The sequence below is a fragment of the Callithrix jacchus genome, chromosome 1 (genome assembly GCF_049354715.1).
Source record: "Callithrix jacchus isolate 240 chromosome 1, calJac240_pri, whole genome shotgun sequence".
NCBI lineage: Eukaryota > Metazoa > Chordata > Mammalia > Primates > Cebidae > Callithrix > Callithrix jacchus.
The window spans coordinates 13,578,892-13,639,839 of NC_133502.1; the positions used below are offsets into that span (position 1 = coordinate 13,578,892).

At 42.0% G+C, this 60,948-nt stretch overlaps 1 long non-coding RNA gene and 1 other non-coding gene across 2 annotated transcripts; one reads left to right on the top strand and one right to left on the bottom strand.

Annotated features, from left to right (window-relative positions):
- The first annotated feature begins 3,299 nt into the window (after window positions 1-3,299).
- On the top strand, window positions 3,300-3,403 carry LOC118148473 (small nucleolar RNA U13). Its single transcript, XR_004735294.3, has one exon. It is a non-coding gene; the product is annotated as a small nucleolar RNA U13 (small nucleolar RNA).
- An 18,540-nt stretch (window positions 3,404-21,943) lies between these two features.
- Window positions 21,944-60,253, bottom strand: LOC118152195 (uncharacterized). The gene is made up of 4 exons (XR_004740633.3): window positions 60,115-60,253; window positions 56,134-56,220; window positions 22,351-22,468; window positions 21,944-22,072 (listed from the first exon to the last, which is right to left on the bottom strand). It is a non-coding gene; the product is annotated as an uncharacterized LOC118152195 (long non-coding RNA).
- Window positions 60,254-60,948: the final 695 nt, after the last annotated feature.

Here is a 60,948-nt window from a genome sequence, read left to right on the forward strand (position 1 = left end):
TCTTCTCTCCTCACTCACTCAAGGCCGGGACTGCCTCTCAAGGGACAAGGCCCAACTGGATTCTTCTCTCCTCACTCACTCAAGGCCGGGACTGCCTCTCAAGGGACAAGGCCCAACTGGATTCTTCTCTCCTCACTCACTCAAGGCCGGGACTGCCTCTCAAGGGACAAGGCCCAACTGGATTCTTCTCTCCTCACTCACTCAAGGCCAAGGGCACCCGCCACCACGACCCCCAGGCCCCACTTCTTTCTACCCTGTTGGTAGTTTTATTTCAGAGCCCTTCTCACTCTGACCCTGCTCAGCGTCCTCCTGCACCTTCCTGAAGACTGTTCTGAGCTTCAACTCTTAGGGACAAGAGCTTAGTCCCTTCTTTCTTAGAAGGTGTAGAACTCCTCATACAAACTGTTGATGGTTCATTCCAGTACTTTGCTTTCCAAAGCATATGGGGTGGGAGGCCAGTGAAGCAATTCCCCTCCCCAACTTAACCCCAGTAGTAACTTAAGTCCACCAAAGTGACATTTGTGATCTCTACCAAAAGTGGCTGGCCAAGATTTTAGGACCCAATGCACCATGCACTGCTGAGTGTACATACCTGGTTTACTCACCTCTAGCATTCCCAGCTGTAAAGTCAGGACTCAGAGAAGTTAAGTCACTTGACCAAGATCACCCAGCTAGATTTTGAAACTAAGTTGATTGAATTTCACAGCCCAAGCTTGATCCAGGTGGGGGCTCCATTCTCTAAGCATCCTTCCTTTGTTTCTTTTAATGAGGTCACAACAATGGAATAACCATGATGATGGAGCTTCGGAGGCCGCAGCTTGGGGTAGCCCTGGCCCTACACCCTGAAAACAGTTCATCTGCACCTTCTTTTTGTAGGGTGAAAAGATGCAAACAATGATTCCTATTTCTAATTCCTGATATGAAAAGAAATCTCTGGAATAGATCCTGCTGCTCTAGTTTTAAAGTAATCTTGTGTTGTCAGGAGAGCATGAGTCTAAAATTGAGCACTTGGGGAGCCAGGGTAATTTTTAGAATCACAGTGAATGACGAGCAAACAGAGCTCACAATCAGAGTCAGGCACGTGTCTCTGATGAATGAGCTAGCAAAAAATGTTTTTCTACTACAGTTCAAACCCCCAAAGTCAGATGAGGCTGTTTTTAGAATATATAAAGGTTCTGCTAAGTTCATCTCAAGTTCAGCAATGTAGAAGAAGTGCTCCGTTGGGAATACAACACAGAAGGAGGAGGAGGAGCTCTGACGTTGGAGGCAGGAAAGTGGGCTCCAGTCCCAGCCTGGCCTGGTATCTAACTTCTCTGAGGCTCAGAAGCCTCATCTGTAAGATGGAGACGATGGTGCATACCTTGTTGTAAAGAGTCAAAAAGATAACATATCCCCAGCCCCAGATCAGTCCTGATGCATGGAAGACACTAAGTATTCAACACTGAAATGCATGATGGGAGAAAGCCCCTGGTATCAGTCATAGACGCACTCGGCAAGGGTTAGTTCCCGCCTCTAAGTTAAAGCCATGGGTGTGGTCAAGATCATCTGGGGGAGAGTAAGGAATGAAAGGTGAAGGGGCCAAGAGTTACAAGTTGAGGCAGGTCAGGAAGACCCAGGAGGAAATGGAAGGAGGTAGGTGGCAAGCAGGGGAGAGGGAGATGGGGGAACCCAGAGAGAAGGGACTTACAGACAGGAAGGTGTCCGCAGTCAGGTGCTGAAGATAAATGCTGAAATATATGCAGGTAAGTCATGGATTAGGCAGCATTGGGGACCCTGGTCAGGGTTCCAGCAGGAAACAGATGGCAGCTCCAAAGAGGGTTGAATGAGGAAAAGTTAATGACGTTGTGGGCAGACTCAGGGGAGAGTGGCTGGGATGAAGTGCCCTGGGGTGGAAACAGCAGGAATCTACCACTGCCCCTAGTGGGCGGTTCTCCAAGCCCCCGTGAGAACTGCATCCAGAGGTGGCCATCAACGGAGCTGAGGGCTTCAGAGGAGGAGGCAGCCACTGCCAACCCTGCCCTCCAGGAAGGGGCAAGAAAGCAATACTGACGACTCTCTGTTCCCTCTCTCCCATTACCTCCCCCAACCCTGCCATCTTCCACTAGAAGTGAGAAATCAAGGTAACTGCTATCTACAGAGGTTGGCCTCCTGGAGAACAGAGCATGGGTGAGCACAGGCAATCTGAGTAGCAGGGTGGCAGGGATGGGTGGGGAGAAGGGGCAGCAGGCCCTCTACTCATAGCTACTCCATAAACAGCTTGAATCTCTATATACACATCTGAAAGATAAAATATAATACAATGCCACTTCTTTTAAAATAGTCTACTATTCAGAATTCCCACAGAGTCTAACTGGCCTTCCCCCAACTGGTCCAAATTGAATTGTACTGCCTGCTGTCACATGGGGAGCTGCAAAGCCACACATTTCAAGACTATATAAAAACACCTCCATGCCTCTATCAGATGGCAGCTAGCTATGGCACTACTTTTAGAAACCGCAATTCCCAAATCTGAAAATGATTTGATAAAGTACTACGAAAATGGCTGTGTCTGCTCTGCTTGTCTCTCTGCGTCATCCTTATGCAGAGAAAAGAACAATTTCAGCTCCTTTTGGGATACAGATGTGCCCTGACCTACCTTTCCTCCCTGACTGGCCTGAACTATCTTTGAAATTGGGTCTGCAGTGGGGCCGGCGTGTCCTCAAAAGTCTGAGCAAACCAACCAGCCATTAAGGACTGAGGTTTTTGGCTTTTGCTTTTCTAACCCCTCCCGTCAGGCCTGCCCACCACCTCTATCCATGCCCCTCCCACCCACACACACCTGCACACACACCTGTGTGCACATCACACACACACGCTGATGCCTTTCACTGCACAGTCTGCAGTGCTCTTCAATGTGAAAGTATGAGTGCATCACTCCACCTGGGGCAGGAGTCAAACTTCCAGGTGAAACTGGAGCTGCAACTTCTTTCCCTCCTGGATGCCACAGCGCAGACAGCAGACTCTCGGAATCACGGATGCCAGTGCGGGAAGAGGTCTTACAGTACACGGGTGCCCTGTTCAGTGCACAAACCCTCCATAGCCACTGCCTGGCTCATGGCAGCAATTCTGACAACCTCTTGCTTGGTCCATTTGCCTCCAGGATTTGTGCTTTCTAAGACCTTCAGAATGTGAAGTGCAGTGGGGAGAGATGAGGGAAGCAGGTTAAGACTCATTCTCCCTCTCTTTAGGAATTCTACCAGCTAACATATGGATCGAGCCATATGGGAATGCTGTTATGCTTCAGTCAAAATGATGTCAAGATCCTCCTGTAGTTCCTAAGTGTGATGATTGTGTTTTCAGGCTCATATGTGAGATGTGCCTCCCTCAGATCCTGTTACGACGTTGGCACATTACCCATCTGATGTGAAAAAGAAATGATATTGAATGTTGGCATTCATATAATTCAACCTAAACCATAGTGAACCAATAGTCAAAGTGCCACATTTATGAATGGGTTGGAAAATGCCCAATAATGTCACCAAGACAAGGCTGTCTGGGGAAAACTAGACTAAAAAAGGAGTATAATTGAGGCCTAAGTGGAGTTTCCACCTAGAATGGATGGTGACCATGGCCACAATGCACCTTTCTCTGAGCCAGGGGGGAATGGTGGTCCTCCCCCAACCAAGGGAGGGCTCATCTAGGTGTGCAGGTTGGGGACACCAACAGAGACGCTGTGAGGCAGGGAGGAAGAAGGCTTGCCCCTTTTCCTCATTGTGAATCCTAAAAACCGGCCCCTACACGTTGTCCTGCATTTGCTTATGGTACAGACACATTGTCTTAGTCCATTTGTGCTGCTGTAACAAAATATCTGAGACTGGGTAATTTATAGAGAACAAAAAATGTATTTCTTACAGTCCTAGAAGCTAAGAAGTCCAAGATCAAGGGCACCAGCATTCAGTGTCTGGTGAGGGTCTTCTTACATGTCGGAAAGTGGAAGAGCAAAAGGGATGATCTCTCTCTCTCTGGAGGCTCATTTATAAGGGCATTAATCCACCCCAAAAGAGCCCACCTCTTTGCACCACTACAGTGTAGATTATGTTTCAACATGAATTTTGCAGGGGACGTCAACATTTAAACCATAGCACACATCAAAGTAAATCTGGAAGCACGACATGGTTGACATGTTGAATTTCATGTGTCAACATGACTGGGCCACAGGGTGCCCAGGTGAAATATGACTTTGGGCTGTGTCTGGGAGGGTGTTTCTGGATGAGATTAGCATTTGAACTGGTGGACTCAGTAAAGTACGTGGCCCTCCTTAATGTGAGCGAGCCTCATCCAATTGTTTGAAGACCTGAATAGAACAAACAGCAGAGAAAGGAAAAAAAAATATTGCCACCCCCTTTTCTTTAGCTAGATCATCTCATGTCATCTTCTCCTGCCCTCAGGCTTGGATTTATACCATCAGCTTCCCTAGCTGTCAGTCCTTTGGACTTCAGACTGAATTATACCATCGGCTTTCCCAGCTATCCAACTTGCAGATGGCAGATAATGGGACTCCTCAGCCTCCATAATCATGTGAGTCAATTTCTCATAACAAATCTTTTTTTAGATAGGTAAATAGATGATGGATGGATAGAGGGATGAAGGAATGGATGGATGGTTAGATGATAGATAGATAGATAGATAGATAGATAGATAGATAGATAGATAGATATGGGGAAGAGGTATTGGTTCTGTTTCTTTGAGGAACCGTAACTAAGACAATAGTTCATCTGATAAGCACCCTAATATGTTGCTTGCTCAGGCTATTTGTGGCTCCCAATAACATAAGCAGAACCGAAACATTCCCATAGTCCCCAAGGGAGACTCAGGAGGCAGTAAATTGAAATACTCATAGGGCCTCCCACATCGAAGGGAGAAATAATGAACAGCAGAGGCTTCAGGTGGCCTCCTTCCCCAGGGGCCAGGTGGACACCAATGCAGAAACCCAGAACTCGCAGAGTACCAGCAAGAACCAAGGGAAGGACAGGTCATCCAGGGAGGACTAGCAGTTCTGCCTAGCCAAGAGGGAAGATAACACATTTTTACCCACCAGGATTATAGAACAGGCCTTGGCCAACCGGCAGGAACCAGGAGAGGAAGAGAGCTGTATGGAGCAGGGCCACCACAGTCAACCCTCAAAATGAGACAAAGCTGTCTCAGCTGACTTGTAAACTCAAGAGTGAGAAATACACATTTACTGGGGTATGCCATTGAAATCTTGAGGTTGTTTCTGCCACTACAGCCAACCGATACAAAGACAGAGTTTAATATGACTTGATCATACCTTGTGACATTGTCTGTCAACATGAGTCACAAACACAATATTAGAAATTAGAGGCCGGGTGTGGTGGCTCATGCCTGTAATCCCAGTACTTTGGAAGCCAAGGCAGGCAGATCACCTGAGGTCAAGAGTTCAAGACCAGCCTGGCCAACATAGTGAAACCCTGTCTCTACTAAAAATACAAAAATTAGCCAGGCATAGTGGCACTTACTTGTAGTCCCAGCTACTCGGGAGGCTGAGGCAGGAGAATCACTTGTACCCCAGAGGCAGAGGTTGCAGAGAGCCAGGACCATGCAGCTGCACTCCAGCCTGGGTGACAGAGCGAGACTCCGTTACAGTGCCCTCTGGTAACCACCGCTCCCTGTTGAAATCGGGAACTAATGCTCTGAAAAAAGAAAAGAAAGAATGAAAGAACAAAAGAACAAATGAAAGAAAAAAGAGAGAGAGAAAAAGGAAGGAAGGAAGGAAAGGAAAGGAAGAAAGAAAATAGTGTATATTTCGTGATATCTCTAACCAGCCCAGTTGGCACTGTTGATACAGGGGAAATGATACATCTGAATAATGAAAACAGACTGTCAATCAAGAAGAACGATGAGACAAGTCTCAATCATTTTAGGAGGTTTATTTGCCAAAGTTAAGGATGCGCACCCAGAAGACAGGTCTATGCCTTTCTCCAAAAATGATTTTGAAGGCTCCAGATTTAAAGGGGAAATGGCAGGATATTGAGAAGTACACAATTTTTATGTAAGAGGGGGGTATAGGGAAAAATAGTCATTCATGCCTTTGGCTCAATTAATCATTTTTTTTGCATAAATTGACATAGACAAATGGGGCAGAGGAAAAATGCAGGAAATCTGCATTTGACATAAGATAACATGGACAAACTGAGGCAGGGGAACAATTAGATCATGCATTTGTGTCTGGTGGGCCGGGGTGATTGCACCTGTAAGGATAAGCTATCAGTTTCCATTGCCATGGTGAAATCTTAACAGTAACACCTTAAAAGATCTTGCAGCTCACTAGGAATTTTCTTGTGGGCAAAATATGGGGGTGGCATGTAGCTCTTTTATCTTGTAGCCATCTTATTTAGGAACTAAAGGGGGAGGCAGGCTTGTGTAACCCAGCTCCCAACTTGACTTTTCCCTTTGGCTTAATGAGTTTGGGGTCCCAAGATTTCATTTCCTTCCACAAGACTACAGATAATATTTCTTTGCTCCCCCACGATTTCCACAATAAAAATAAATCTGTGACAGGAACTTTCACTTCACGGAAAACGAATTAACAAAAGAAGAACAGCTATCTGAACTTCAGGCTCTTCCAAATGAAGGATGCTATTTCGGGGAAGCAGTTAGCTCAATGAAACCTCATGATATAAACTCACTTTGCAAACTCTTCCTGACTGGGCAATCTTGGTGATGATATGTGGTTTGGTCCAGAAATGAAGGCAAAAAAGTATTAATTTTTAACATGTAAGACCATTTTTTTAAAGTCTTGGGGACTAAAAGGCCCTACAGTTTTAATGTCTTTCTCTGTTTAATGAAACTTGATATGGGAACATTTCTAAGTGAGAAGAAAGAGCAAACATCTATTAAATTTACTCTTTTTTAATAAGAGTGGTAGCAACTGTATTTCATCAGGTTCTGGAACGTTTATTCCAAATGTTAATAAAATGCATCATTGTCGTAAGTTCAAATACAAGCAAGAAAGCGGTAGGTTTATTAATAGTAAGTTAATTAATCAGGTTGAATTTGAGATTGCTTTTGGTTCAAAACTGTTTCAGAAAGAAAAAAAGACAGGGAGATTGTAAATTCCAAAAGAACTGGAAACTCACAGTCAAAGGCACCTTGCTAAAATCCATTTTAAAACTGAATCTCAGCAAGTCACTTATTAAAGACCACAATTTCACTTCTAATTAATATAGGTTAAATCAGTATTGACTAAATAGTTGGTTGTTTTTTTTTTTTTTGAGATGGAGTTTTGCTCTTGTTATCCAGCTGGAGTGCAGTGGCATGATCTCAGCTCATCAAAACCTCTGCCTCCCTAGTTCAAGTGATTCTCTTCCTGAGTAGCTGGAATTAACAGGCACACACCACCACGCCCAGCTAATTTATGTATTTTTAGTAGAGACGAGGTTTCTCCACATTGGTCAAGCTGGTCTCGAACTCCTGACCTCAGGTGATCCACCTGCCTCAACCTCACAAAGTGCCGGGATTACAGGCATGAGTCACTACGCCCAGTCCTAATAATGTCTTTATAACATTTTTCCTCCCTTGTCAGAAATAATTAATTCATTCTTTATGCATTCAGCAATATTTATGGATTGTTCATGTTACCCCATGAGTTCTTGTAAGTCCTGGAGGAAGTATTGACATGAATAGTGCATATTTGTGTCCTCAAAGAGCTCATAGTGGAGGAACCAGATAAGACAACTGACAACCCCAAGAGAATCCCAGCACATTGTAATCCATGAGCACACAGAGGAGAAGAGCAGACACAGCCAGCAGGGCCAGGAGGGGCCGCTCAGAGGAACTGAGACAGTGGAACTCAGGCCTGAAGAATATGGCAGAAAGCCCAATGGGAGGGGGTATTCCAGGGAAAGGGAACAATTATGTTTGAAGGCAAGGCAGGGAGAGCTTGGAGTATCTGGGGAATGACAAGTGTTTCAATAAGTATGTATTTGGCAGTGGGGAAGGTGGGGCTGGAAAATTATTCGGGGCTAAATCAGAAGAGAATTCCCATGCATGAGAAGGACATCTCAGAATGAGTTCTTTTTTTTTTTTTCTTTTTTGTTTTTTAGACAGAGTCTCACTCTGTCACCCCCAGGCTGGAGTGCAGTGATACAATTGCGGATCACTGCAACCTCTGCCTCCCAGGTTCAAGCAATTCTGTCCATCTCCCAAGTAGCTGGGACTACAGACGTGCACCACCACACCTGGCTAATCGTTTTTTGTCGGTGGTGTTGTTTTGGTACTTTTAGTAGAGATGAGGTTTCGCGTGTTAGCCAGCTGGTCTTGTGCTCCTGGCCTCATGTGATCTACCTGCCTCAGCCTCCCAAAGTGCTGGGATTACAAGCATAAGCCACCACCCCCAGCCTCAAAGAATGACTTTTGAAGGAGATAAAAGGCCAGCACTGAGCCAATAGAGAGCAGAATTTAATTATAATTCTGCAAATCCACATTTAAGGCCATGGTGTCCATAGTACTGTTACTCCAAAATAAAATAAATAAATTTAAATCAAGATTCAGAAGGAAGTGCTACAGATGTTACTTGGGCAACATGATTCCCTCAACTGGTTCTAATTAAACCAACACCTACATTTTACACAGCATTGGACTTTTCAGGAATAAGGATCCAGCTTTTTCTGAAGAATAATAAAATGATAGCACTCATTTGCTGTGGACAAAGGTTGCAGTAATGTGGAACCAACCTGCATAGGAAGTTTGTAGAGAAAAGGGAGGTCGTGGTTTTGAGGCTGGGCAGATAGGGCAAAAATTGTCTTCAAGGTTGTGAAACTAGCAAGTTGCAAAACTAGATCCAAAGCCAGTTCTCCTGGTTCCAAACCCAGTGTTCTTCTTGTTGTCTTCTTGCTAAAGAAGCAGTAAGATGTCATCAGCTTAGCTGAGCGTTTACTGGCCTTAAGTCAGACAACCTAAGTTAAGTTCTAATTCTGCCACTTTTAAATTTCCTTGTTAGCATCTCCATGACACTCAGCCTCCCTGTGAGTAAAATGAAGGGTTTGGGCCCAGATCTGCGCTTACACCACTTGCTGGGAGTCCACGCACGTCTGGGTTAGCAGTTAGGTAGCATCACCTGAGTGTGGACTCATTTGCCTCCCACCTCTATTCCTTGAGAGATATAAAAGAGAAGCCTCCAGATGGCCCAGAAATACTGCGTGTTCATGGCACATGGTGCCCCCCGATGTGGGTGAGGTGCCCCCAACCTCACTGCTAGAGTTCCACATTGGTTTCACTAGGAAAAAAAGAGCCCATTGTTTAAAAAGGAAGAAGAAATAAACAAGTTTGTCAAACACTGGCATGTATGAGCACTAAGGTCATTTCCAGCTAAAAGTAATTGACATTCTAATGTTGAGATGATAAAGGAAACTTAGATGATTAAATATGAGATGACTCTTACTGAGTGCTACATACCTGGCACTGTGCTTCATATGTATTAATTCATTTTCTTTTTCTTTTTTCTTTTTTTGAGACAGAGTCTCTCTCTTGTCACCCAGGCTGGAGTGTAGTGGTGCAATCTCAGCTCATCGCAACCTCTGCCTCCCAGATTCAAGCAATTCTTCTGCCTTAGCCTCCCAAGTAGCTGGGATTACAGGCCTGTACCATCATGCTCAGCTAATTTCTTGTGTTTTTAGTAGAGACGGGATTCTGCCATGTTGACCAGGCTCGTCTCGAACTCCTGACCTCAAGGTCCACCTGCCTCAGCCTCCCGAAGCGCTGGGATTACAGGCATAAGCAACTGCATCCGGTCAATTAATTTATCTTTACAACAGTCTTGAAGGTAGCTCCCATATCCATTTTACAGACGAGAAAGCAGAGGCGCAGAGAAATTTAACCACTTGCCTGAGATAACCCAGTTAATCAGGGTGAGAGCTGGCATTGGAACCAAAGGAAGTATTCTCACTCCCATCAGACTACACTAAACGTGGCCCTCCCAATTTTCTCAGGTGGCCATCACATCCTACAGAAACTGTGCTGTTTTATTCACCATGCACACTCTCAAGTAAATGTGACTCTGTAGAACCTCAGCGTCAAATCACCTTAAGTCCATTCTGTTTTCTTAACAGAATCCTTTTCCAATCCACAACTTGAAATTCCCTTCCGGGGGGAACAAGCTAAGTGTTTTGTGTATTCACGTGCATAGATCCACCTCTGATCAACAACGTGGAGCACACAATGATAAGGATGTTTAAACACTCAGGATATGTGAAGCATCACGATAGATACAGATCACGAGTCATCTCATTAAACCTCACGGGACTCACATGAGGCAGGTCCTAGTAACAGAACTCTTTGGTTGCGAGAAAGAAACACCAACCAGTATAAGAAGGAATGAGGCTGCAAGGGTGCTTCCCAGAACCCGGGAGAAGGAAACCAGTAGAGCCTCTGGAAATGGTGACAACCAGAAACTGGGAGAAACTCCTGAGCTGTAGTCCGTGCTTCTCCAGAGAATATAGGGGAGATAAAGAGGAAGTAAAGGCACAACACCATGTGAGAACTCAGGAGTTCAGCTATGGCCGAAGTCTGTGGTGTGTGTGTGTGTGTGTGTGTGTGTGTGTGTGTGCAGGATGGGTGGAACAGCAAGCTGGTGAGATCAGTAGGACAAATTATAAAGAACTTTATCATTTATAATTAATAAATTATAATTTGAGTTAATAATTTATAAATTATAATTAATAACTGTGGATTTTTTTAAAGTATGATCGTGATATAATTAAACGTTTTTGGAAGGTTTCCACCTATGCATGTATACATGCACACAAGTAAATAATGAATAACCTTTTTATAAAACTACCTCTATGCCAGGAACTGTTCTAAGTGCTATTCATGATTACTTATTTAATCTTCATAATCACCCTATGAGATGATTAGGTTACTCTTTTTAATCCACATGCCTTAGTTCAGGTTGCTGTAACAAAATAACAGACTGACTAATTTATAAAGAACAGAAAAATATTGCTCATCATTCTGGAGGCTGGGAAGTCCAAGATCAAGGCACCAGCAGATTCAGTGTCTAATGAGGGCTCACTCTCTGCCTCACCATTGGCACCTTCTTTCTGTGTCCTCATATGGTGGAAAAGAGACACAAACTGCTTCAGGCCTATTTGATATCGTCACTAATCCCATTTAGGAGGACAGAACCCTCGTGACCTCCTCAATTCCTGAAGTGCCCACATTTTAATGCCACCACATTGGGGATTAGGTTCAGCATGAATTTTGTGCAGCCACAAACACTCAGATCGTAGCACCCATTTTACAGGTGAAAAAAAATCAAAAGTTTAAGAGATGACACTTTCCAGGGGTTATGCTGGGAAAGAAATGAAAACCCTATTCAAAGGACCTAATGTGCTTAACTGGCTCATCTCACTTAATTATCGATAGTTTCCATGATATTAAAACATTCCCTTGGGCTGTGCACCTGCATTTCTCCTCTTTGCATACAGTAATGCACCAGTGGGAAAACAGTAGGTAATCATCATGATCAACAAGAAGAAAATCGTCAGGTAAACTCAAGGGAATATTAAGAAACCATTTTTAAAGGATAAACATGAAGGACATAACCTTTTAAATGATTAGTTTAAAAAGACACAAAATTCTAAATGTACTCTCATTATAACTATGTAAACATATGGGCCTTACTGAAAAGACACATGGAAAACTAAAAATAGAGTAATACATTTATGTATTTTTTAAAAATATTCATATAATTGGGCATGGTAACACATGCTTGTAGTCCCAGGTACTCCAGAGATGGAGGTTGGGGGATCACTTGAGCCCAGGAGTTTAGGACCAGTCTGGGCAACATAGCAAGACCTAGTTTCAAAATATATGCATATATCTCTCTATGTGTAGTTATTTAATATATTTGTCTTAATAAATGTATAATATTTATGCAAATATATTATGTATTATTTATTAATTGGAATAATATATTTTATATTTTTTATAAATAGATCTATATTTTAAAATTACATATATATATAAATAAATTTATGTGGTACTCAACATCATTAGTTATTGGGGAAATATAAAATAAAACCACCATAAGATATCACTACACATCTACCAGGACACCTAAAATTGAAGAACAGATAAAACCAAGTGTTGACAAAGATAAGGAGCCATTGGAACTCTCATACATGCTGTGGAAGGTTCAGCCCTTCCACTAGTTTGAAAACAAATTGGCAGTAGCCACCAAGCCAAATGGAGTTATGCCCTATGACCTGGCATTTTCATTCTGTGGTGTAATCCCAACAGAAATGAGTGGCTGTCTTTACTAAAAGGTAAGTTTAAGAACATTCACAGAAGCATTACTCAAAATTGTTCCCAAACCAGAAACAACCTTTGTCCATCTAAAGGAGAATGGATAAATAAATGTAGTATATTCATACAATGGAACACTACACAGCAATGGAAAAGTACACATTACTGCTATAGACAGGAAAGAATCTCACAGATATAATGTTGAGCAAAAGAAGCCAGCCCAAAAAAGCTCAAAACAGGGAAAAGTAACCTGTGGGTCTACAGAGAAGCCAGAGAAGTGGGTGTTTTGTGAGGGAGCATTGACTGAGAGGGAGTATGAGCCTTCTGGGGTACTGGAAGTATTCCAAATGTAATTTGAGTGGTGGTTATACAAGTGTATATAATTCATTGAGCCAATGCCTTAAGTAAGATTTATGTACTTTGCGATACATGAGTTATACTTCAGCTCAAACAGCAGAAAATTTTTCATATTAGTATTAAGATTTTTAAAAATTCAAATCAGGCAAAAATTTTATGATACAATCTGATTGACTTTCTTTCCTATCTCTATTCCCTTGAAGTGTTTATTTTGGAGGATAACCTGATGTACTCAGTGAGAATACATTTCTAAGACAAAAACAGTTAAGACATTTTAAAAATATGCAAAGAATAATGCAGTTAAATCTATTTTTGGTTTCTGTTTTTCATTTTTGTTGTGTAACATTGGACAGTCTTTTCCTTTCCAGATCCCTGTGAGCTATAGTTTGGCCACTTATAAAAAGGTTGAGAATTTTCCCTGCCTCATTTGGGCCATAAGAATTTATGAATGAAACCCTGCTGGCACTTTAAAATATTGGATACTTGGGAATATTTTTAATGCTTGATATGATATTCCACCCTTAGAGCCCATGCACTAGATGTATCTGTGGAATCCTTTATATTTAACCAGCTCTCTTTTCTTGCAAACATTTCTCCTTATTTGACATCTGTCTTTTGAATATATACTGTATTCTGAAACATACGTGCTTAGAATAGACGTTTCTAACAATTTATTCAAGTCACTGATATACCTTTAGAGGTTTTTTGAGCTTGAGCTTCACTCCTGGAATGAAATTTATGTTGAATGGTGTTTTCATCTGTTTGGGATGCTATAACAAAATGCCATAAACTGAATCGCTTACAAACAACAGAAATTTATTTCCCACAGTTATGGAGGTTGTGAAGTCCAAGATCAAGGAACCAGCAGATGTGAAGCTTGGTGAATGCCTGTTTTCTGGTTCATAGATGGTGTCTCCTCTCTGCGCCTTCACATGGTGGAAGGGGCCCGGCTCTCTGGGGTGTCTTTTATAAAGGCTCCACCTTCATGACATAATCACATCCTAAAAGTCCCACCTCCAAGTACCATTATCTTGGGGGTTGGAACTTCAACATATGAATTTGTGGGGGACTCAAACATTCAGACTATAACAAATGGAGTCCCAAAGAGATAGCTCAAAATCCAAATTATAGATTATGATTATCTGTGCAGTTTATTTTTATTATATTTTCTGCCTTTTTAATAAAAGCCATTTAAGTGGGGTGAGATGATATGTCACTGTAGTTTCGATTTGCATTTCCCTGATGATGAGTGATATTGAGCATTTCTTCATATACCTGTTGGCCATTTGTATGTCTTCTTTTGAGAAATGTCTGTTCAGATCTTTTGCCCATTTTTATATTAGATTATTTGGCATTTTTGCTATTAAGTTGTTTGAGTTCCTTCTATATTCTGGTTGTTAATCCCTTGTCAGATAGGTAGTTTGCAAATATTTTCTTCTATTCTGTGGTATATTAGTCTGTGTTCACACTGCTATAAAGATGCTACCCAAGACTGGTTAATTTATAAATGAAAGAGGTTTAATTAACTCACAGTTTCACATAGTTAGGGGGGGACCTCAGGAAATTTACAATTATGGAGGAAGTGGAAGCAGGCACATCTTACATGGCAGCAGGCAAGAGAGACAGTGTGAGAGAGAAACTGTCAAACACTTATAAAACCGTCAGATCATGTGAGAACTATCAAATGCTTATAAAACCATCAGACCTCATGAGAACTCACTCACTAACACCATGGGTGAAATAGCCACCATGATCCAATCACCTCCCACCAGGTTCCTCCTTCAACACCTGCAGATTACAATTCAGAATCAGATTTGGGCAGGGACACAAAGCCAAATTATATTACATGGGTTGTCTTTTCACTTTGTTGTTTCCTTTGCAGAAGTTTTTACATCAGAAGGCATACTGACTTCTGATGTAATCCCACTTGCTGATTTTTGTTTGGTTGCCTCTGCTTTTGAGGTTTTGCACACAGAATCTTTTCCCAGACTAATGCCTAAGAGTATTTCCTCAATGTTTTCTTCTAGTAGTTTCACAGTTTCAGGTCTTAGATTTAAATATTTGACCAATTACAGTAGTTCACACCTGTAATCCCAGCACTTTGGGAGGTCGAGGTGGTAGGATCACTTGAGCCCAGGAGTTCAAGGCCAGCCTGGACAACATAGTGAGATGCCATCTCAAACAAGAGAAAAAATAATAAATATTTAACCCATTTTTAATTGATTTTTGTATATAGTGAAATGAGGTCTAGTTTCATTCTTCTGCATATGGAAATCCAGTTTTCTCAGCACCTCTTATTGAAGAGACTGTCCTTTCCCCCATTGTATGTTCTTGGCACCTCTGTGAAAAATGAGTTGGCTATAAGTGTGTGGATTTATATCTGGGTTCTCTATTCTGTTACTTTTGTCTATGAGTAAGAGTTGATGCCAGTACTATGCTGATTTGTTTACTGTAACTTTGCAGTATATTTTGAAGTCAAGATAGTGTGATGCCTCTCGCTTGGCTCTTTTTGCTCAGGATTGCTTTGGCTATTCAGGGTCTTTTGTGGTTCCATATAAATTTTAGAATTGTTTTTTCTATTTCTGTGAAGAAGATTTCTGGTATTTTGATAAAGGTTGCATTGAATCTGTAAATCTTATTGAGTAGAATTGTCATTTTAATAATATTAATTCTTTCAATCCATGAACATGGAATATATTCCCAGTTTTCATGTGTCCTTTTTGCTTTATTTCATCGATGCTTTAACATTTTCCTTGTATAGATATTTCATTTCTTTGGTTAAGTTCATTGCTAGATATTGTGCAGTTCAGATAGCTTTATGGATTTGATGAGAAGCTTGTCTTGTTACCACATTATTGTATACTATGGACTTGCCCCTTCAGGGTCTCCCCAGAATGTTCTCAAGTCCAGGAATCCCTTTCAAAATCCAGCTCCACCATTCCAGGAAGGGGTAAGAGTAAGGCATACTGACTTCTGCAGATGTTCTGTGCTGATTTTGGGGTTGGTATGCGCATACTGACTGCAGCGACCTCACCCACAGACAGGCTAACCAAGCTGTAACTGTTTATTAGAAACTAAAATGGTTCCATGACAATGTCATTCACCATTTCTTTAATAAACTCAATTTACGTCATCATCTGTCTACAAGTATTGGCTCACTACAACCTCTACCTCCTGGGTTCAAGTGATTGTCATGCTTTATCCTCCTGAGTAGCTGGGAATACAGTGACCAGTTCTCTTAATACAGTCTTTTTCCCATGGGGAAAAGAAAACCAAGAAAGCTTTCCCTCCCCAATGGGTGGGGAGGGTGCTCATGTCTGGCCTTTCTCCACTTTCCTACCTGGAATTCGTCATTCCTGGAAACTCCCACCCCTTCTTCTGCATCACTGCTGTTTCTGTGCACATTAATGAGCATGCAGTTAATTCACCATATGAACTAAAGTCAGAATAATGACATTTGGAATTTCAGGCTGATTTGCTTTAAAAATAGATCTAAGCATATGCCTCTTGAGAACAGGCATTGCTGTTACACGGTACCATGAACACATCCATACTGGATTAATTTGGAATTTGCAAAGTTTAAAAAAAAATCAGGCCTCCCAATAACTATGATAATGATTATAAAAGTCAGACTATGAGTCTATATTCAAGGAAGGGTACTGAAGATTTTCAACCCCACTGAGCCTCTTATATGGATGGCTAACACAGTCTGGGCTGAATAAGACGTATACATTACCTTTATTCTGTGGGCTTCTCCTTAGACACCACCTGGGCACCTGACCTATTTCACTGTCAAGAGCAATGACATGAGTCTCATATGTGACATTTTTCCAACAATTGTAAGCTTCAAAATAAACAATTTTGAAAACCCGCAGCTCAGCACTTGGCATTTCCTCAGAACTTTCCCAACTCCCAAAAGTCAAATCTGTTTTTTATTCTACTATGGAATGCCTCATTTATCTTTCCCAGAAGAAAATGTAAGAAAAACCTAGAGACTTTGGTTTGGAGGATATATAATGAACAGGTAAAATGATCCTAGAAAAAAATCATTCCTTATGAAAGTTATATTAGGCCTAGATTCTTCTAGGAATACATACATATACATAATAATAATCTAGCACCCCAATTTTTATTCTGTTTGATCTCATTAGATTTCTCAAATATGAGATAAGAGAGAGCAACCCTGATAAAACAGATGAACAAAAGACAGCTTGTATTTTAGTATAATTACAAAATCCTGAGGATACATGTCATAGTGTCACTATTATCATACTTTCTGATCAACAGAGGACATAAAGATTTAATGCTGTCTTTATAGCACATGAAAAACTTATTTTTCCTTATAAAAAAAAAGTATAGAAATCAATTTGATACAGTCCTTTTAATTTAAGGAAAAAAAAGATAAGTCTTTACTATGGAGGAAAAAAAACCTCAATGTTGTGGTCATATTTACGTATGTTGAGTTCTAGAAGTACAGCTTTAGACTGACCTTGAATAGCCAGATTTATTTCTGTGAGGCAAATGTGGAAAACCTCTATACAAATGTAAATCGGCAGAGAAATGAGGCGGCATCAGGCCTGACAGGGGCTTGTGATTTTAAATATGGCACATGTGTTATTTTAACCAAAATTTAAAATGCTATCAAAATGTTTTAAATTGTTCAAATCAAAAGTGAATTATTATCATTCCCAGGCTGGGCATGGTGGCTCACGCCTGTAATCCCAGCATTTTGGGAGGCTGAAGCAGATGGACCACCTGAGGTCAATAGTTAGAGACCAGTCTGGCCAACATGGTGAAACTTCATCTCTACTAAAAATACAAAAATTATCCAGGCATGGTGGCACATGGCTGTAATCTCGGCTACTCAGGAGGCCGAGAATTGCTTGAACTCGGGAGGCAGAGGTTGCAGTGAGCCAAGATTGTCCCTCTGTACTCCAGCCTGGGTGACAGAGCTAGACTCTGTCTTTAAGAAAAAGAAAAGAAATTATTATCATTCCTAGTTAGGCCTACAAAATGGGATGTAGTAACCACCTCTGTCTGCTTGTCAAATGCAACTGTTATATCCAGCTGTTATATCCAGCTGTAGTGACAGTCTTCCTTCTTAAGTGTTCCTTATCAAAGAAGCTTCACCAGGGTTCATTGCCCCTGCACCTTCTGCCATATGAGGACACAGTCACAAAGTGCCATCATGGAAGCAGAGAGAGCAGCCCCCACTAGACACCAAGTCTGCTGGCACCTTGATCTTGGACTTCCCAGCCTCCAGAACTGTAAGAAATACATTTCTCTTCTTTATGAATCACCCAGACTCTGGTATTTTCTTATAGCAGTGCAAATGGACAAAGACATACAAAATATCAAAGCCTGCGTAATTTATAAAGAACTGAAATTTATAACTATGGTTAAGAGTCAGCATAACATTAGCCTGTGCTACAGTAACAAATAGATATCCAAATCTCACTGAAATAAAATAGACACCCAGGTGTCACTGGGTGAGACAGCAAAAGTTTCCTTCCTATTCTCAAAATGTCTAATGCAGGTAAAGAGCTCTCCAGGGATGTTTTCCTTGATGTGGTGACTCAAAGATAGAGGCTGCTTCTGTTTTGTGGCTTCTCCATGTGAAAATGGTCACACCAAAGAAGATGATGGAAAGCCTTTTTAAACTGTTTCAGTCCAAAAGTGACAAAAGTTCCTTTTTCTCATGGCCCATCAGCCTGATCTAGACCCATGGCCCCAGTTCAACTATAAGTGAGATGGAGAACTAGGGGAGCTCGTGGAATGTTTACTGAACACTATTGTCTCAAGCATACAACCAAAAACAATGTTTTGAGACAGAATTTCACTGTGTCACCCAGGCTGGAGTGCAGTGGCTTGATCTCAGCTGACTACAACCTCTGCCTCCTGAGTTCAAGTAATTCTCGTACCTCAGTCTCCCAAGTAGCTGCTATTACAGGCATGTGCCACCATGTCTGGCTCATTTTTGTATTTTTAGTAGAGACAGGGTTTCACCATGCTGGCCAGGCTGGTCTCAAACTCCTGACCTCAAGTAATACACCCACCTCTGCCTCCCAAAGTACTAGGATTACAGGTGTGAGCCACCACTCCTGGCCACAACCAAATTTTTTTTAATGGAATCAGGAACCAGTAACAGGATACCACTTGTATACCGTACAGCTATACCAACAAGGCACATAACAATATGTTTTATTGTGCAAATTAATTAAGAGCTCCACATTTTTATATTAAAATAAGATCCCTATTCATGCAATTGATGTTAATCATTTTCAAGGAAAGCAAGTCCTATGAAGAAAATGTGTTTTGTATTTCATACAAAGCAATGAGGTGTTATGACTTGGCTTTGGAAGACAGTTCTTAAAATAATACATCAGGCTCATCTGTTGAGGCCGTCCCTTCTGCTGCAGCTTGCTATTGCCCAGTTTTCTATCTCTTATAATAGTAACCAGCTTTGAAGCCAAAATAAACTCTCTAGTTCTCTAGAACACCCCATCTGCCTCATCCTTCAACACCAGGAGTCCTTCCAAAGCTCTTAATGGCTGAGGCAATGCATACTATAAATTAATTGTCATGTGGCTTCATTCCATCAAGGCTAAAAAGATGTGCCCATTTCATCATTGTTGCAAGAATAAACTTTTTAATTTCACACAGCAGTCTTTCCCAGATCACTAGTTTAAAGACTATCTTTGGTAAATGAAAATAATCATTCCCCATGTGAAAAATAATCTGAGACTCTAACAACATTCCATTGGGATCAAAATAATATCAAAAAAGAATGGTCACAAAAACTATTTCCCTCCATTAACAAATGCATCTATTATATTTGTATGCACACAATCGTAATTTCATTATAGCCCTTTCTTAGTTTGCATCCCTAGGAAAAAATAAGAATTGTAAAGTGTTATTTCTGTAACTTATAAATAATGCTTTTACAAATTATAATTCTGATAATCCCTTAAAGGTTATCACCCCAAAAACTTATTAAAAATTACACTGGGCTGGGTGTAGCGGCCCACACCTGTAATCGCAGCACTTTGGGAGGCCAAGGCAGGCAGAGCACCTGAGGTCAGGAGTTCAAGACCATCCTGGCCAACATGGTGAAACTCTACCTCTACTAAAAATTCAAAAATTAGCCAGGTGTGGTGGTGGGCACTTATAATCCCAGTTATTAAGGAGGCCAAGGCAGGAGAATCACTTGAACCTGGGAAGCAGAGGTTGCAGTGAGTCGAGATCATGCCACTGCACTCCAGTCTGAGCAAGAAGAGCAAAACTCCATCTCAAATAAATAGATGTTCTCTCAACAGTAGAAAAGTTTTGAAGCACACAGTTAAAAATATAATTGGAAAATGACATATACTCAACTCTCCTTACTCTCATGAGTTCTCCCTAGAGACACAAATGGAACTTCGGTTCTTCTAGAATCCCTCCCATGTGTTACATCCTGGCATTATATTCAAATCAAAGAACTATAACTGGAAAATGCCAGAAGCTGGCAATAGATACCAAAGTAACTTTTTCAAATGTTTACAATCACTAACATTGAGAAATGGTTGTCCAGCACAGAGCTAGGTGAAAACATGCACACACATATATAGTCACTTATTTAACTATGTGTGTGCCCCACCACAAATTTCTATGTGGCCTCTTGTCTTTTTACTAGAGTCAGTGCAGTAAAATATAAGATACTTTTGGCTGTGAACTGGAGAAAGCAGAGTCCATATTGTCTTAAGTGATGGGAAAATTAATTGACTCACATAATTATTGAAGTCTATTAGCAATGTTTCTCAAAATATCTGTGGACAGTTGTTCTTACATTTTTTTTTCAATTCAGTGCAGACTGCTACGTGGTTATAAAGCACAAGATTTGTACGCAGTTCGCACAACTTACAACTCACCCCTTTGCTGGACAACACCCAAACTGGTCTAGAGCCTATTTGTCTAGACAAGAGCACTGATCACACACTTGGAGGCAGCTGTAATGTCGAGTTCCTGCGAAAATTCCTAAGCACTTCTCTCAACTGCTGTGTTGATGTCATTGTAGAATGGTAACAAACAGTTCCCAGACACCCTACATTTTGGTCTAGAGATAGGCTGGACACTGGCATGGCTCTTGTTCCATCTCCCTGGTGTTTATCAGGCTCCCCCTTTGCATGCCAGCTGCCTCCTTGGGCTGGTGGGAAGATGTGTGCGATGGCTCCAGTCTTAATATGTGACAACATCCAGAAGAGAGAGGTCACTTCAAAGCTGCAACATCAGAGCAAAGAAAAACTCTCCCGGGAGGCTCTAGCAAACTTTCTGCACGTCTCATTGTCCTTAATTGGATCACTTGTCTATTTCTGAACTTAAGACAGGCAAGAAAAAGGGGATTACTCTTGGAGCAATTGGACCCACTCCTGGAGCTAGGGGTGGAGATCCGTCCTTGGGGCATGTGAGTTGCATAGTAGAGAGTGGAGAGGGAGTTGCGTTAAACATAAAATTGGGTTTATGTGGTAAAGGTGGAAAGGAGGAATGGATGATAGGTAGACAGTCAACAGCATTGGAAGTATTTGAACTAGGCTTTTGTATAATTATTATTAGTCAATCAATCAAAGGGTATCATTAAGTAGTCATTAATTTAGTAGCTATGTATTGAACTTGGGCACACAAAAAGCCTGACTTACCCTAACATTTCCAGGACCTGAGGAAAGAAGCCTGTTGACCCTACGTTCTCCAATCATTGTGATCAAGAGAAAAGGATTTCACAGAAAAATTCTGGCTGCTTAAGAGAGGAGATATATAGAGGGATTGGGAGGGTACCCTTATGGATTGAGAGAGGGCAGTTCCTAGGGAGTGGGAAGTCATGTGAACTGGGAAGATGCTTCAGAAAATGTCACCCACAATCATTTAAAAATTAACTCCATAATTCTCTCCTCAAGTGTGAGTTGTACACAGTGACTTCCTTTCAAACAGTATAATGTGGAAGAGAGGGGAGTAACTTTACAGTAGAGAAACCTCGCAAACAGCCTTACTGCCAGGTGGTCAAAGTCAAAATCAATGGTGGTAAATCATGTTGATAGTATGTACCCTTGATGTGATATGGTGACAATGGTACTTAAGATCTGTGGCCTCCCCGCAGTAAACCAAAACCTCAGTCTAATCATGAAAATATCAGACATCAATGCCCGGGTAGAGAGTGAAATAAAATATTTTTAAAACTAAAATGTAAATAAAATAACAAAAAAGAAAACATCAAACAAATCCCAGTTGACAGACGTTCTACAAAGTAACTTACCAATAATTCTCACAACTGTCAAGGTCATCAAAAAAAAAATGTCTGAAAAACTGTCACAATGAAGAGCACCCAAGGAAATGTGACAAATACATGTATTTATTGTCAATTCCAGGTGTCCTGGATGTGATCCTGGAAGATAAAAAGATAATTAGATAAAGACTAAAGGCACCTGAATAATGTATGGACTTCAGTTAATAATAATTTATCAACATTGGTTAATTAATTGTAACAAATGTACCATACAAATGTGTGTTGTTAATAATGGGGAGATGGGAATTCTGTACTATGGGCTCAAATTTTCTGGAAACCTAAACATACTCTAAAAAACAAAGTCTACAGCCTTGGCGACATGGAAAAACCCTGTCTCCATAAAAAAAATACAAAAGGCAAGGCGTGGTGGCACATACCTGTAGTTCCAGTGACTTTGGGGGCTGAGATCGGAGGATCATTTGAGCCTGAGAGGTTGAGGCTGCAGTGAGCCATGATCATGCCACCGCACTCCAGCCTGGATGGCAGAGAAAGACCCTGTCTCAAAAAAAAAAAAAAAAAAAGCCTATTAACTTTTCTAAATTGCATGCCACTAAATAGGTAGTTAAAAGTTATTGTTTAATGGGTATAAAGTTTCAGTTTCAGATGATGAAAAAGTTCTGGAATTGGATGGTGATGATGGTCGCATGACAATGCGAATGTAAGTGATGGGATACAACTAGTACACTTAAAAATGGTAAATTATGTATATTTTACCAAAATGTAAATGTATCTTAATAAAGTATTCAATGTGTTATATTGGTGTTATTGCCCAGTTTAGTGACAGGTTTCATAGGTATGTGTTCTGTTCCCAAGGAACTTCAATATGTTGAGCATGAATATCAGTGTAGAGTCCCACTATAAGTCAAAATCTCAGTAAGTTGAGGTTAGTGAAGGTGATATGGTTTGGCTCTGTGTCCCCACTCAAATCTCATGTTGAATTGCAATTCCCAATGTTGAGGGAGGTGATGGGATCATGGGGGCAGATACTCCCCTTGCAGTTGTGAGAGTGAGAAAGTTATCAAGAGATCTGATGGTTGAAAATGTGTAGCATTTCCCTTTTTCTCTCTCTCCTGCTCTGCCATGGTTAGACGCATTTGCTTCCTCTTTGCCTTCTGCCATAACGATGGTAAGTTTCTGGAGGCCTCCCAGTCATGCTTCCTGTTAAGCCTGCTGAACTGTGAGTTAATTAAACCTCTTTTCTTCATAAAGTCTCCAGCCTCAGGTAGTTCTCTATAGCAGTGTGAGAATGGACTAATGCAGGATGGGGAAACTTGCCAGAAAATGCATACCCTAAAATCCTTCTAGAAGAAAGAGAAGAATTCGGCTGAGGAATATGCGTGATATTTGATCCCACATCACTCTGGGAAGAATTTGGCTTCTAACTGATATCGGATTTTATTGTTTGAGGTCCACCACAAACACTGTTGTAAGTAAACCTTCTTCAAATTATCCAAATTAGAGTGAGCCACCTGTTTCTTGTTGGGACCCTGACTGACATTTTCTTGGAAAATATTTTCTTGGGAGTCAGGCTTGGGAAAAATTAAAAAGAAAACAACAGGTCAAATTATGTTGATGAGAAGCCTTTGGAGAGAATCACATGTTAACATATAATTTGCAAACTCAAAAAGGTGTTGGTTATTGCCCTTCTCAATAACATGAGAAAACAGAGACTGTCCATATAGGTTATCCCTATTCGTATTTTGGAGCTTAGAGTCAAATACAAAACAGTGGAAAATGGATATGGAAGGGCAAAGGGAAGATATTTAACACATTCCATAGATCTAATCCCTCACTGACTTTCCACTGAACTAACCCCTCTAGCTCCCCACAGTTTAGGGAGGGCCTCAGCTAATACTGGGGAAATGATTGAGAAAAAAGTTATAAAAAAGACTGTAGCTTCCTCAATTGTGATACTTCTGACTATAAGCAGGGTAGACCCAACTCATATAAGTTAAAATAAGAGATTATTTTATAATAAGTCCAGAAGAAAGTCGGGTTCAAGCCTAGGTAAATCCACTACATCCTCAAGAGCCAGGGACTTTTTCCATCTCAGTAGCATGAGCGCAAAATCCCCTCTTGGCTGCAAGATGGCTGCAGACGTTCCAGGTCTCACACACTAACTCAACAACCTCTAGCCAAGAACAGCAGCATTTCACCCGAGGGTTTTCTTTGTTTTAGTGAGGAAAATCTTTTCCCAAATCTTCAAATAAGATACCCTCAGATCCCATTAGCCAGAATTCAGGCTCAAATCATTCCCTAGGAGTGTGAATGAGGTTGTCACTTCAGTCAATCGTGATTTGCCTCCTGGGACTGTGAAGGAGCCACAGATTCAAAGTTCTACCAACAAGGAAAAAGATGGAAATTGCTGCAAGGTGGTATCCAACATTCCTGTATCTAGGGGGGAATTATAACACCTTTTCCTCAAAGAATAGGTTTTCCTGTAGCTTCTTCCTTCTTCCCTCATAAGCTGCAGAGATCTCCAAAGTAAAATTTTTAGTAAAAGGAGCACTAAAAATTTATCTTCATTTCCACATCTCTGCCTTTAAGGAAACATATCATGGGCCTTTTTGCTTTTGTTCTTGACTTTTTTGGCTGTTTCCCACCTTTGGGGATATAACAATAAATAAAGCAAAGCCCCTGAATTCTAGGAGCTCATGTGTGATGTCAAGAGAGTGATAAGTTTTTAATCTTTTTGAGTTAATTTTTGTATATGGTGAAAGGTAAGGGTCCAGCTTCATTATTGTGCACATGGCTAGCCAGTTATCCCAGCATCGTTTATTGACTAGGGAGACTTTTCCCCATTGCTTCTTATTGTCAACTTTGGTGAAGATCAGATGCTTGTAGACCATCTATAAAAATCTCGAGGCTAAAACTATACAAATCCTAGAAGCAAGCCTGGAAACTACCATTCCAGACGTTGGCTTCGGTAAACAATTTATAACTAAGTCCCCAAAGGCAATTGCAACAAAAATGCAAGTTAATGAATGGGACATAATTAAGCTAAAGAGCTTCTGCACAGCAAAAGAAACTATCAACAGAGTAAACAGACAACCTACAGGACAGGAGAAACTATTTGCAAACTATGCATCTGACAAAGGTCTAATGTCCACAATCTATAAGGAACTCAAGCTGTTCAAAAAGCAAAAAACAAATGAACCTATTAGGAGAAATGGACAAAGGATATGAACACTTCTCAAAAGAAGACCTACATGTGGCCAACAAATACATAAAAAAAAAATGTTCACTATCTCTAATCATTAGAGAAATGCAAATCAAAATCACAATGAGATACCATGTCATACTAGTCAGAATGGCTATTACTAAAAAGACAAAAATTAACAGATGTTGGTGAGGTTTTAGAGAAAAAGGTACACTTATACACTGTTGGCAGGAATATAAATTAGTTCAGCCAGCGTGGAAAGCAGTTTGGAGATTTCTCAAAGAACTGAAAAATAGAATTACTATTTGGCCCAGAAATCCTATCACTGGGTATGTATCCAAAAGAAAGTAAATCTTTCCACAAAAAGATATATGCACTTCTGTGTTCATCACAGAATATTCACAATAGCAAAGTCATAAAATTAACCTAAGTGCCCATCAATGGTGGGAAATAGGGTACATATACGCAGAGGAATGCTACACAGCCATAAAAAAGAATGAAGGCATGTCCTTTGCAGCAACATGGATGGAGTTGAAGGCCGTCATCCTAAGCAAATCAACACAGGAACAGAAAACCAAAAACTGCCATGTTCGCACTTATAAGTGGAAGCAAAACATTGGGTCCACATGGGCATAAATATGGAAACGATAGACACTGGAGACTACCAGAGGGGGAAGGGAAAGGGGCAAGGGTTGAAAAACTACCTACCACGTATTATACTTACTCCCTGGGTGACGGGATCATTTGCACACCACATTTCAGCAACACGTGATTTACCCATAAAACAAACCTGCACATATACTCTCTGAACCTAAAATAAAAGTTGAAGAGAGAGAGGCGAGGACAACACTCTCTGTGCAAAGGAGGGACAAGTGACTGAAGTCAGGAAGTACACAAAGGTGTCAAGAGCTACCTTCTGCTCCGGAGAGCTGGGTGGCCACATGGCTATAAACAAAAGGAAGCCCAGGAGACATCTGCTTACGACTTACCTTAGACACTGACTTTAGAAGAAAGAAGCAAGACCTTAGTAAGATAAGAAGATGGCAGGGAAACAGGGCAAAGCTTCTTCAGGCAACGTTGTCTGTTTGATAGAAGCCCTCCCTGAGCTGTGTCTCAGGAACTTGAGTAAAACAGCAGTGACTCACACAGGACACCTTCTCAAGACAAGGTAGGGAGGGGCTCTGCTGGCCATCTCAGCCAAGGGGCATCACAGGAGCAAAGAATCAGAAGCAAAGGTGAGAATGCCAATGCCAAATCCATACACAATGAGATGGGTATAGAATGGTGGCAATTGAAATCTAGAACGGCGCCACATGCCATCAGTTCGTAAGAGAACATTGCTAGTGGTGACTGTGAAGATGTCAGTGATGATGAAGGCAATGACAACAACCCTGATTGACAGCTGTGGTCACCTTGACACATGGGCTGGGTTAGTGGAGGTTATCGCTGGACTACTCTTACAGTGCCACCTGCAGGTCAACTCGAGAAAGACCTGGTCCTTTCCGTCCCTTGACCCACAAAGACTGAAGTATCAACCTGAAGACTTGGTTGATTCTTTTGGAGCAAGATGTTGTTAAATATTTAGCTAAGGGTTTGCAGTTGGATTTTCATCCATACCAACATGACTGCTACCGTTCTGTCTAAAATGTTCACAGCTCAGAAAATTGAAAATTGCACCACCCCACAAGTTAATCAGCTTTTCTATACATAGTTTCTTCTAGTGTATAATTACTGGCCGGGCTTTATATTATTTTAGGATAGTGTCAGCAGCTGATTGTGGTACAGTCTGAATGCTTTGAAATGAGCTCGGCTGACTGTGGGAATAGCTCAGCAAATTTGAGGCTGTGTGTGCATCATTTAAAAAGTCTATTGTTTAGCAGGACACTGAACATGGCAGATGAATGGTGGAATCCAATTCAAAGTGCAAGCGACTGTGGAATCTGACATGCCTCACACTTCACTTTGAACTTTCTAAGCTGCTCATTCTTTGGTACCTGCTTGCCGCGCTCAACTCCCAGTGGACATTCGTGCTGGCCCACATGCACAGGGGAGCCTCCAGCCCTGGAGAATAGCTGAGCCTCAAACATGGCTACAGTCTCACAAGAATCAAGTCATATGGACTGCATAGACATTTGGACTGCATTCTCACCTCAGGTTTCCTTGAAGAGAAGGAATTTCCTTTCCATTACCCTGGAGGCAAAAATATAGGATGAATCCTTCTGCCGCCTTTTGGCTTCCTTAGCTCCTATTCTATTTTTTTGTTTGTTTGTTTTGTTTTTTGTTTTTTTCTTCTGAGACTGAGTCTCACTCTATCAGCCAGGCTAGAGTGCAGTGGCGTAATCTCAGCTCACTACAATCTCTGCCTCCCAGGTTCAATAGATTCTTATGCCTCAGCCTCCCAAGTAGCTGGGATTACAGGTGCCTGCCATGACGCCCAACAAATTTTAGTGTTTTTAGTAGAGATGGGGTTTCACCATACTGGCCAGACTGGTCTCTAACACCTGACCTCAAATGATCCGCCCACCTCAGCCTCCCTAAGTGCTGGGATTACAGGCATGAGCCACCACGCCTGGGCTTTTTTTTTTTTTTTTTCAGTTGTGGAGTAACTGCTATTCTGTAGTATATGGGAGCACTGTATCTGATGGATGCATTTGGGAAAAGGAAGGCACATTACTGATTCAGCCACTTCCGTTCACTCTATCCATATTCTGATTTCAGGATGCAATTGTTCTCCCCTTCCACATTTCAAATGACTTGCCCCCTCAGAGGAATCAGTGCAGCCCCCTGCACTGATTCAGGTCAAATGGTGTTATCCAGTAGTTTGCCCAATAATTCAGAAAATTACATAAATTCTATGATTGATTTAACCAAAATTGTAATGTATTCCAGTGGAAGGATGGGAGAGAGGAGGCAGTACAACAAAGTGAATATTTATCTGCCATTAATAGGAAAGTAATAGGTAATGTCTAAAGTTAATGAGTCAAAGGATACTATTGAGAAATCTAGAACAGGATATATGCCAGAAGAAACAGCTAAAACTGTCGTAAGCAGTTGCTAGCGGGGAGGGGAATTACAGGAAGTGGAGAGCAGTAGGTGTCTTAGTCAGTCGGGCTGCCATAACAGAATACTACAGGCCGGGTATGAACAAAAGACATTTATTTCTTGCATTGCTAGAGGCTGAGAGTCTGAGATCAAAGTGCCGATGAGTTAGGTTCCTAGCGAGGGTTCTCCTCCTGGCTGGCAGACGGCCCCCTTCCTCCTGCGTGCTCTCATGAGTTAGGTTCCTAGCGAGGGTTCTCCTCCTGGCTGGCAGACGGCCCCCTTCCTCCTGCGTGCTCTCATGGCCTTTCTTCTGTATGTGTAGAGAGAGAGCAAGCTTTGGCATCTCTTCCTCCTCTAATGAGGACACCCGTGCTATGGGATTAGGGCCCCACCGTTATGTGTGTAATGCCAACAGATTGGTGTTTGCTACTGAGTGAAAGGGGTCCCAGAGACTTATAGATGCTAGTAGAAGGTAACTGAGAAGGACTTCTCCTTAAGAAAACTTTAGTCATTTCCCAGCCCTCTTCTCAACTAGGCCTTAGCTTTGGCCTTGGCCTACTGAGCCCAATTTTAGCAAAGAATCCTGCTAAGTCAGTTTGTCAAGAATATCCCCATCCTGATATCCAATCGAACTCCTCTTCCCTCACCCTTGAAACTAATCAGTTCTTCTCTCTTGTCCCCTTGATACCTAACCAATCCTCTTAGTCATTTTCCATCGTCGGCCTCACCTTGCCCATTGACAATAAATCCCCACTTGTCCCTGCTGTGCTTGGAATTGAGTTCATGCTCTCTCCCCTGCTGCAATAGTCTTGAATAAAGTCTTCCTTGCTATTTTTAACAAGTGTCAGAATAATTTCTCTTTGCTTTAACACAGTATAAATTCTCTATGCTTTAACACAACATAAAGCATACTTTTAAATTGCCATTCGGTTTCATCCAAGTGGTAAGAAATAACATTTGAAGCTTGTAAACTAAATTTAAAGTAGAAGAAATTCTCTGTCACCAAATAACAGCTCCCCTCCCCGGCCCATATATGTCCATCTCTTGCTTTACTTCTGTGATAAACAGCTTCCAAAATGACTCTCCCCGTGATCCCCACCTCCCGGTATTCACTCTCTTGTGGAATCTGCTCCTTTTGAGTGGGAGCTAGAACTAGCTTCTACTGAAAAGAAGATGGAAAAATTCTGAGATGGGATTATAAACGCCGATGACGACTGTCTTGAATGCAGCCTCTCGACTGCTTTCTTGGTTGGCTTGTTTCATTGAAGCAAGTTGCTGCGCTGGAGAGGCCCATGCGTCAAAGAACTGGGGGTGGCTGCTGACCAACAGCCAGCATGAACGGATGTCCCTGGCCAACAGCCCACAGGAAACTGATCCTGCCAACAGCCACATGAGTGAGCCTGAAAGTGTGTGCTTCCCCAGTCAAGCCCTGAGATAGCTACAGCCCCAGTCAACACCTTGCTTACAGCCTGTGAGAAACCCAGAAGCTGAGTACCTGGCTAAGCCTTCCATATTCCTGAACTGCAGAAGCTATGAGATAACAAATGTATGCTTCTTAAACCACTACACTGTGGGGTGATTTGTTACAGAGCAATCGGTAAGTCATACATCTTCCATGGCCTTCTTGTCATTGGTCAACTTCTGTGGATAACTTAAAAACAGACCAGTGGGACATACAAATTTTGGATAGTTTAAGGACACACAGAATCCACTGCACCATCCTGGGCAGAGAGTGTTCTGATTTAAATTTGACTTTTAAAAAATGTTCATGCAGATTTTGGATTCCAGTACTTCAATATCTACTGCAGTTCTTTCTGAATATTGCCTGCTTCTGTCATGTGGAAAAGCATGTTCCAAAACAAGGGCATGAGGCTGGAGGCGTGAACACACAAAAGGTGTTCGACATCCCTCTAACACCTGCAAGTTATCCCTCCATCCCTGGTTTTCCAGAATTATGTTTATTCATTCAACACTTATTAAGCACTTACTATCCTGGCACTATTCCAGTTGAGCCAGGATAGTAAACACAGCAGTGAACAACAGAGGAAGGAAAGGTGTCTGCCTTCGCAGGGGTCATGTTTTAGGGAAGGGAGCAATAAACAAAAAAATAATATAATATCAGACAGTGAGAGGAGCTGTAAATAAAAGATAAAATGCAGTAAGGAGGACGCTGAATGGCGGAATGGCTCTGGAAGGAGAGGTAGGTGTTTTAGGTAGGGTGGTCCAAGAAAAGAGCCCTGCTAGGGAACTATTTTAGAGAAGACCTGAAATAATGGAGCAAGCCATGAGAAAATCTGACCAAAGTATTCCAGTCTAATGAAAGAGCAAGTGCAAAAACTCTGATGCCAGAACAAACTCGGGATGTCAAGAAACATCCAGAAAACCAGCACACACCAGGAGTGGCAGCTCACACCTGCAACCTGCGTATTGGGAGGCTGAGGCAGCAGGACTGCCCGAGTCCAGGAGTTCTAGAACAGCCTTGGAAACATGGCAAAACCTTGTCTCTACAAAAAAAATACCGAAAAAATTAGCCAGACATGGAGGTGAGTGTCTGTAGTCTCAGCTACTCAGGAGGCTGAAATGGGAAAATGGTGGAGGCTGCAGTGCGCCATGATCAGGAAGTAGAGGCTGCAGTGAGCCATAGTCATGCCAGTGTACTCCAGCTTGGGTGACAGAACAAGACCCTGTGAAAGGAAGAGAGAGAGAGAAGGAAAGAAAAGGGAAAAAAAGAAAGAAAGAAATGGAACAAGCATAGCTGGAGCAGCATGAGCATTTAGAGGTGAGGCTAAGGTTGGAGTGAGGAAAGGGCCTGGCTGTAGAGCTTGTTAACCAGTGGGCAAGCTCATGTTTTATTCTGAGCATGATGGGAAGACTGTAGAAAGTCTGGGTTTAGATGATTCCAGATTATGTGTATGGGGGGAAATGGGTCACTGACAGTCTAAGATACCTCTGGAAGAAGGATAATTAGGATAGAGACGTTGGTGGGCATATTGGTCCATTCTCAGACTGCTAATAAAGACATACCCAAGACTGGGTAATTTATAAAGGAAAAGAAGTTTAATTGACTCAGTTCAGCATGGCTGAGGAGGCCTCAGGAAACTTACAATCATGGCAGAAGGGGAAACACACATGTCCTTCACACGGCAGCAGGAAGGAGAAGAAAGAGAGAAGTGCAGAGAGAAGAGGGGAGAAGCCCCTCACAAAACCATCAGATCTCGTGAGAACTCACTCACCGTCATGAATATAACATAAGGAAACTGCCTCTACGATTCAATCACCTCCCATGAGGTCCCTTCCCCAACACATGGGAATTACAATTTGAATTACAATTCAAGATGAGGTTTGGGTGGGGACACAGAGCCAGACCGTATCAGTAGGTGCTTAAAAACATGGAGTTCTACAGCCTAGCCATTCCATTTCCAGTATATAACATACAGAAGCCACCATGCATTTGCACAAGGAAACATATATAAAGATGTTAATTGCAGTATTGTTTATAACAATGAGACTGTTAAGTTGGAAACTAAATAAAATATAGTACATCGACCATAAAGCTGTCAAAAGCAATGAACTAACTCTATTTGTATGAACATATAATGTTTAAAAAAGTGTTGAGTGGAAAAATCAACATGTAAATGAATATGTCTTGCATGACACCATTTATATACACTGAAAGCAACAACCCTCTCACAAAACAATATGACCTATTGGTTGTAGATATATACAAATACACACACATGCATACATACAGGTTGAGCATCCCTTATGCTTGGGACCAGAAGTGTTTAGGATTTCAGACTTTTTTGGATTTTTGAATATTTAGAATTCTGGAATATTATACTTACCTATTTGGCATCTCTAACCCAAAAATTCAAAATCTGAAATACTTCAACGAGCATTTCCTTGAACATGATGTCAGCAGTGGAAAAGCTTTGGACCCCGCAGCATTCTGGATTTCAGATTTTTGTATTAAGAATACTCACAACCTGGGCTGAGGGCAGTGGCTTATGCCTGTAATCCCAGCACTTTGGGAGGCTGAGGTGGGTGGATATTATCTGAGGTCAGGAATTTGAGACCAGTCTGGCCACATGGTGAAACCCTGTCTCTACTAAAAATATGAAAATCAGCTGGGCATGGTGGCAGGCACCTATAGTACCAGCTACTCTGGAGGCTGAGGCAGGAGAATCACCTGAACCTGGGAGGCGGAGGTTGCAGTAAGCTGAGATTGTGCCACTGCACTCCAGCCTGTGCAACAGAGTGAGACTCCATCTCACAATAATAACAGTCACAACCTGTATAGACGTATATGAAATAAATTATAGAATTAATTGAAAGGATACCTACAAAACTCATGGTAGTGGTGGTGGGAACATAAATGAGACACAGTGTCAAATGTCCTTTAGGGGGAAATAGTTTTGGGATGAAATTGTTCTACCTCAGCTCATCAGGCATTAGATTTTCATAAGGAGTGCGCAACCTAGATCCCTCACACACACAGTTCATAATAGGGTTTGCATTCCTATGAGAATCTAATGCCACTGCTGATCCGGCCGGAGGTGGAACACAGGAGGTAATGCTCACTCACCTGCCGCTCACCTCCTGCTGTGTGGCCATGGTCCTAACAGGTACGGGTTTGTGGCCTGGGGATTGGGGAAACCTGACTTGAGTTTTCTCTGTAATACTTCCTTTCATTATAAAAATAAAAAGTTACATATGACAAAAATATCCTACATTAATTCCAGGTGGTGAGAAACTGGTGCTTTTTATACTGTTCTTTCTACCTTTCTATCCATGTAGTAAAAAGCTCAGCTATTCTATAGCAATTAGTTGGAGCAAAAGGAAAGCCCTTTTGCTTATTTATGGCCATATGAGATTATTCTGCCTTAAGGAGATAAAATCAGATCTCTCTTTTGGACTCAAGAAGAAGATTAAAATGTTTCCCCCGTTGTTTTTATGGGTAAAATAGGCCACTTAGAATTCTTAAGCGGTCTCTGAGGCCTCAGGCCTTTGCAGTCTGCTCTTCTGAATACTCTGCAGCAAAGCCACAGGCTCCAGTCTCAGAGCTAGGGTCAATATCACTTTCATTATTTTAAGCAAAAAGGTCTGTTCACACAGTCCTTAAACCTACAACCAATCAATTCATTTAAAAGAAAAACACCTCTCCATCCCTGGGATGAGGTCTAAGGGCTGAGATACGCTGTGAGCGGAGAAGAAGTTTAAACTAAAGTACAGATTTAAGCTTTTAATCCATTGCTTTCATTAAGCTAAGAGGCCTAGATCGAAACCAGTCTCATTGGCTGTGAAGACTAGAAATAAATAAACAAATGTAATTACACATTTACCACCAAGCAATTGTCAGGTATAATCTGCTGATGCTTGAGGGGAAGGTAATGTAGGGGAAGAGGGCGGCGGGGTGGATTGTTGCCATTTCTTCCTCCTGTTGGGGCTTTTTGCAAAACTTAGAATTTACCTGCACAGTTTCAATTGACATTGATGTCACAAATCTGATTTTATATTCCTTTTCCCTTACCTCAGCCACACTGCTGCCAATCCTAAATTTCCTGATGCTAACATTTCAACCTCCAAGCCTGTCCTCCACTGGAAAATTCACCACATCAATCCTGCCCTTAAGTCCTTTCCTCCGGGCTCTGAAAAATATGTATATGGGTGCAGTGGCTCACACCTGTAATCCCAGCAGTTTGGGAAGCTGAGGCAGGAGGATTGCTTGAGGCCAGCCTGAGCAACCCAGTGAGACCCCATCTCTATTTTTTTTAAAACTTTCCTTCCTGATATAGTTTGGCCATGTCCCCACCCAAGATCTCGTCTTGAATTATAATCTCCATAATCCCCACATGTGGAAGGAGAGACCAGGTGAAGGTAATTGAATCATGGGGGCAGTTTCCCCCATGCTGTTCTCACGATAGTGAGTTCTCCCAAGATTGAGTTCTCACGAGATATGATGGCATTTTAAAGGGTTCTTTTTCCCCTTCACTCAGCACTTTTCCTTCCTGTCGCCTTGTGAAGAAGGTGCCTCGCTTCCTCTTCGCCTTCCACCATGATTGTAAGTTTCCTGAGCCCTGCCAGCCATGTGGAACTGTGAGTCAGTTAAACCTCTTAGGTCTTTATTCCAGTGTGAAAATGGACTAATCCACCTCCCCTTCTCTGTGGCAAAATGAGACTTTTATGTTTCAGTACTCAAATATGAGAAACTTCCCATTTCTTCCTTTCTCTAAATCAGATAAACCCATTACACTGTGAGTTGCCTCACCCACTCCCTCAACTTGAGAGAGGATCTCTTCCTACCTTTCACAGAATTATATAAGAATTCCGGTGCCAGAGAACCAAGAGGAGGGCTTATACTTAGTCCAAGCTTTCACACTATGGCTTGGGCTCCCTCTGAACCGCTGCCCAGGTCCTCTAGCATTGGGTACATTCTAAATGTCACACAGGTGCCAGGATCTCTCAGTGACCCACCCTGCAGAACACAGATGCCTCCCCAGAACCTCTCGCTGCTTGGCATACAAGGCTTTCTGCAGCGATTCCCACTGTAAATGGTACCAGAAGATCATCTGACCAAGTCACTCTCTTCTGGCAGTTTATTGCCCTTAGAATAAGGCAAATGATGCAACCCCATTCTGGGAAATGCACTACCCCTGCTGCCTGTCCCCGACCCCCACCACTTACCAAGCTCCAGCAAAGATCCACCGAATGCTCTCTATGTCTGACTGCTTCCATCTTTCACCTGCTTTAGGTTCTGCCTAGAACATCACCTTTTCTACCTCTATCTTCCCTCTTCTCCCCCTGACCCCCAGCCTCACCTATGCTAATAGTGGTAATGCAGATGGGCTCTCAAGTCAAAATGCTTGGGTTTAAACCCACCTAGATCTTGCGTGACCTTGAGCAAGACACTTGATATGGTTTGACTGTGTCCCCACCTAAATCTCACCTTGAATTGTAGCTCCCATAATTCCCACATGTTGTGGGAGGAACCCGGTGGCACGTAATTGAATTATTGGGGTGGGTCATTCCCATGCTGTTCTCACGATAGTAAACAAGTCTCATGAGATCTGATGGTTTTATAAAGGAGAGTTCCCCCGAACATGCTCTTTCTCTTCCCTGCCGCCGTGCAAGATGTGACTTTGCTCCTCCTTTGCCTTCTATCATGATTGTGAGACTTCCTGTCATGTAGAATAGTAAACCAATTAAACTTCTTTTCTTTACAAATTACCTCATCTCAGGTATGTCTTTATTAGCAGTGTGAGAATAGACTAATTTGACACTTAACCTCTATCTTAGCACCCTTATTTGTAAAACAGACATATTAATAAAACATTCATTGAATTAAGAGATTATAAATAGATTACTGACAATAACAGCACTCATTCATAGGGTGATGATAAGAATTAGCTACTACTAATAAGTGTTTGGAGTAATGGCTGGCCCGTGGGAAAACCACACTAACCAAATATTGTTACTGTCTCTACCATCTCCCAGCTCAGCACAAGCTTTAGCTCCTCTGAGGAGTCTCCCCTCCTTCAAACTGCCTCCAGCATCTTAGGGCACTCCCTGGTTTCACCATACTATGGTGGCATTCTTAGCATAAGACAGTGGGTTTCGTCAGTTCAGTGACTTCTCTGTCACTAACCCTATGCCCATAGCTGCTCATATTACAGTAAATACAGCAAGATATTGGAGTTCAACCAAACCACGGTTTTCAACCCCTGCTGCACATTAGAATCATCTGGGGAGCTTTTAATATGCTGCCTGGGCCCCAAGCCAGACCAATTACATCAGGATCTCGGAGCATGGGGCTCAGACTTCAGTGTTTTTTAAAACCTTTCCCAGGTGATTCTTATGTTCAGCCAATGTTAAGAACCACTGACCTGAACCCACATTGGAATCTCAATTCTTTCCCTTCCTAGCTCTGAGTAGACTCTCTGAGTCTACTTCCACGTCTGTCAAATGTGCGTTACAGTGTCTGACTGCAATAGTCACATTCAGAGTGTGTCACCATCATCTGCACCCCCTTCACAGATCCAGGAAAGACCCGGAGAGGTCGGGGTTCCCTGTCTTCCACTCTGCCAGGCCATCGCAAACATCTTGAGTCCCTCCGCCAAGGGACACACTGTTGGGCAGTCCTCTCCTACAGAGAGAGCTGTTTTCTCCATAGCACACCCACAGCCATGCCTTTCCCAGGCATCTACAGACGCAGGGGTGGGAATGCCTTCCCATCCTTCATCCCCACGGTCCTTTACTCTGCCTTGTGGGTTTGCCTTCATTCTGCCCACCCTTGTATAAATAATTCCTTTATTAAAGTCTCCCACACTCTCATTTGAGTGTGCCATTTGTAATCCTGCTATGATTACAATAGTGGACCAGTTGCACTAGAAAGAGAGGAGAGAAGAGAGAACTGAAATCGACAGGTAAATTTTTAGAAAAGTAAAAAAAATAAAAAATATAAGTGACAAGGCTGAAACAAGAAAAAACAAACAAAAAAAACCTCAGCCCTACCTTTACTGGCAGAATAGCCCCATGGAACCCTGGAAAGCTTGAAAAGACTTCTGAGTATCTGTGTTTTGTTTGAGAAAAAACACAGCAAACTAAATCATATTCTAAGTTCCTCTGAGACTTTGTCTCATACCACTTTGTTTTCTAGTTGATGATTTTCTTTCCATCAAAGCCTTCTTGCTCTTTTCAAATTGGCAGAAATCATCCAACAGAATGGCTATGAAGATGAAATGAGGCTGGGCATGGTGGCTCTTGCCTGTAATTCCAGAACATTGGGAGGCTGAGGCAGGCAGATCACTTGAGTCTAGGGGTTTGAGACCAGCCTGGGCAACATGGTGAAATTTTGTCTCATCTCTATAAAAATTCAGAAATTTGCCAGGCATGATTAGTCCTAGCTGCTGGGGAGGCTGAGGTGGGAGGATCATTTGAACCGAGGAGGCAGAGGTGGCAGTGAGCCAAGAATGTGTCACTACACTCCAGCCTGACAGAGCCACACCTCGTCTCAGGAGAAAACAAGATTAAGTGACGTGCTCTATGGAAAAAAACCTATCTCATCAAAATGATATAGTGGAACAGGCTCAGGCTTTGGTGCCAATTTTTTTTATTTTCTTATTTTTTTCTTGAGACAGTCTCACTCTGCCACCCAGACTGGAGTGCAATGGCATGATTTTGGCTTCCTGCAACCTCTGCCTCCCGGGTTCAAGTGATTCCCTTTAGCCTCCCAAGTAGCTGGGATTACAGGCATGCACCACCACGCCTGGCTAGTTTTCATAATTTTAGTAAAGATGGGGTTTCACCATGTTGGCCAGACTGGTCTCAAACTCCTGAGCTCAGGTGATCCACCTGCCTCAACCTCCCAAAGTGCTGGGATTACAGGTGTGAGCCACTGTGCCCAGCCTGGTGCCAAATTTAGGGGCCAAAGTCGACCTAAATTTGCATTCCACTCTTTATTCTGTAGCTATAATTTTAAAAAATTATTTATTGCTTCTGAAAATTAGTAGTAATTCTTATTGGGTTGTTGTAAGATGTTATATAATGATTATTATGAATTAATATTTTGAGCACTTTCATGTATCAATTTACTAAGGACTTTATATGCATTATTTCATTTAATTGTCTCAAAAACTCTCTGAAGTAAGTGCTCTTTTTAATCCTTATTTTACCTGTAAGGAAACTGAAGATCAGGAAGTTTAAGTAATTTGCCCAGGGTTGAACAGCTAGTAAGTAACAGCGTAGGAGGTGATGCATGATGCGACGTGCACAGAGTGTATGTTAGGTACATGTTAATGTTATCCTGATAGTTTGATGGTGATTAATTTTGTTGCAACAAAAATACAAGGAGAGTTCAGAATTCCATCATAATCTAGTAAAGTTTCTGAGCAAGGTAAGTGCCCCAATTGTCCAGAATTCAAAGTTTCTCTGTCTAGGACTTCTAATGAGACTAATGTCCAGTATTTTCACTCCTAGGAATTCTCCCAAGAAATACATATTCACAAAAAGACATATACAAGAATATTCAGGCTGGGTGTAGTGGTTCATGCCTGAAGTCCCAGCACTTGGGAGGCTGAGGTGGGCAGATCACTTGAGGTCAAGAGTTTGAGAACAACCTTGTTGTTTTTATACTGAAAAAACGAAAATTAGTCAGACATGGTGACATATGCCTATAGTCTCAGCTACTTGGGAGGCTGAGGCAGAAGTATCCCTTGAATCTGGGAGGTGGAGGTTGCAGTGAGCTGAGATTGTGCCACTGCACTCCAGCCTAGGCAACAGAGACTGTCTCAAAAAAAAAAAAGAAAAAAGACTGGAAGATAAGGTTGACCTGAATTCTGGAGAACCTTTAATAGAAAATGAGGAATTCGAGTTTACCATAATTATTAGGAAGCAAGGCAGTAACCTAGTGGAAATTACGGATGTATATAGCACTGAGAGAAAGGCATGGATTTGAAGTCTCAGGTTCTAGGCCTGGTTAAGCTCGTTGCTAACTTATGAACTTTGACAAGTCTCTGGACAGGGCTTCCTTATCAATAAAGTGAAAAGAATAATGAACAATCTCAAATATATTTTTAATGAGAATTGTAAAATGGCAGTGATATTTATCATCCGTATCAAGAACTTATTAAGTACGTGCAATAAAATGTAATAATGTAATAATTAAAAATAAGTAATGCTAAGAACATGAGTCCATTCAATGAGCTGCTGCAGACGCCTTCCTACCAACATTATTCTCCAAAGGTCATTCCTGACTGTGCAACTATACTTTGACTAAACTGAAAGCCAGCAGCCTAAGTTTTCTACACCCTTAAAAGATGCATTTACTCATGTTTTCGTGCATAGGGAAGTATGGAAGGTTTTCTATCACGACTTAACTCTGTTTCTTGCTTTCGTGCTGTACCTAGATTTAGTTATCAAGACAATTAGACCCTCACTCTTGTAGCAAGAATGGTACAAAAGGCAGCAAGAGGAGAAAGACGCAGAGCAGCTCTTTTCCTTTGCCTTTTCCTAGATGATTTAGAATTTCCTGATTAGGCACGTGGAGCCTGAAGGGAATCACATCTGTTTCTTTGCTATTTAATACTTGTCAGCATCTCTTTAGGAAAGAAAATCTGAATGGCAAGCTTGTGCAGTTTTTTGGTGTTTTTTTTTTAGGTCACTATGCCCTTCCAAAGTTAAGATGATAATTAAACTCTAGGTTTGTCTTTTTTTTTTTTTTTTTTGAGTCAGGGTCTCACTTTGTTACCCAGGCTGGAGTGTACTGGTACAATCACAGCTCACTGCAGCCTCAACCTCTCGACTCAAGCAATCCTCCCAGTTCAGCCTCCCGAGTAGCAAGGACCACAAGTACACACCTCCACACCCAGCTGGTCTTTATATTTTTGGCAGAAACGTGGTTTCACCATGGTGCACAGGCTTGCCTCAAACTTCTGAGTTCAGGCAATCCACTCACCTCAACCTCCCAAAGTGCTGGGATTACATGCGTGAGCCACTGCACCCAGTCCTACATACTTTTTTTTTTTTTTTTTTTTTGAGACAGAGTTTCGCTCTTGTTACCCAGGCTGGAGTGCAATGGCACGATCTCGGCTCACCACAATCTCCGCCTCCTGGGCTCAGGCAATTCTCCTGCCTCAGCCTCTTGAGTAGCTGGGATTACAGGCACGCACCACCATGCCCAGCTAATTTTTTGTATTTTTAGTAGAGACAGGGTTTCACCATGTTGACCAGCATGGTCTCGATCTCTTGACCTCGTGATCCACCCGCCTCGGCCTCCCAAAGTGCTGGGATTACAGACGTGAGCCACCGCACCCGGCCCCTACATACTTTTTGATGCTTGAAAAGTTGGCCGGGCATGATGGCTCAAGCCTGTAATCCCAGCACTTTGGGAGGCTGAGGCGGGTGGATCACGAGGTCAAGAGATCGAGACCATCTTGGCCAACATGGTGAAACCCTGTTTCTACTAAAAAATACAAAAATTAGCTGGGCATGGTGGTGCACGCCTGTAGTCCCAACTACTTGGGAAGCAGAGGCAGGAGAATTTCTTGAACCCAGGAGGCGGAGGTTGCAGTGAGCCAAGATCACAGCACTGCACTCCAGCCTGGCACCTGGCAACAGAGTAAGACTTTGTCTCAAAAAACAAAAAAAGGTATAAGAATATGCATTGAAAAATATGTCTTGGCTGGGCACAGAGGCTCATACGTGTAATCCCAGCACTTTGGAAGGCTGAGGCAGGAGGATCACTTAAGCTCAGGAGTTCAAGACCAGCCTGGGCAACATAGGGAGATCTCATCTCTATAAAAAAAAAAGTAAACAAAAATTAGCCAGGAGTGGTGGCATGAGCCTTTCATCTCAGCTACTCAAGAGGCTGAGGTGGGAGGATTGCCTGAGCCCTGGAGGCTGAGGCTGCAGTGAACTGAAATGGCACCACTGCACTCCAGCCTGGGTGATAGGGCAAGACCCTATCTCAAAGCAAAAGAAAAAGATGTCTCTCCGGTCTTCCCAGGCGCCCACTTCTCCATCTTAGAGGCATTTATTGTTACAAATTTTTATAGCTATAATTGTTTAATACTTAATCATCTATTTTTAGACAGTATGAATTACTTCCATTATGAGCAATAATAACATTAGTACATTTCTTTTGTTTCCACATCCCCATATTATCTGATTTTTGTTTATTGTCTTTCTTAGTATTTACTTTTATCCTTAAATATATTTGCCATCTATTATTGTTATACCAGATTTTCAATGATTTCTTGTATCTCAATCTCTAACTGTTACATAAATCATAGTAGTTAGGTTACCTCATACCTTCCCACTCTCTAATCCTCCAAAATTCTAATAGCTACATCACTTCTGCATCATCAGAATTTATAGATTTAACTTTTCATCCTCAACCATAACATGAGATCTGTTTCGGTCTTAATCCTGCAAGTGGAATTGATGTTATACTGCAGTTTTTCCATTGAGCTTTTATTTGGCTGAAGTTTGTCTATAGCAGTTTCTTTAAGAAGGGCTCGAAGAAGCTAGAGTTCTTGGATCCCGGGTGACTAAAAAATATTTGTATGGCGGTCAGGTGCGGTGGTCAGGCCTTTGGGAGGCCAAGACAGTTGGATATCTTGAGGTCAGGAGTTAAAGACTAGCCTGGACAACAAGACAAAACCCCGTCTCTACCAAAAATAAAAAAAATTAGCCGGGCTTGGTGCTGCACACCTGAAATTCCAGCTACTTGCAAGGTTTTATAAGGCACAAGAATCGCTGGAACCTGGGAGGCAGAGGCTGCAGTGAGCTGAGATCACACCACTGCACTCCAGCCTGGGTGACAGAGTGAGACTCTGTCTTTAAAATAAAATAAAAAAATAAAAAAAATTTATATGTTGCCTTTATACTTGAAAATTTTAGCTAGATTTTTTTTAAAAATGTTTGAGTCACACTCTCTCTAAAGCTTTGTGAACAAAACTCCATTGTTTTCTAACATTGAATCTTTCCTGAAAAGTCAGAGGCCAGGCTTACGGTTCTGCCTTATAGGTGGCTCAAGTATTTCCTCCCCACCAAAATGCCAAGGTCTCTGGCTTCATCTTTGTAGTCTCGTAACTTTGCCAGACGTTACTGCTGTTGATTAGTCTGTATCCATTTTTTTCAATAAGGTGAGTCCCTTCCAACTATAGATTTGTGTCTTCTATTTCTACTAAATAAATAAATATCTTGATTTTTTCTTCTAATTTTCCGGGACAACTGCACGTTCGAATTTTCTTTTACTCCTGGAAATGTTTACTAAATATTTAAATATCTTTTTTTTTTTTTTTTTTTTTTTTGAGACAGACTCTCTCTGTTGCTCAGGCTGGAGAGCAGTGGTGTGATCTCAACTCACTGTAACTTCTACCTCCCAGGTTTAAGTAACTCTGGTGCCTCAGCCATTGGAATAGCCGAGACCACAGGCATGTGCCACCACACTTGGCTAATTTTTTTTTTTTTTTTAAACTAGAGACAGGGTTTTGCCACGTTGATCAAGCTGGTCTCCAACTCCTGGCCTCAAGTGATCTGCCCACCTCAGCCTCCCAAAGTGCTGGAATGACACCGCGCCCAGCCTTCACATTTAAATATCTACACATTTTTTTCTGTTCCATTATTTTCTCTTTATCATGTACACCGCTTGTGCATATATTAAACATCTTTTGTCTTTCAAAGATCAGTTTCTCTCTAATCCTTCTTGTGTGCTCATTACATTACATTTTGTTTGCTTTTCTCAATATGCCATCCATATGTTCCTTTGAGCTACTTTTAATGAGGCTTTTATTTCTATAATAGTGAAAATGTATTTTCTCCTTCTTGCCTTTACCTGTGAGTTTATGTTTCTTCTCCTTATGTTGCCCTGCTCTATTTTTCCCGAACTTCCTATGTCTTCTTTAAGCGCTTGTTTTATAGACACAATTGAATCAGACATTAATTCTTTTTGCTTTTTAGATTTTAAATGGTGTTGTTTGGCCACAACATTCACTTGCTTTGAGGTAACATTTTTCTGATGAGCTTGTTATTTTTGTTTGTTTGTTTGTTTGTTTTTGAGATGGAGTCTCGCTCTATCGCCAGGCCGGAGCGCAGTGGCTCGATCCCAGCTCACTACGACTTCCATTTTCCAGTTTCAAGCAATTCTCCTGCCTCAGCCTCCAGGGTAGCTGGGACTAGAGGCACGCGCCACCACGCCCGGCTAATTTTGTGTATTTTTAGTAAAGATGGGGTTTCATCATGTTGGCCAGGATGGTCTCAATCCCTTGACCTCGTGATCCGCCCGCTTCAGCCTCCCAAAGTGCTGGGATTACAGGCGTGAGCCACCACGCCCAGCCCTGATGAGCATTTTGGTGTTTTGTTTTGTTTTGTTTTTTTAGCTAGCGTTAGTTTTCCTCCTTTCCCCATTTTTTTTCTTGCAGCACCTTTGTATGTTTCTCATTACTATTTGCTACAATTTGTTGTAGGTTACGAGTTACAACTTTCTAATTTTTCTTGGTAGTCATTGTTGAATTACTCAATTGTTTTTATATCAAATAACTGCAGAAATATCATAGGAGAGGGGCCAGGGGATAATTTCTAGAGTATCAGAATCACATTTAAGTTCCTTGAGTGAGGTTTTGGATTCCAGCGGGGGTTTTCAGTATCTACTTTTTCCCCGGAAAAGCCAGACTGATAACTTTGGCACTGCATGTGATACAGTCTCCTCTGCTCCACTGGCAAACTGCTTCTAGCAAATATGGTGAGTCTGTGCGTTTCCCTTTGCTCCAAATTAAGTGTCGTTGATCTTGCTCTGCTGATGTTCTGAGATCTGTACTCCAGGCACCTTCTGTGGACATCGAGCCCACGTTTTACCGTCATCACTGAATTTGGCCACCCTCCCCCTTATACTGTGCTTCAGCTCCACAGCTGTCCCCTCGTTTATTCAAACATGGAGTTTTCTTTTCTGTTTATTTTCGTTTCGTGGCATTTTTAGAGAGGAGACTGCAGAAGAACTCTCTCACTGTGCCATTTTAAACACAGCTATCTCATGATTTTGGTAAAATCCAGACATGATTGTTGTCTTTTTTTATTCTTGCATAAAGATCAAGTGGGCAATCTTGCATGCCTTCATGATATTTTGTAATCAGCCCCAGCCTATTTCATCTTCATCTTCTGCCGCTTCCTCCCACAGCTTTTGCTTTGGCTGCAAGATGATATCATACAAAATCCTCAGAGGCAAATGTGTTTTCTCTTGAAATTCATAACATAAAATAGTTATTAAAGGATGTTAGTCATACTTGATAAATATTACTGAAATAAAAACGGGACTCAGGAATAAGAGAGAAAAGAGTTACTCATATGGCGATCAGATAAACGGGGATTGTTTCAACAGAGAGAATATTTGACAAAATAAAAGTGAATTCTTCCTGAAGACACTGGGATATATAAATGAGAGATCCCAGATTCTGCATTAAAAATTAAAACAACAAATTTTGTCCTTTCTCAAATTCCTTTATTAATCTTGAGGTTCTCTTTTAAAAAAGAAAGAAATGTTTTTATTGAAGTATAAAATACATACAAAAAAGTTCAAAAATCATAAGTTTACACCTCAGTGAACACACATTTGTGATCTCCACCAATGTCAAGAAAGAGAAAACTGCCAGCCCCCAGCGGCGTACACGGGCCACCTCCTGGTCCTTACTCCCTCACTGCGAAGATATTCATTATCCCGATTGTTCACCATACAATACGCTTTCTCTGTGTTTGGCTTTTTTTAACTTATCATTATGTTTGTGAGATTTATCTGTGCATTTCTTTCCATATAGCATTCTACTGTATAAATATATCACAATCGATTTATCCATTCTACTGTTGGTGGAAATTTGGGGTGCTACCCGTTTGGGATTATTATAAATTGCTGCCATATACCTTATTTTACATGTGTTTTGGTGAATACATGTACAAATTTCTATTAAGTGTACCTAAGAGCACAACTGTTAAATAATACGGTCTATATGGCCAGCTTTCAGTGATACTACCTCAGTTTTCAAAAGTGCTTGGGAGACTCTTCTGGAAGGATTTTTATGCCTGTTGTGAATTTGCATAAAAAGCATTTATATTGGTTACTTTTGGGGCCATAACAATCCACACTGAGACTTAGTGGCTCAAATTAACTCTTTTTTGTTGTTCAGGATTCTGTAGGTCAGCAATTTGGGTGGCATCCTGGTCCATTTTCTGCTGCTGTAACTAAATGCCTGAGACTAGGTAATTCGTAAAGAAAAGAAATACATTTCTTATAATTCTGGAGGCTGGAAAGCCTCAGGTCCAGGGCTGCATCTGCTGATGTCTTTCTTGCTGGTGAGGACTTAGAAGAGCCCCAAGGCGGTTCAGGGCATCCCGTACCAAGGGGCAGAGCCTGTTAGCTCAGGACTCTTTCTCTCCTCTTATAAAGCCACTAATTCCCATCCTCATGGCTTCACCTCATCCTAATTACTCCCCAAAGGTCCCTCTTCTCAAATGCCATAGTCAGATTCCCCACCCTCTTAATATGGTTACAGTGGGGGCTGCCTCAACATGAGTTTCAGAGGAAACTAACATTCAGACCATAGGAGGTGGCTATGCCAGTCAGGTTTTCTGCTGAGGTCACTAACATAGCTGCAGTTATCTGGCAGCTCCATAGGGTCAGATGGGATAAAACAACCTCTTTATGTCTGGTGGTTGGTTCTGGCTCTTGACTGAGCCACGTGTCTCCAGCAGGTCAGCTCGGGCTTTTCATGTTAGTGTGGTATTCCAAGAGGAAGAGAGCAGACACTAAGACCTGCTGAGGCCTCGGCCTTCCAGGAAGCCACCCAGCATCACTGCAGGTGCATTCTACAAGTCAAGCAAGTCACAGGGCCAGCCCACATTCAGGGAACAGCCCACTTCTTTTTTCTTCTTCCTTTTAAGTTCAGGGGTGCACGTGCAGGTTTCTTATACAGGTAAACTTGTGTCACAGAGGTTTGCTCTACAGATAATTTCATCACCCAGGTATTACGCCTAGTGCCCATTAGTTATTTTTCCTGATCCTTTCCCTCCTTCCACCCTCCAAAAGGCCCCAGTGTGTGTTTCTCCCCTCTATGTGTCCATGTGTTCCCATCATTTAGCTTCCAAAACTCCACTTCTTGATGAGAAAGTGAGCCATTTTTTTCCAATCTCCCATCATCTTTCATCGGACCACAATGATTTATTTTCTTCCCACATGCGAAGCCTGCTTGCCCCACCCAAGGAATATCAAGCACCTCATCCAATTATGGCATCGCACTCAAAGCTAAGGTCTCATTATCTGCACCAGGTCCAAATGAGGTTCTTTGAGGACTTATCCTCAGGTGCGGTACCCCTCCATCTAGAGACCTACAAAATAAAAAGGCAAGTTTTCCACCCCACACATACCCAAAATATCATAGTAAAGCAGGATAACCACAGTAAATACTACTATTCGAAAGGGAAGGATGGAGGGACATAGAAGTCATTTTTCCGTGGCAATTCTTGAATACAGTTGGACACGTGTTGCTAGGTCCCACTAAACTGGAAAGCTCTTTTTTTTTTTTTTTTTTTTTTGAGACAGTCTCACTCTTATTGCCCAGGCTGGAGTGCAGCGGCACAATCTTGGCTCACTGCAAACTCCACCTCCCAGGTACAAGCAATTCTTGTGCCTCAGCCTCCTGAGTACCTGGTATTACAGGTATGTGCCAACACACCTAGCTAATTTTGATATTTTTGGTAGAGACAGGGTTTCATCATGTTGGCCAGGCTGGTCTTGAACTTCTGACCTCAGGTGATCTGCCCACCTCTGCCCCCCCAAGTCCTGGGATTACAGGTGTGAGCCACCAGGCCTGGCCCTGGAAAAGTTCTTGATTAGGGTTTATTGCTGCTCCTTTGGCATGGAACCACCCTGCTTATATCTCGGAGTGGCTCTTGGTTCTACACTACACTAGGGGCCTTTAGCTCAGTTCTCTGAGACAACTTTTCATTTCTATAAGAAATGGCCCATTCTGCCCCTGAGTAGCTTTCTCAGTCTGCCTCCAACCTATAGAAAGTCAGGAGCACAGATCTTTTTTTTTTTTCATTTTGAACAGTCTGTTCCTTTTAGTGCAAACTGGCAGTGCTTTTACCAGGAAAATTTTCTTAAAATTCCTGTGGATTTCCTGTGACTTTGCAACAGATCTTCTTCATGTGACAAAAGTCACATTTATCATTTTTGTTTAGACACTTCTTTTCCTACTTTGGGTCATTAGTCAGACTGAATGTGATAATACTCCTTCATCTACCAAGAGTGTTCAGGAGATACTGCCATGACTCTTTTGGCGACCTTAAATATGATGTCACAGATGTACACTTCATTTGGGACTTGGCCCCAGGTCCAATTTCATTTTGAGAATCTTCTGTGGGCTGTGGAGACCAGAGATGATCAAACGGTTTTATCTTCCAACCCAGCAAATCTTTTATCCTTTCTTTTATTAACACATCATAGTTGTACACATTTTGGAGGTGCATAAGATATTTCGATACATGTATACAATGTGTAATGATTTGGATCCTTTGTTTTCTCTGAATTCTACTTGAAAATCAGCCACTTCCTGACTTCATCTCTCTCTTCCTCTACTTTACCATACATGCAATTTAGACCAACAAGCTGACACTTTCAACAACATTCTGCCTGGGGACTTCCTTAATGAAATCCAAAAGTTTATTAGTAGTATTTGCTGTCTTCCAAGTTATTATAGACAACAAACAGTCTTGCAGATTTCTCTGCCGTTTCCCCAGATTGCTGAAGCCATCTCTTCACCGCTTTTCTAGTCTCTGCTAATGATTGGTTTGTCACTTACCCAGCCTTGATGAAAAGTTTTATCTTCACTGTCTGCTCTTTATCCCCATGTCATTCCTCAAGATTGTTTATTCAGCTAGTAACCTTGAGAGATGACGTGGTGTCTCCCCCAGGACAAGTAGCAGGCTGCTAACTGCTTGTTCTGAAAGCAGAGGGATCCCAAAGCTCAGTGCTTCGTGGTGGCATCTCAGCCCCACTGCATGGGTGGCGTTCATCTAGGCCACATTGCAATGTCCCCATAGGACTTGGAGGCAGAGAAAACCACAGCAAATATGCTGACGCCCATGAAGCCTGCTCTGCCATGAATAATAATGGCCTTGATCTCTGACACGGGAATCTTTGTCTAGCACCAGCATCCGTGAAACAGGCACAGGCTCACTTATCAGCTTGTAAGTAGACAAAAAACAAATCCCAAACCCAGCAGTCTCCAACTCCAGAAGGTGTCCTCAGATTCATTTCCAACAAACCTCGAGTTAACACTACCAAAATCTGGACATGACCTGAAAAAGAACTCACTACCATGCGATAGAATTGGAGAAGAAATTATGTTCACAGCATTTTTTAAAAATTCATAACCACGTCAGAATTCAGAAATGAAAGTAAATCCTATTAACATCTCTGTGCCCATGTTTCTGTGTGACCTCAGAGCTAGCCTAGCCTCAGATCAAATGAAATATTATAGCATTGTCAAAAACCATGTATTCTTTTCAGGAAGTTTTATCTTTGGGATCATTTATCAATCTGGCAAGAGGAAAATTCCAATAGCTTGCCAACTGCAATGCTTTATGTCATTTCTGAACAAACAGCGTAATCTTTAACTCTGTGACCCCCAAGTAATGTCTGTGTTAGAAAATAACAAGTCAAGGGGGAACAATCCAAGATGGCCGATCGCTAACATCTCGGGATTGCAGCTCTCAGTGAAAACGCAGAGAACTAGAGGACACCACACTTTCAGACAAATTCTGGTCGCTCATGGAGCAGAAGATCCCCAGTGGAGGAACCACACGGGTCGCCAGCGCAACTCTTGTGGCCGGCGCAGCGGTTCTGCCGGCACCTTGGCGCAGCAGCTCTCGGAGCAGAGAAAACAGGGCCAGCTCCCCATCTGACCGAGGCTTGGAGGACCCACATGGGTCCCCAGCACGACTCCTGAGGCCAGCGCAGCGGCTGTGACAGCACCTCGGCGCAGCAGCTCTCGGTGCAGAGTAAACGAGACTGGTTCCCCTTCTGACCGAGGTTTGGAGCCTGGGGAAGGCAGAGTCGCCCATTACGAACACAAGAAAGAAGCCAGACAGGAGAATCAGTCTTAACACCGCTGTTCTGGCCCTGGGAACTAACAACTTGGATGTCCACTCAAGAGACCTAATCAGAAAGTTGGTAATTTCAAAGATTACAGGAGGATAAATTTACAATGATGGGAAGAAACCAGCATAAAAAGGCTGAGAATACTCAAAATCAGAATGCCTCTCCCTCTAAGGATGATCACAGTTCCACAGCAACAATGGAACAAGGCTTGATGGAGAACGAGCGCATCCCAATGACAGAATCACTCTTCAGGGAATGGATAATAAGGAACTTCTGTGAGTTAAAAGAACACGTTGTAGCCCAACGTAAAGAAACTAAGATCTTTGAAAAAAGGTTTGATGAAATCCTATTGAGAATAGACAACTTAGAGAGGAATATAAGTGAATTAATGGAACTGAAGAATACAATACAGGAACTCCGAGAAGTATGCACAGGTTTAAACACTCGAATTGTTCAAGCAGAAGAAAGGATATCAGAGGTCAAAGTCCAACTTAATGAAATAAAACAAGAAGACAAGATTAGAGAAAAAAGGACAAAAAGGAATGAGCAAAGTCTCCAAGAAATGTGGGACTATGTGAAAAGACCAAATTTACGTTTGATAGGTGTACCTGAATGCGATGGAGAGAATGAATCCAAGCTGGAAAATACCCTTCAGGATATTATTCAGGAAAATTTTCCTAAACTAGCAGAGCAGGTCAATATTCAACCCCAGGTAATACAGAGAACACCACAAAGATATTCGTCAAGAAGAGCAACCCCAAGGCACATAATTGTTAGATTCACCAGGGTTGAAACGAAGAGAAAATACTAAGGGCAGCCAGAGAGAAAGGTCAGGTTACCCACAAAGGCAAGCCTATCAGACTTACAGCAGATCTCTCAGCAGAAACTCTACAAGCCAGAAGAGAGTGGGGGCCAATATTCAACATCCTCAAAGAACAGAACCTTCAGCCCAGAATTTCATATCCAGCCAAACTAAACTTCACAACTGAAGGAAAAATAAAATCTTTTATGAACAAGCAAGTACTCAGAGATTTTATTACCACCAGGTCTGCTTTACAAGAGCTTCTGAAAGAAGCATTACACACAGAAAGAAACAACCAGTATGAGCCTTTCTAAAAATATACCAAAAAGTAAAGAGCACCAACATAAAGAAGAATTTACACCAACAAATGGATAAAACAGCCAGTCAACATCAAATGGCAGTAACCCTAAATTTAAATCGACTAAATCCCCCAATCAAAAGACACAGCCAAAACCCAAGGCATGTTACATCCAGACCTGTTTCACATGCAAGGATACACAAAGACTCAAAACAAGGGGATGGAGAAAGATTTACCAACCAAATGGAGAGCAAAAATAAATAAATAAATAAATAAATAAAAGCAGGAGTTGCAATTCTCTTATTGGATAAAATAGATTTTAAAGCAACAAAGATATAGTGGTAAAAGGAGCAATACAACAACAAGAGCTAACGATCCTAACTCCCAGATACATAGAGACTTAGATTCAATGAGACAGAAAATTAATAAGGATATCAAGGACTCAAACTCAGATTCGGAACAAGTTAACTTAATAAATATTTATAGAGCTCTCCACTTCATATACACAAAATATACATTCTTGTCAATACCACATCACACCTACTCATAGGTTTAAATGAAACATTGATTGGCCATTATTAATACCCTTTTTTTTTTTCCGAATAAAGCAATATTTTCATTCACCCTCCCTCTTTCTCTTCCTCTTTCTTCCTCTCCTTTACTCATTTTTTTTCTTTCCTTCTCTCAAAAAAAAAAAAAAAAAAGAAATCAACTTGTAAACCTCTAGATCCAGGTCGGCAATGTCTCTCTCATTACTTGATTTTCTTCCCTCCCTCCCTCCCTCCCTCCCCCCTTCCTCCCTTCTTTCCTCCCTTCTTTCCTCCCTTCTTTCCTTCCTTCATCCCTTCCTTCCTCTCTCCGTCCCTCCTTCCCTCCATTCCTGCCTTCCTCCCTTCCTCCTTCCCTCCCTTCCTGCCTTCCTCCCTTCCTCCTTCCCTCCCTTCCTGCCTTCCTCCCTTCCTCCCAAAAAAATAAAAAAGAAAATAACAAGTCAAAAAAAAAAAGAGAGAAACATAAGGAGGAAAAAAAGATACGTAGCATTCCTATCTCATCTACCACATGCTAAGGAACTGTAGAAACTACTTTGTTAACATTTATGTAAAACCCTATTATAATTGCTACTGCAACTTAAAACTTACATTTTAAAAAATAATAATTACGTCAGGCTCGGTGACTCATACCTATAATTCCAACACTGGGAGGCCAAGATGGACAGATCAGTTGAGGCCAGGAGTTCAAAACCAGCCTGGCCAACATAACAAAACCACAACTCTACTAAAAATAAAAAAATTAGCTAGGCCTGGCAGCACACATGTGTAACCCCAGCTGCTCGGGTGGCTGAGGCACAAGAAGCGCTTGAGGCAGAGATTGCAGTGAGCTGAGATTACACCACTGCACTCCAGCCTGGGCAACACAGAGTCTGTCTAAAAAATCAAAATAAATTAGTTAATAATAACAATTGCTACTGTCCTAGTTACAGACTCTAGGACAGACAATCTGGGTTTACAGCTCAGCTCACTGCTAATTAGCCCATAATGTGAGGGCAAGTTACTCAGCTTCTCCAAGACTTTGTTTCCTCATATGTAAGATGGGGATACTATTCATTCCTACTTCATAGGCTTAGTGTGTTATTTGAGGTAAAAGGGTTAACTCATGTAAAATGCTTGTAAACGTGCTGTTTAATTCAATGAATAGTATCTAGGTCAAAAACAGTGAATGAGGAAGATGAGAGAAAAAAAAATGTTGCCATGTACAGAAACAGAAATGGCTGGAACACACTCTCCAGGACCCAAGCGTCTGGGAGGAAGGAATACAGTACTTCCAATGCCTGGATTTCTGGATGACTGCAAGTTGACTCCAGAGGCTGTTTTTGCATTAGCATCTTTCTAAAATATAGAAATCTAATGTCCTTAATCTCAGACATCTGGCCTCAAAAACTGAGACAATGCATTTCTGTTGTTCAAGCCATACAGTTTGTGGGTCTTTGTGACAGCAGCCCTAGGAAACTAACACAAAACATACTATGTAAATTTCCACTGTCTTTTCTGACTTTTTTTTTTTGAGATGGAGTCTTGCTCTGTTGCCAGGCTAGAGTGCAGTGGTATGGCTTCGACTCACTGCAATCTCCACCTCCCAGGGTCGAGCTTCAGCCTCCCAAGTAGCTGGGATTACAGGCACTCACCACCACCAGCAGCTAATTTTTGTATTTTTAATAGAGATGGGGTTTCACCATGTTGGCCAGGCTAGTCTCAAACTCCTGACCTCAGGTGATCCACCCGCCTCGGTCTCCCAAAGTGCTGGGATTGTAAGCATGAGCCACCGTGCCCAGCAGACTTCTTTTTTAAATACACAGTACAGAAGTGCTTAACAATTCCTATCCCATCCCTAGTCCCTCTGAGTTACAATCTAAAGAGTTTTTTAAATTGCTTTTAAATTTCTCCCTTCTTTAAAGCCCTTTCCAACTACCTGGAAATGCAGTGAGTTTCTCATTTCTAGTCCACGTACTCTGACATGAATGTTCTACTTTGCAGCGCACAAAACACCTATGCAAATGCATATGCATAATAAATTTTATTTTTTTTAGTGTTTGAACAATTCCATGTCAGACTGCTTTGGAAGGAGGTTTGCTTTATGAAAGTCTGTTTTACACAGAGGCGCGGTGTTCAGCAGAAAATAGCACAGGCTTCACAGGGGGGTCCACTGCCTGCCTCCTCTACCACTAGCCAGGTGACTTCAGCGCCCCACACCTTAATTTTTTTTAATGAATATAGGGAGACAATATCTCAAAAGATTAATCTCAGTGCTCTTTTATTTTCTCTTCTTTTTTTTTTTCTTTTTGAGATGGCGTCTTGCCCTGTAGCCCAGGCTGGAGTGCAGTAGTGCAATCTCAGCTCACCACAACCTTCATCTCCCAGGTTCAAGTGATTGTCCTGCCTCAGCCTCCGAGGTAGCTGGGATTACAGACATTCGCCACCATGCCTGGCTAATTCTTGTATTTTAGCAGACAGGGTTTCACTCTGTTGGCCAGGCTGGTCTTGAACTCCTGACCTCAAGTGATCCGCCCACCTCGGCCTCCCAAAGTGTTGGGATTACAGGCATGAACCATGATGCCTGGCCACAACTTTTCTTATTTTGCTGTGAAATACAAAACATTCACAGTTTAACCACTACCTAAGTCAGAAGATAGAACACTGCCCTTTCTCCAGTAATGTTCTATGTCACTAGCCACTAAGGAAGTGCAAATTCAGGCCTTGATGGTCTAACAATACACATGTATCAGAACAGGGGGAAAGTATAATAGCAATAGCAAATGTTGGCAAGGATGCAGAGAAATTGCACTTCGCACACATTGCTGGTGGAAATGTAAATGGTAGTCACTTTGGAAAATGGTGTGTTGGTGTCTTTTAAGACTAAGCATACACTTACCATTAAACCCAGCAATTGTACTCCTGGGAATTACTTAGGAGTGAAAATGTGTATACACACAAAAACCTATGCACAAATACTCACAGTAGCTTTATTTGTAATAGACAAAAACTGGAGGCAACCAGAATGTCCATCAAAAGGTGTGTGCCTACAGTGAAATGCGACTCAGCAACACAAACCCAACTATTGATAGGAGCTTGTGTCAATCTCAAGAGGATTCTGCTGTTCATACAAAACCAGTCTCAGGAGGTCACACATTATACAACTCCATTTATACAACATTCTCCATGACAACATTATAGAAAAGGAAAATAGACTAGTGGTCTTTGCCAGGGTCTAGGGATGGCGGGGATAGGCTTGAGGGAAGAAACTATGAAGGAGAAACACAAGATGAGCTTTTGTGGTGATAGACTAGTTCTGTGTCACGTGGGTAGTGGCAGATACTCAAAACTGTATGTGTGATCAAACGACACAGAACTGGATCCATACAGTGGACCAGTGTCAATGTGTACTATCCTTATGTGTGAGCCAACCACTGTGGGAACTGAGAGACAGGTATGCAGGACATTCGTGCACAGTGTTCGCATCTTCCTGTGAATTTAATTTTTTATTTTTATTTTTGAAACAGTCTCGCTCTGTAGCCCAGGCTGGAGTGCAGCGGCGCAATCTCAGCTCACTGCAACCTCCGCCTCCCAGGTCCTGGTTCAAGCAATTTTCCTGCCTCAGCCTCCTGAGCAGCTGGGATTACAGGCATGTGCCACCATGCCCAGCTAATTTTTGTATTTTTAATAGAGACAGGGTTTCCCCATGTTGGCCAGGCTGGTTTTGAACTCCTGACCTCATGATTCGCCCACCTCGGCCTCCCAAAGTGCTGGCATTACAGGCATGAGCCATTGTGCCCAGTCCTTCCTGTGAATTTATAATTATTTTGTTATTTTGTTTGTCTGTTTTGTTTTGTTTTAAACCAGAGTTACTCTGTTGTCCAGGCTGGAGTGCAGTGGTGCGACCCTGGCTCTCTGCAACCTCTCCCTCACGGGTTCAAGCGATTCTCCTGCCTCAGCCTTCCAGGTAACTGAGACTACAGGTGCACGCCACCTCGCCCAGCTAATTTTTTCTATTTTTAGTAGAGACAGGGTTTCACCATGTTGCCCAGGCTGGTCTCGAACTCCTGAGCTCAGGCAATTCACCTGCCTCAGCCTCCCAAAGTGCTGGGATTACAGGCGTGAGCCACTGCGCCCAGCCCATTTTTAATTCTAAAGTAGCCACCACCTGAGTCAGAAGATAAGACAGCGTCTCTGTCCCACACATTCCCCTCCACTCATAACCACCTCCTTCCCATTGACATCTTGCTTCCTATTACACACTGACCACCTGTCTTAGTCTGTTTATGTTGCTACCAAGGAATACCTGAGGCTGGGTGATTTATAAAGAAAAGATATAGGCCTGGTGCGGTGGTTCACGCCTGTAATCCCAGCACTTTGGGAGGCCCAGAGGGAAGGATCATGAGATCAGAAGTTCAAGACCAGACTGACCAACATGGAGAAACCCCATCTCTACTAAAAATACAAAAATTAGCTGGCATGGTGGTGCGTGCCTGTAATCCCAGCTACTCAGGAGGCTGAGGCAGGAGAATCGCTTGAACCTGGGAAGCAGAGGCTGCAGTGAGCCAGGATTGTGCCACTGCACTCCAGCCTGGGAGACAGAGGGAGACTCCTTCTCAATAAACAAACAAACAAATAAATAGAAAAGATATTTGGCTCATGGTTCTGCCGGCTGTACAAGAAGCATGGCACCAGCTTCCGTGTCTGGTGGGGACCTCAAGCTGCCTCTGCTGATGGAGGAAGGGGAAGGGGAGCCAGCGTGTGCAGATCACATGTTGAGAGAGAAGGTGAAACAGAGCGAGCAAGAAGGTGCCAGGCTTTTTTCAACAACCAGTTCTCTCGGGAACTGAGAGTGAGAACCCGCTCACTCCCAAGACAATGGCACCAAGCCATTCATGAGGGATCCGCCTCCCAGGATCCAAACACCTCCCACGAGACCCCACCTTCAACACTGGGGATTCAATTTCAACAAGAGACTTGGCAGAGCCAAACAAACCACATCTAAAGCATAGCACCACCTACACATGCTTTCCTAAAAATAAATTATTTTTTGCCTAATTTAAACTTTATACAGATGGAAGCAATCATATGAGATCTTTTGACTCTGCCTTTTTTCACTAAACTTTTTCACTAAACATCATATTTGTGAGTTTCATCCAGGGCGCATGTAGCTGTAATCCTGCATTCCATCAGATGAATACACCACAATGTATGCATCCATTGTCTGGCAGATGACTTTTTGGGTTGTTTCTGGTTTGGGGCTATGATGAGTGATGCTATCATGAGCATTATTGCATCCTGGTGCATCTGTGCATGCAGATTTCCAGAGAATAGACCCAGGAAATAAGCTGCGGGCTGCTGGGGTATGTTTATTTTCAACTTTACAAGGGAACAATAAATTATTTCCCAAAGGTTTGTACCATTTTTCACTTTTATTGGTGGTATAGGTAAGTTCTTGTTGCTTTGTTGAGCTTCGAAAGGCAGATTTGGCCATTCTGGTGGGTGCATAATTGTGTCTTGTAGCTTGAATTTGCATTTCTCTGACTACTTTTTGGTTGAGCATTGTTTCATTTTGGATCATGTCTGTTATGAAATGTCAGTTCAGGTTTTTGACCATTTTCTATTGAGTGGTGCATCTTTTCCTTACAAATTTGTAAGAATTCTTGTGTATTCTGATCACTAACCCTTAGTCTGTGACTCCTTTCCCTTCATTCCCTGCTCTTTCCCAATTCAGCAGGCATGGCTCTTCCTTTCTTCAGTCCAAGGCTTAGCTAAAAAGAAAATCAGGAATAGGAATATGACCAAAGGCTAAACACTGTTCATTTTTATCTCCTAAATAAATTATTTATATTAATTACACCCATGATCATAGCAGCACTGTCCACAATAGTCAAAATGTGTCTGCAACCCAAGTACCCACCAAGGGATGAATGAATAAACAAAATGTACTATATCCATCCAGTGGAATATTATTTAGCTTTAAAAAGGAAAGAAACTCTTGGCCAGGTACAGTGGCTCACGGCTGTAATCCCGGCACTTTGGGAGGCCAAGATGGGTGGATCACCATGTCGGGAGATTGAGACCATGCTGGCCAACATGGTGAAACCCCGTCTCTACTAAAAATACAAAAAATTAGCCAGGCATGGCGGCTCACACCTGTAATCTCAGCTGCTGGGGATGGGAGGCTGAGGCATGAGAATCGCTTGAACCTGGGAGGCAGAGGTTGCAGTAAGCCAAGATTGCACTACCGCACTCCAGCCTGGACTCCATCTCAAAAACAAAAAAATTGTTTTTTGATAAGATGGTAAATTTTGTCATGTATATTTTATTACAATACAAACTGTAATAGTATAGTCATTTAAGGTAACCTTTTATTAATACAGAAAGAAGGAATATGTGTATTTTAAAAGTTAGAAAAAAATAGGCAATGTGCAAAATAAACGAATAAAATGTTTTCATTTCCACCGCCCTTACTGTGACACTGCATGGCGAACTTGTGGATCTGAAATGAGCCTTCCGCTGTACATGTTGGATAATCTCCCTTGTTATATACATGATCTCTACATTTTTACATTCAAATTTTTCCAATTGACCTCAACATCAAACAATCATTTTAAAGCCAAAACCTGAGTTTGGCATTTTGGTGTTTGTTTTGTTTGTTTTTAAAGAGTCAAAAAGCAAGGCACTAAAGAGGCAGTCCATAAGATTCATCCTTAAACAAGAGCTTGGGGCCAGACGCAGTGGCTCACACCTGTAATCCTAACACTTTGGGAGGCCGAGACATGCAGTTTGCCTGAGCTCAGGAGTTCAAAACCAGCCTGGGCAACATGGTGAAACTCTGTCTCTACAAAAATACAAAAAAAAACAGCCAGACATGGTGGTAGGCGCCTGTAATCCCGGCTACCCAGGAGGCCGAGGCACAAGAATTGCTTGAACCTAAGAGGCGGAGGTTGCAGTGAGCCAAGATCATGCCACTGCACTCCAGCCTGGGCAACAAAGCGAAACTCTGTCTCAGGAAAAAAAAAGAGTTTGGGAGGAAGTTACAGCATGCTGGGGAGGAAGAGAAAATGGGGAGGAGTTGAGAAGTTGAGAAGGAAAGAAGGTGGGCCCTCCACTCCTAGAGGAGCAGAAAGTGACCTCAGGAGGATGGCCTGGGCCCTGTCAAGGTGAACACCCTTAGTCTTGGCCCCAGAAAGCAAGCTTGGAACTTGGCCAAAGTCAACAACTTCATGGCCTTTAGTGAGCACTGCTTGTTGCTGTGCTAACAAACTGCAGTGGTTTGCTGCGCCCTGAGGGCACATCCCAGTAGCAGCAAGCGGTGTGCCAGGTGGTCCCCCAGCAAGAGTGACAGCTGTCAGCAGCTTCAGACTGCACAGCCCATCTGGACTCTCCCATGGCCCAGAATATGTGTGGATATCCCTGAATGTCCCGTATTCCTGAGGAAAAGTACCACCTGTCACAAAGGGTAACAGGATGTCACCCTTTTTTTTTTTTTTTTTTTTTAAGGATGGAATAACACACTTGAAAGTATCTGGGACAATGGCAATCTCAGCTCTATGGATGTTTGTTGTTGATTTTAGGCAGGCCTATCTCTAACTCCAGTTACATAGTAATTGGCATAATCCCATTGTTACCTATACAATGCATCCTATTGGATAAGTCAATAGCTTACAAGAGAGAGAAAGTAAACATCATTAACCACATTGTGTGGCTATAAAAAATGAGGGTGGTTTTCCTGAAGGATGGTAATCTGACTCTGGACAAAATTAGAAACGGGAATTTCCATGCTCTTTTAAGCAAAGGTGGTGCCACTGGAAAATCATACAGTCTCCCTGCTTGTGAGACCATCTCTCCTTGAAGTGTGTCAACTTTTGTGACTATCGTTCAGTTTCCTAACTCTCATTATTATGTCATTGACCTCGTGAATACCATGAGATATTTGTCACTGCCTAACATGCTTCAAATTGGCTTTACAGTTTTCAGAAATCACTGGACCCACAAAAACTTCTATCTGGACTGCAAATTTTTAATGTCCTATTTACGTTGAACAGTTTAACGTCTTCCATTACCAGGCAATAAATATCAGTATTTAATAAATACCAGGTACCTGGCATTGTTACAGGCAGGAAGGTTTAACAACGGAGAGATTTTTCATGTTGCTTGACCTCTGGTTCTAATCAGAAACATAAGACACCTTAATAAGGAAAATAATATAGATGTGGAAGAAGTGTCAACTAGAAAAATGCTGAACAATTTTTTTTTTTTTTTTTTTTTGAGAAGGAGTTTTGCTCTTATCCCCTAGAAGGAGGCTGGAGTGTAGTGATCCAATCTCAGCTCACTGCAACCTCCGCCTCCCAGTTTCAAGCAATTCTCCTGCCTCAGCCTCCTGAGTAGCTGGGATTACAGACATGTGTCACCAAACCTGGCTAATTTTTTTATTTTTAGTAGAGATGGGATTTCACCATATTGGCCAGGCTGGTCTGGAAGTCCTGATCTCAGATGATCTGCCTGCCTCAGCCTCCCAAAGTGGTAGGATTATAGGCGTGAGCCACCACACCCAGCCTGCTTAACAACTTTTTTTTTTTTGAGACAGAGTCTCACTCCGTCACCAGGCTGGAGTGCAGTGGCATGACCTCAGCTCACTGCAACCTCCACCTCCTGGGTTCAAGCAATTCTCCTGCCTCAGCCTCCTGAGTAGCTGGGACTATAGGTGTGCACCACCTCGCCCAGCTAATTTTTTTGGTTTTTTTTTTTTTTTTTTTTAGGAGAGACGGGTTTTCACCATGTTGGCCAGGATGGTCTCAATCTCTTGACCTCACGATCCGCCCACCTCAGCCTCCCAAAGTGCTGGGGTTACAGGCATGAGCCACTGTACCCGGCCCTGCTTAACAAATTTTATAGTTCATATAGGCTTTTACAAAGCCAAATTTGGAAGAAAAATACTTTCTATTAATTTTTTAATGTTCTTGTAAGCTTTGTTCACATTAACTGTGGTTTCATTAAGCTTTTATTTTATATTTCTTTACATTTTACTACACCATATTTATTAAGTTTTTTGTTTTGTTTTTGAGACAGTCTTGCTCCGTCACCCAGGCTGAAGTGCAGTGACGTGATCTTGGCTCACCGTGACCTCTGCCTCCCAGGCTCAAGCAATTCTTGTGCCTCAGCCACCTGGGTAGCCGGGATTACAGGGTTTCGCCATGTTGGCCAGGCTGGTCTCGAACTCCTGGCCTCAACTGATTTGCCCACCTCAACCTTCAAAAGTGCTGGGATTACAGGCACGAACCACTGTATTCATTAAGCTTTAAGAGGAGATGATAAGACTAAAATGAAATGACTCAAAAAAAAATAAAGGTATCATAAACTTTATTTCAAGGAAAGAATTATTTCAATGACAATACTTGTGAATCATATATAAAATATTGTTATAACCTGTGCATTACAACAATATTTACTTGTTTAATCATTCAGTGAGAACATTGCTTAGAGAGAGGTAGGCAGGTTATATGATGCCCATTTTATATAAAAGAAAATGTACTCAAGAGGTCATGTGACTTCTCTCAAGTCTTACCCTGAGTCATAAAAGCAGAGGTCAAGTTTCCTGACCCTTAGGCCTTTGCTGTGCCCACTTCAGGCTGTGTTCACTGATTTTAAAACTTGCCTACCTCAGTCTGTTTCCAGCTTCTTTTCATAGCTGATTACAGTTTTGCCTTCCATGGTTCAGAAGAGTGTCCTCATTTTTAAATGTTCATGCTTTCTCAAAGGATGCCGACATTCATCACAGAACTCAGACCTGGAAGGGGTCTTTGAGATCTAGTCCACCAGTCTCATTTTCTAGGTGAAGAATCTGAGGCCCAGAATGGTTAAGAAGCTCTAAGAGAGGTAGAAAGGCAAACAACGGCCTAAAAATTGATCCTATAAGACAAGGTTCAAAGCACTGAAATCGTTTCCTCCAAATGGCTAATTCGATAATGGCCTTTAGTATTAAAAGATTTATGATTCAAGACAAGGAATTTTTTTACTCTTCTCTGTCTCTACCCAAAACAAAACAAGTTGTTGATTAGAGTGAGCAAAAAGAAATAGACTAAATATGGGAAAGAATTTTCTGGCCAGCACAGTGGCTCATGCCTGTAATCCCAACACTTTGGGAGGCCAAGCTGTATTACTTGAGTCCAGGAGTTCAAGACTACTTGGGCAACATAGGGAGACCCTGTCTCTACAAAAAAATGTAAACTTACCCGGACATGGGTGGCTCACACCTGCAGTCTCAGCTACTTGGGAGGCTGAGGTAGGAGGACCACTCCAAGCCCGAGAGTCAAGACTGCAGTGAGTCATGCTCACACCACTCCACTCCAGCCTGGGTCACAGAGCAAGATCCTGTCTCAAAAAAAAAAGAAAGAAAGAAAAAGAAATAGAAATAATTTTCTGGCAGGCAGAAAGAAACCTGGAGGAATTTCTTTTTCATTCTTTCTTTCTTCTTGAGATATAATTCACAAATC